Source organism: Diospyros lotus, chromosome 15 (genome assembly GCF_014633365.1).
Source record: "Diospyros lotus cultivar Yz01 chromosome 15, ASM1463336v1, whole genome shotgun sequence".
Classification (NCBI taxonomy): domain Eukaryota; kingdom Viridiplantae; phylum Streptophyta; class Magnoliopsida; order Ericales; family Ebenaceae; genus Diospyros; species Diospyros lotus.
The window spans coordinates 11071467-11127798 of NC_068352.1; the positions used below are offsets into that span (position 1 = coordinate 11071467).

Genomic DNA, 56332 nt, shown 5'->3' on the forward strand with positions numbered 1-56332 from the left:
AATTTTAAAATTATTTCATGCACTCAGAGTACATGATGAAGCTGTAAAACATATTGCTTTAGGTTTCAATGGGCAACTAGAAGGATGGTGGTGGACTAGACTTCTCTCCCAATCTCAAACAGATCCAATAGTCTCTAATAAGTACCAGTCTCAAAGATATTGGCAGTTATGGACAATTAATTAGTATATATTTTGTCAGCGAGGTATCATAAACCAAGGTATCATAAAGAGAAAATCAAAAGGCACATCTATAAAAACAATACAAGATTTAGAACTAGATAATAGCCTAAAAGCACATCTGGTGGTTATGCTCTTCCAAAAAACATTTGGATGACAAAGTTATTCAAATTTAGACAATAATTTGAATCTAATACAAACTTCATCCGGGACAAAATTAGGATATAATTGTTAGATTTTCTTTTTTTAAATAAACTACCACTAATTAGAATTTGGGATTATAAATAATGACTTCTCAGGAGATATCTTCTCTTAGTTTGGTCAAATAGTTTCCTATGCATAAAGCACTTTCAAGCGTTGTTGGTATCCATATGATGTCGGTCCCTTAAAGGTTAGTTGTGAAACCTTTTAGATCATTTGGAACTCAAAAAATCAAGAGTTTTTCATACAAGTTCCTTTATGAAGTAAAAAAAAAAAAAAAAATGAGTAGCATGAATAAAAAAATTAGCATCTAATGTAGGTTCATTTCCTAAAATATATGTCATTGTTGTTGATAAAATACACTAATTAATTTATTTGAGTAAAAACATCATCGTCAAGCCGACTAAGCCTGCAGAAAAGAAAATAGTTAGACGGTCCAAAAAAGTCTTAGTATTAGATTATGAAGATTATATCAAAATTCATATTAGAAACATCTTTTTTTCTAAAATGAATATTTGTTTATTTATAGAAGAGTGTGAGTAATTCTAAGTAGTTCATATTGGATAAATAAAACCAAATGAGACATTAAATCAAACCAAACTTACCTGGTTGTACAACGGAGATATGATCAAATGGTTGAGTTACTAGTGTAATACTCGAAAATTTTGTAAACTATTGCCATTAAATAAATTAAATATCTTTGGAAAATTTAAGGATTTCGGGATACATATGTAATTCCTAGAAAAGAAATTTTAAAAAACTAATGATAGCGCCCCAAATCTCTATGGCCATGTGTCCCAAGGGGAAAAAATAATTATTAAGGTGCAAATCTCAAGATCAAAGAAGGCTTATTAAGCGATAATAAGTGGCGTAAGAATAATCTCTAAATCCAAGTAATGATTTAGGTGACACTTTGTAACACCTCGTGTTACTGGTGTTAAGAGAACGAGAAAGAAAGTGAGAAACTTTCAAAATTTGTCTTTGAGAATGTGATGGATCTTTGAGAATAATAGTGTCATATGAAATGGGCATTTTGATAATTTGGATAGTGAAGTCCAATAAAAGGTAATTTGGTAAATTGAAAATAATTCATAGGTGGAATTAAATATGGAAGTGAATTAATTTTTCCATTTTTGTATTTATGTGAAGATAAATGAGATTAAAAATTCATTAAGGGCATTTTGGTAATTTGGCATATAATTTTCTATGAAAAGTGGTTGAGTACATGAAAATTTAAGGAGAATGTGTATATAAATATGTACGTGAAAATTCTCCTCATATTTATGGTAAATGATGTGATCATTTATGGAGAAATAAATGGATGGCCATGATTTAGGAAATAAAGCCAAGTAAGTAGTGAATTGTGACACTTGGCAAAATTTTGGAAATTTGAGAGAAATTATGTATTTAGAAATATGAGTGCATGTATATATATGTGTGTGTGTGGATTTATGAGTTGGAGAATGATTTATATAAATAAAAAAGAAAATGAAAAAATGGGTCATTTGGCCCATATGAGTGTAATCATTGTATTGCATAAAAAAAATGCAAAAATAAAATAAAATTAATCATGCATTTATGGTGAAAAATGAGAAAGATAAAACAAATGCCCATGAAAAAGATTTATGTCTCTCAAGTTGTCATGGTGAAATTAGTCCCCCAAAAATTAAATTAAAATATGTCTTTCAAGAGATATATGTGCATGATGGCTGAAAATAATCTCATTAATTTAAATGAGAAAAAAAATGAAATCTCAAAGGATGAGATTTATTTTTGAATTAGGAAAGTAATCTAATGGCCACCATTTAGTCTTGAAAGTTGGTAAGGATTGCCAACATAATAATGAATTAAATTAAAGAGTAATTTTGGATGGTGGAGATTAAAAGGCTAAAGGAAGTGAATGGCCAAGATTTATTTTTATCAAAGCACATGGATTGTGCTTTTGGTGAAGGGCTAGGATTTATTCTCTTAAATCCATAAAGATCCAAAGGCTAGAATTGGTTCTTGAAAGATGGGAGAGTTAATATAAATAAGCAAGTGTAAAGAGGACTTGTCTTCTTTGGCCATTTGAAGAGAAAAGAAATAAAGAAAGAATGGAGAAGAAGAAGAAGAAAGATAGAGCAAGAGGTAAGCTCTTAACTTGGTTAGTTTCAAGTAAAAAGTAATGGTTTTCTTATCTTTCTAGTTTTCAAGAAAGGTTCAATGATCAAAAATTTATATTTTGTCTTAAGGGGATGGAAAGCAAGAAAGTCTTGAAAGTTAAAGAGGTTGAAACGCTTAAAGGATAAGAGATAAGGGATGGCCCCATGGGGAGGTGGCCTTGCAATGAGTTGTAGGTATGGTTCATAAATGTGTATGTTGCATTTTGCATGTTCTATTATGTACATGAGACTTATGGCCATAGGGTAGATTAGGACATGGTGGGAATGGTGGGTTGATGCTTCTAACCTTGGTGGGTTGTGAGGGCAAAGAGACCTAGCCACACTTGCATGCATTTGGCATCATATATTTGTTATGTCCATATTTACTTTGCATTGCACCTTTATTGAGCTTAATAGCTCATAAGGTTTTTACTCTCACATAAAGGTTGTCAAGGCATGGGAAAGTCAAGACAAAGATGGGATAACACGTGGAGGCATGAGAATGAAGATCCAAGATCATTGTATGGCTTATGGAAGCCTATTTAGTTTGTATTTGATTCATGTTGTAATTTATTTGGTTGATATTGGCTTGTTAAAGCTTAAGACCATGGGTGTATTTTATTTTGGATGTATGTTTGGTGTTTATTTTGGGTTTTAGAAAATGGAGGAAAAGTTGAAGACTTTTAGTGCTTATTTTTTATAAGTAATTTCTGGAAAATTTGGGCTAGAAAGCCCAAAGAAAAAAAAAAAAGAGGGAAAAAAATTATGGTAGGCAGCAACAGCAACAACAGGGCCACCAAATGCCCCGCAGGGGGCCACGGTGGCAGCAAGTGCGTAGGCATGCGCACGGTAAGAGCAACCAACTCGAGGACGGGCGGGCGTGCAGCAGGCGCGCACAGCCCGCGGCCTGCCCACTCGCCCAATGCACCGTAGGGCCTCGGGCACGCCAGCTGGCCTTGCTTGATTAATTTTAGGCCTCGGGGGTATTTTCAAAATAAAGGAATTTTTTGGGCATTTTTGGAGATAAATACCGAATTTGTGAAAAATGAAATTTTGAAATTTTTCCATGAATTTTGGGAAAACCAATGAGATGTTTGGAATTTTAAATTATTTAGAGCCCGGTGGAATTCTTAGAAAGAAGAAAAATTAAAATAATAATAAAAAAGATGATTGAGCAAGTTTAAAGGAAATTATTCAAACCAAATCTGGTATGGTTAAAACCCAAGTCTGTTAGTCAATCTTGGGATTGAGGGAAAGGACGGACGAATCCTAGTTTCCACCTAGGGCGTTTTGTGTTGAAACATAGTCCACCATTCACAAATGCACCGGGTATGTGGGCAGTTCAGATAATTTTTCACGAGTGGCACCTGTAAGTGGGAGCGGGGCATCACACACTTGGCACCCTAGGCTTGGAACACATGGAAGGATTATCATAAGGCTCAAATCTCAATCTAAATAGCCTAATCTTGGAGTGACAAGTGGCATAACCTAGCCTTAAAGATGACACTTGGAGAAATCTTATGGCAAGTGATAAAGGAGTAATAATGAGTAATAATTAAAGCAACACATGGTGAAGTGGGGTTGGCCGGGCATTTCTATAAATAGGCTATTGGGGAAGGATTTGGCCATCTAAAAGGGTGAAGAAGAAGGGTATTTTGAGAGAGAAATTCTATAGTAAAGGGTTGAAGTGCTGTCGGAAATCAAGGGAGGAAGAGCCTTAATGGTTTTTCTGAGCCATCTTCATAAAGCATGCAAAAGGCCTCCAAAACCTTGAGGTAAGTTCCATTTTTTTATAATCTTGTAGAGTACTGAAAAATGGAGGTATAGGAAAAAATAGGGGTCGAATTGGAATTAAAACGACCGAGTTATGGTCGAAATAGTGTAGGAATCAGAATCTGGCCAAGGCAAGGAGGCGACGCGTGTTCATACCCCTGGAATATTCAAATGTTCCAAATTTATCAGGATCAGGCTAGAAAGGAAAAAGCCAGAAGGTTGTGCAAGTGTAGTTGTCTTATTTTACTATTTCCTTGTGGTGTTGTAGTGACGTTGCAAGGATTGTACTATAACTTTAACATTTTCCTATTGCGTGAGGAATGAATTTTATTTTCTTTACTGGCTTAATCAATTGTGTGTGCGAATGACTATTTGGCAGAAGTCCCAACTCATTTCAAGTTGCGATCCTTATTGTATTACATGGGATTTCTTTAATGCTCGTACAAATATTATATTCGTTTTGTACCATATGTCCTATCTTGGGGTGGGGAGTTACAACTAGTGTAAACGAAATCACAATGAATGTTGCTTGCATCCACAATCTAAGAGTCACACACATAGAGAGTTGATTTGGAATTCTTGAGAGTATCTTCCAGGCATTCATTTTCATTTTTTTTTTTTTTATATCTCAAGTGAATGGATGTATGAGAGGCTGCAAAAAAAACATCTTCCAATGGAGGAAGCGGCGTTTAACTATCATTGGTAGTTGTTTCTTCTGCAACCGCACACAGCGGTTGTAGATCCAAATTCAGGTCTAGATTTGGATTTAGCACTGGATCTGAAATCCGTTATAGGCGAATCTATCAAGGTACACAACCCGGATTTACTTTGTAATGCCCCGTTTTTCAAATATACAATGATGTTATACACAAGCTAATATCACACACAGGCGTTATGAAAATCCTTACCAACGGAAGCGAATGACCGAACCTGAAAGCTTAACTAAAAATTATATAACAAGAATTTTCACTATGTAGTCTTGGTATAAGTACAATTGTAACATACATCCCCAAGAATCTAACAAATAATTCCTTATCATGGAAACTTCCTTATACAACGTCCACAATCTATAGTAATCATGACATACAACCCTCAATAGCATAAAGGTAAACCCTAGCCTTACTGTAACCCCTGTTTATACAATTGTGATACGCAAGTCCCATAATAGTAGCCTCTTTATACAGCGTCCAATTTAGAAATAGACAAAAAAACCCAAATCTTAACTAACAACACTTACAAATATAACCCATGTCCATCTAAAATTAATGAAGACAATAGAAAGGCCCAAATGTTACAATAACTCATTTTTATACGAAGATTCGTAGTACATGGATAACAGAAAGTTAAACTAAACTTCGGCCTCCTCTTATCATTTTCTCTTGCTTGTCTCTGGGTACCTAGCACATTTAAATATGCTGATATGAGATATGAAACATCTCAATGAGTGGTTCAAAAAAGGAAATTCATGCATGCAAATGGAATATACAATGAAAGGAAAATCTTCCCATGTCGCTATCATCCCCGCCAGTCATCATGTCCAAACTCGCCTGCCCCACGCAGGCACGTAATTTTGATCACACATGATGACCCAACAACTAGCCACAAAACGTTGCGATACATGAACAAGTAGAAAAGATATGCAAGAACAAGGGAACACATGATATGCAAGCCACAAACCACACACAAATGAAATCAAGAATTATCAAGATAAAGCAAGACATATGCAGGAACCACTCACCTTGACTATTTACCTTTAGAAGTTACTGTTCACAGCAACCGAGCCTAGGTTTCTGCAGAAAACACCAGTTTATGTAATTCAAACATAAAATATTTTTGCATAATCTTGTTCTACTTGAATTAACTAACTTTTTTTGGAAATTTGTATGGGAAAATTAGGCCTCACGCTACCTCACGTGCCTTGGGAAGGTGAACCATGCGCTGCACGCGCAGCCTTCTCCGGTGCGTGTACTGCACGCGCCGCTATCTTCTCCGACGATGACGCGATAACCTCTCAATTTTTTAACCTTTTCTCCCTCGTTTTATCTCCGAATTGACTCTCGTTTGAACCTATGGCTTCCTCTTTCTCCCCTCTACCTGATTATAAGCTTAAACTGAACTTACCTTGCTATTTTTTGGAAGTTTTGGCCCAAATTCCAGTGAAGCTTTGAAAACTTCGGTGAACCCCGTTCTCCCTCATTTCTTCTCCGATTCCTCCCTTTAGGGGTGTGCAAAAAAATTGGCACACCGTGGAAATCGGCCAGACTAAACCGGACCGTGCCGAATCGGTCAATTTTTTCATCAGAGCGGTCGAAAACGGTTTGCAGTATGCCTAAATCGCAGTTTACACAGTTTAGGCTGCCCGACTCTTTAGAAATAATAAAAAATATAATTATATAAATTATTATTAAATTAATAAAAAGCCATCCTTTGTATTAATTAAAGATACTCTACACGGGTGCCAATGCCATTAAGACATTTTGAATTGACAGACTCACACGCAACCCCACATTTTTCTCTCTCTCTCTAGAAATGGCGCCCCCATCTCTCTTTTTCTTTCTCTCACACACACATATTCTCTTTCTATCTCTCTGCTCCCATAGCCTCTCCGTCCCACTATTCTCTCTTGCACTCTCTCTGCCTGGCACAAGTGACCCTCATTTCTCATTTCTCTCTCTCACTCTCTACTCCCATAGCCTCTCTTCAATCGCTGCCACTGTCTTTCATCGCTGCGAGCTCCACCGACGATATCTCCACCGCCCCCCACTGTCGCCATCCACAACGTTGTAGCCAATGGTCGCTGACTCGTTGCATCTCACTCGGTGGCCGGCAATCGCTATTGGGTGGGCTGCCTAGGGCCCTTGCCTCTCTCTCGTGCTCGTTCTCACTCACTACTACTGTAAGTTCTCTCTTTTACTACTCTATTGTATTCTGAGTTTTAGGTATGGGTTTGGTTTATATATGTGGTTTTTGCTCTACTTTGATCAATATTGCATTAGACTGCGAAAATCGCACCAGACCGCATTGCAAATTGCGGTGTGGTCTAGTGCGATTTTCATGGACCAAACCAAACCGCGCGGTTTGGTTTAATGCCAAACCGCATGTGTGGTTTGGCGTGTTCAAAATACCCCAAACTATCTAAACCACACCGTGAACACCCTTTCCTTCCTTTCTTTTTGTAGAATTTTCCCTTTTCTTTGAAGAACAAAATCCTCCCTTCCACTCCTCTCAAATGGCCATCAATCTAGACCAAATTCTAACTCAAATGCTTTGTTCTTCATTCCCAAGGCCCTATTTATAGTTTTTCGGGCCAATTATCTTTCGCTAAATGTCTCGCCACTTAGCGTCGTAATTATTACATTGCCACTTGCTCCTGCCACCTCATGCTTAGTTTTGCATGTCTTATAATTACTTCCAAAGGTTAGTTGATTTAGTTCGTTACTCTAATGGTCTAGTTTCAAGGTTTCAAGAATTATACCTTGGCCCGAGCTTTTTCGAGTAATTGCACTTAGACCCCTTGCCACTTGGTCCCTGGGCCATCCTTAAATTTCCCTTATACCCCTAGGGAAAGGATTTATTATCCCAATACCCCAAGGTTTTAGTAAATTACACTTGTGCCCCAAGTTTTCTTGAAACTGCACTTCTACCCCCATTTTGGAGGCTGCTATTTTGACCCAAAATTTCTGTAACTCTTTGCAGTGTTCCATTTCTTTATGTATACAGGCTTTACAAAGTTTTTGGGTATTACATACTTCATCTCCTACTTGCACATAATGGGTTCATATACCCGTATACTATCATTTCTCAGTGAATTCCATACAGACAAATAGGTCGTGTGACTAGAATACTCTTTTTTTGAGAGCTTGTTGCTATACAACTGTTAGGTATATATAATAGCTTTACTATTCAAGTAGAGTCTGTATGTTATACCCTATAACTATCAAGTCACATTTATTCATATTTAAATCTCAATTTGATTTATCACTATTTAAATAAAATCTGTATTCACAATTATAATTTAACGAATGATTATAAGTGGTCGACCTGTGAATACATCCAAATGTGACATAAATAAATCTTTCATACCTTTTGAAATCTTTCCATCATAATTCAATTGCTTTTCTAGATATGTTTCATCCAACCGAATCATACATGGTCTTTGGTAGCATTCCAAGATAGCTACACCGAATCATAACTTCAAGAAACAATTAAAAGATCAAAGAGTATTTTACGAGATCCTTGTGACCTCGAGGGTCTCACACAACTAAAAAAAGTGATCCATATCTTTTGTTACCCTATTTTGGTCGAACTTTGTACACATGTATGAAACACGTGCTACAGTATTATTCTCCTTTCCCCATGGAACGTATGTCTTATTTTATTTAAATATCGTATAGGTGATAATTCAGATACACTTAGTATCTAACTTGAGTCCACAACTCTACTTTTTACATATCTGTTAAACAGGACTCCCACCTAGCATTTTTAAACAAGTAAGGTGAGAAATGGCTCTTCACCTTTTGGCTACCTTTTATAGCCCCATCTTGATAACTTATCAAGGTGATTTCATTTTAAACTTGAGCTCTCATTAACTTGCATTTGTGATATGCTTAAAACATATCTTTCATCTATGAATCACTTTGTCATAGATGTGGTTGCTCGGGTGAGAAAGCCAACCATCTGTCTGACATACCTTCAATTATTACACTCAGCAATATACACAAAGCATTACACTTTACATTATGCGCAAAGCATCGTATATATGTATGTAGGCATTATCTAATTTGTGTATTAAACACAATTAGCATTAATGAAAATAACATGAATCATTTATTGACATAAATTGGAAAAAATAATAATATTATATATCAATGTTCACAAAAAAATACATTTAACATCTACCCATTCCCAAGGATTTAACATGAATTTGGAATAAATCTCTTGGAATAGGTTTTGTGAATGCATCTGCTATCATTTTGTGTGTAGAGATATCCTCTAAGCGCACCTTTTTCTATGCAATAATATATCTCACAAAATTATATCTTGTGTCGATATGTTTGATCTTCAAATGATATTTGAGATCCCTAGTGATTCACAATAATAGAATTCGACAAGTCATTCACAACTCCCAAGTGGTTCAAAAATCTTTTCAACCAAACTTCTTTTATTGCCACTGATAATGCTACAAACTCGTCTTCTATGGTAGATAAAGCTACACAAGTTTGTGTCTTGCTACTCCAAGAGATAGCTCCATTGTCAAGTAGAAAAACATATCCAGAGGTAGATTTTCTTTCATCTAAATCTTCTCTCCAGTCAGCCTAAGTATATCTCTTAAGATGCAGATTTTTTCCTTGATAACAAAGGGAATAATCCAATGTACCATTCAGGTACCTCATTATACTTTTTATAGCTTTCTAATGGGGTTGGCCTGGGTTTGACTACTATCTACTCACTATGCCAACTACATAGCAGATATCCGGTCTTGTACATATCATAGCATACATAAGACTACCCACGACATTAGGATAAGGAACTCTAGCCATCTGTTCCTTTTCTTGTGGAGTTTTAGGACACATCCTTCTAGTTAAGCCTTTGCCTTTAGCAATTGGAGTATCTATAAGCGTACAATCTTACATATGAAATCATTCAAGAATCTTTCAAATATATAACTCTAAGGAAAGAGCTAACAATTTCTTTGAACAATCTCTCTTGATCTAAACACCAAGAATATATGCTGCTTCACCTAAGTTCTTCATCTCAAAATTGGAGGATAATTACTCTTTGATACTCAAAAGATACTCCTTATCATTCCCAACCAAAAGTATGTCATCAACATAAAGAAATAAGATCACGGACTTATCGTTAGATTGTTTGACATACACATAGTGGTTTTTATCAATCATTGAAAATCACATGAGATAATCGATTGATGAAATCTTAAGTACCACTATTTAGAAGATTGTTTCAATCCATAAATGGATCTCATAAGTCTACACACTTTATGCTATTGACCCTCTATTATGAAACCGTTGGGTTGTTCCATATAAATTTTCTCTTCCAGTTCGCCATTTAAAAATACCGTTTGTTACATCCATTTGATGTAGTTCTAAATCTAAACTAGCCATTATTGTTAGGATAAGGCGTATAGAGGTAAATCTTACAACAGGAGAAAATGTTTCTTCATAGTCAATTCCTTCCTGCTGAGTATACCCCTTGACTACTAAACATGCCTTATATCTCTCAATGAATCCATTAGTTTTGCACTTGATTTTCAAAACCCATTTATTTCCAATAGCCTTACAATCCTTTGAAAGGTCAACCAATGTCTAAACTTGGTTTGATTTCATTGAGTCAATTTTTTCTTCCATTACTTTTTGCCATTTTTCTTTAGCAAGTCCAGAAAGAGTCTCTTGGATAGAATTAGGTTCTTCCTCATCTTGTAGGATAATTAAAAAAGCTTCACCTTCAACATCGAAATGACATTGAGGTATGTGTCCACTACTACTTTTTCTAATCTGAGGTTCACCCGAAACAGATTTAGAAACTCCCATCTTACTCCCACTTGGATCAGATTCCCTAGGTAAATGTACTAGACGATTTTGAACAATAGAATCGTCCCGATCCTTAATTTCATAGAGAGACAAATTTTGATTTATTTCTCCCCTGCTAAGAAATTCATTTTCCAAGAAAAATGCATCTCAAGATTCGAACTCGGTAACACTTCTACTTGCCCGATCACCAGTAAAGACATATCCCTTTGAGTGTGTTTAGTATCTTACAAATATACTTTTTTTGCCTCTCAGACTCAACTTTCCATGTTTGTGAGAAGGATCATGAACATAGGTTGCACATCCCTAGAGTTTCAAATGACTTAGATCAGATTTCCTTCCAGTCTATAACTCATATGGGGTAGAAGGTACAGATTTGGAGGGTACTAAATTGAGTAGATAGGCAACAATCAACAATGTATCACCCCAATAGGTGATTAACAACTTTGCCCCTGCCATCATTAACCTAACCATTTCTAGAAGAGTTTTATTTTTTCTTTCTGCAACACCATTTTGTGTTGGAGTATGTGGAATGGTCAATTATCTCTTAATTCCTTTTTCATCACACAATAATTTAAATTGTTTAGATAAATACTCGTGACCTCTATCGGTTCTTAATGCTTTAATTTTTCCGTCTAATTGATTTTCAACCAAGTTCAAATATCTTTTGAAGCACTCTAAAGCTTCTGACTTATGAGAAATCAAATAAACAAAGCCAAAACTTGTATAGTCATCAATGAAAGTGATGAAGTAAACACCTCCATTCCTAGCTTTAACATTCATTGGACCACATATGTCAAAGTGAATTAATTGCAATGGTTTGCCAAATGGTTTTCTTACCATTTTTCCTGCCAGACAACTTTCACAAGTTGGTAGATTCACTTTTGCAACTTGGCCTAATAAGTCTTCTTCTATTAATCTATCCAATCTATATTGTCCCATATGGCTTAATCTCGCATGCCACATATTCTCTTCTTCATGCGAATTTCTAGAAGAAGTAATGAGAGAAAAACTGGTACTTTGTAATTTGCTATATGAAGCATAATCTACATCAAGTATTATTAAACCATTTTGCAAATTACCACATCATAATATATTGAAATTAAAATAATTCAACTGTCCTATCATGAAAATACATAACAAATCCACAACTAAGAATAATAGGTACAGTATAACACCCCGTATTTCATAGTGCTAAGAAAGTTCAGGAAACTGGAGGTCGGCTTAAGGATTTAGTTAATTAATGACCGAATCAATGGAAGAAAGTACCCTGAAATATGAATATCTAAGGAAAAAGGTATGTGATTGACGAGCGTCTAGAGGCGAGATTTATAATGCTGAAAGAAATTAAATCAAAGTCAGTTTTTGGTATAACTATGTTTCGGCTTGAAAAATTGAATAATCGTAAGGGACTTCCAAAAAGTCAACGAAACCCTAAGGAGATTCGATTTTTACATAAAGAACAACCCTAAAGTAGTTTCGGGATAAAACAAAAAGATTCGTGATCAAAAAGTGGTCTTACGTATATTTAGGCCTAAGTGCAAATTACTAATTTTGAATGAGAGAGGTCAAAATGATGTTTTTCTAGATCTTCGGGAATGAAATGAAGATTTTTGAACTCATGGGGCTTAATGGAATTGTTGGAAAACTCAAGGGTTTTAAGGAAAGATCCAAAATGGAATTAGAAATTAGATGAGGGGCTAAAGTGCAATTTCAAAAAGTCAGGTGTGAAACCTGCAATTTTCTAGCTAGCCGCATTGTCACAGTCACCCAGCCACTTGTCAACATCGAGAGGGAAGCTCAAGGGGTCCAGAAGGTGTTTCAAACCACTATGAGTCGATTGGTGGTGGTCGTTGGTTGAGATCGACCATGATGGAATGGGTTGTAATGACAGAAGTGATTGAAAAATTTAGCCGGCAAGGTGGATTTTATCATGATTTAGGGCTACTTGAGCCACTTAGTGGCTAGATTTTAAGCTTAGGGATGATGTAGGCTCGGGATTTGAAAGATTTTAGCTAGAATTTTACCTATAAATAGAGCGTTCGAGGCCAAGGGTTTTATTGAAGTTCAAGCTTAAATTCGTGGTGTTTTAGAGAGAATCGAGGGTTGCGGATAAGGGGTTTTTGTTCCTTATGTTTTGTAGGGTTTTTTTGGAAGTTTTGGTGAGGTTTCGTGTAGGTTTAAGCTAGTTTTAGAGAGTTGGTATAACATCCTGTGTTATTGGTGTTATAAAATAAGGAAGGATGTTTGAAACTTCCAAAAGTGCCATTGAGAAAGAAATGGATATATGGGAATAATTGTGCCCTAGGAGAGGGGTATTTTGGTAAATTTGGATATTGAGACCCAATAGAGGGTAGTAAATAATTCCTTTTTAGAATTTGGTATAGTTGTGAATTATTCTCATTTGTGAATTTGTGTGGAGATAAATGAGATTGATAATTCACTAAGGGTATTTTGATAATTTGGAGTATAATTCCATGAGAGAATTAAATTATTGAGAGGGGAAAAATATTTATAATTCATTTATGTGAGAAGTAATTTATTTTTCCCTAAAATGGTGAATAATTGTGGTGGTGATAGATGGATGGCTTGGATTGAAGCTTGGAAGCTAAAGTGAGTGTTTAAGAGTGACACTTAGCAATATTTTATTCAAGAGAATGGAAGGATTTTAATTAAATAAAAAAGAAAAAAGAAATAGTTATTCTACCATTTATGAGAGGAATGATTATGGAAAAATTAAAGAAATCCAAAAAAAAAAAATAGAAATTAGTATCCCATTTAATGTGTGAAAATGTAGGATTTATGTAATGCAAAAAGAAAAGGAGAAATTGTCACTCATGTGATAGGGTGAAATTAGTCAAGATTAAATAAATCTTGAAAATGTCATTTTGGGATTTAAAGACAAAATGATCCAAGGGTTGGGGTTTTGTCTTGGAAGTAAAATGGGAGAAGGTCCAATGGCTTATATTAAAGCCTTTAGTTGTCATGGATTGTGCTTCTTTGCATGGTGGAGATTTAATCTCCATTTTTAGAATAGAAGTGTTATGGCACACACCAAAAGGGAGGGGGTGAATTGGTATATTAAAAAAATATTTTGATAATGGAAAATACAAGAATAAAAAATAGAAAATCTTTTTCAATGAGGGATTTAAATATGTGAAATAAGAGAGAAATAAAGGAATGCTTGAAAAGATAAAATGGAAAGACCACAAGCATACAAGAACACAAGGATTTATAGTGGTTCAACTTAACTAAGCCTAATCTACTATCTTAGCTCTTCATTAAGGATTTTCAAGCAAAACACTATAACTCTCATATCACGTCGGATAGGCCCTCTAACATTAAGCTAGGAAGATACAAACCTCTTGCTTAAATAAGCAAGCCCTCTAGCAAATCTAGGTAGCAAAACCCTTACTTTGACAAGTAGGTCCTCTAGCTTTACAAACTAGGAACACGAGAAATGATACAAGAGATTAGTTTGCCCACTTAGTTACAATGTAATCCAGAATAAATACAAGGCTAAAAGTTATGCTTTGAAACAAATAAAATACAAGCCTTGAGAGCAAGAGACTTAGGGCACAATTGATGAGCACTTGGGAGCTTGTTCATAGATTGCCTTGGTAATTTGAAATCTTCAAATGACTTGTATTTATAGCCTCTTGAAAGCCCATGTTTGAATTAGGCCGTTATTAGTGGAGAGAGCACTTGAGTGCAAAAGATGAACTAGCCGTTATGTGTCTCTACGAAGCAAGCGGTCGACAGATCATTTCAAACTATCGACAGGTCCTTGTGCAAGCATTTTGCCGGTCGACAAATGCAAGAGCATCGGTCGACAGTTCCTTGGGAAGGTATAAGATCAGTCGACAGATGTTTGAACATCGGTTGATAAATGAAGTTCAGAACAAAGGACCAATCGACAAATGACAAGTAGTCTATTGATAGATGAAGGTCTTTCAATTGACAATCATATTGCTGGTCGACAAATGGAAATCCATCGGTCGACAGCTAATCCAATATTTGAAAAACAGTCGATAGCTCATATTGACCAGTCGATAGATGGCCTTTTGAAATTTGAAACACAAGCTTCTTTTTGGAACGAAATGCCTAACGGCTTTTACAATCTTTTGAAAAATATTATGCCTTGAAGATATTTTGATTTAATCTCTTTTAATAGAAGAGATTTTGCAAAAGCAAGAGATGTCATCATTAAAACTAAAATCTCTATTTCTCCATCAAGGGTTGAGATTTAAGAAGATTAAATGGCATGGATTGTGTTAGTTTTAATGGTTGTGATTTTTTCTCCTAAAGAGAAAAATCAAGGGCTAGGATTTGGTCTTAAGTTTTGAGATATCAAGACAAAGGAATTAATCTCAAGAAAGAAGGAAAGAAAGAAAGAAAGGAAGGAGAGAAGGGAAGAAGATAGGGAATTTGGAGACATTGAAAAGTCTTTATTGAGAAATCAAAGGAGAGGAAAAGAATGGGAGCAAGGTAAGTTTCCAATTTTCTCTTCATCTTTAAATCTTATTAGTTTAGAAAGTGTCATTTTTGGAATTTCTCCTTATGTAGGAGAAGGATTTGTGGAAGGGTTTCTCTTTGAAGCAAAAGCTTGGAAGCTAATAAAGACTAAGGTAAGGGATGGCCCATGAATGGGTAACCATGCAAGCTTTGTAAGTATGTGATATGAGATTTCATGTGTTTGCAAGCATATATGAATTTGAGTACTAGTGGACCTTTGGCCATAAGGAAGATTAGACTATGGGAAAATAGGGTAGATTATTGCCTCAACCAAGGTGGATGTGAGGGCAAGAAGACCAACCACATATGCATCACTTGCATTACATGAATATTTGTATACTCATTTTTACATTGCGTTACACCCTTTCTGAGCATTGTAGCTCATGAGGTTTTTACCTCACCTTATAGGTCTCTCATGTGCCAGGAGAAGGGGAATGTTGGAAGCTATAAGCTTTGGAAGCTTTAGCATGGACTTGTATTTTTATTTTTTGATGTATGTTGTATAAGCATCAAGAGGGTTGTGTAAGCCTCATTTGTGAGAAAAAATGGGAGATTTTGATGTATATTTACTATGTTTAATTTTAGAAAAATTAGGCTAAAAATCCCAAAGGAAAGAAAAAAAAAGGTGAAAGAAGGCAGCAAGTAGCATTTGGGGCTAGCAAGGGGCTACAACAGATGCGGAGCTGGCCACGCGGGCGCGGACGGGTGGCCGCGTGAGACAGGATTGCAGCTCGCGACTAGCACGAGCTACTAGTGTACCGTTGGGCATGCCAACAAGCCTGCCGACCAATGTTTCTTAACATTTTGAAATCATTGAGGTTTTGGGGCAATTGTGAAATAAGTTTTGGGCCCCAAAAGAATTTTTGAAAATAAAAGGATTTTTGGGCAATTTTGGCTAAAAATTCTATTTTTGGACAAATATCGATGTGTGTGGAATTTTCCTTAGACAGGGGAAAATAGCCCAATATTTTGAAAACCCAGGAGATCTTGGATAGTATCTGAAGAGAAAATGAATTAATGGATTTTCTATAAAAACATGCAACCTAAGGAATTTTGAGCAAATAAAATAAAAATTAAATTTTGCTCAAGAGTAAAAGGCGAACTAAGCAATATAACCTAAGATATCACCCAAGCTTGGGGTAGTCATCCTTGGTACAAGTCAGTCGAGCTGAAGAAGGATGGCATTCACTTGAGGTTACGAGTTTCTTCTACTGTAATGTTATTCAAAATCTTGGAACCGACTCCTTGAGTGGAGCAAAGGGAAGGATGAAGCCTAGTGTCCACCTAGGGCATTCTTGTTGAAACATAGTCCAACCCTTCCAAATCCTGATGTTGGGTGAACAATCCGGTTGATTATTCACTCATGACACCCGTAGATGGGAGCGGGCTGTTATAGTTGGTCGAAAAATTGGGCTTCGCTAGAGACAAACCTGTAAACGGTTGTTTGAGTCTTTTTCGGTGACTACTTCAGGCATCCAAGGGTACCCCTAGGTTCGGCTTGAGGTGTACTTCAAGGGGGTGGAGAGAAATCAGCCATCAAAGACATTTGCTCCTGCCAAAGACGAGAGGCAGGCCTGAAAAGACAACCCACATGAGTTGCACGCGCAGATTCCACTCGCGATTCACGCACTAGGCACGTGAAGTCGCGTGAGGTAACATTAATTTATGAAATTATTTTTATAATTTTTAGAAAATTATTTTAGGAATTACTATAGAAAAAATATTTGGTAAAAATAGGTAAGAAATAATTATTGTGTAATTTTGAAAAAAAAAATGATTTATGGGAAATAGGAGAAAATTGGTAAAATTGTGGAGGAATTAGGAAAATTACGAATATTGATTTCCTTGGGTAAATCGTTGGTCAGGAGAAGATTTGGCCATCAGATTTGAGGACTTGTGCGATAATCAAGGTTGACACGTATTTTAAGGCAAGTCACTTGTATTGAGGTCGCCAAATAAGTGTGATCATGTGAGTGGTTTTCCCTAGAAATTATATGTGATATATCTTGTTGTTGTTGCAAAAAATACAACAATTAAATTTTATGATGTGGGACCTACTCGAGCTTGATGTTAGGGGAAATAAGGTTGTCGTAATTAAAGTTGTTGCAAAGGAGTTTGCCGCAAGGATGCTCGTCACAAGGATGTTCGCCTCAAGGACCTCACCGCAAGGATTTATCTCGCCGTAAGGATCTGTCTTGCTACAAGGGTCTTGCCTCAAGCACCTTTGCCTTAAGACTCTCGTCACAAGGATTTCACCGCAAGGATCTATCTTGCCACAAGGATCTTGCCTTTGATAGAATCGAATTGCTATGGCAATAATACCCAAGAGGGGGGTGAATTGGATTATTTAAAATTTTGACATAAAACTGAAAATTTTCTTACTTAAAAAGAACAAACTTTGAAGCAAGTTAAGGATGGTTGAAAGATTACAAAGCATAAATTATGAAATGCAAAGAAAGAGCAATTGAGTGACACAAGCAATGCTTAGTGGTTCGACTTGAACAAGCCTAGTCACTACTATAGCTTCTCACTAAGGATTTATAAGCAAATTATTATAATCCTCCTATCACACCGGATAGGCCCTCTAGCACCAAGATAGGAAAATACAATTCTCTTGCTTAAGCAAGTAAGCCCTCTAGCAAAGTTAGGGAAAAATACAACCTCCTACTTAGGTATAAGTAGGTCCTCTAGCTATATGAGCTAGGAACACAAATAGTGATATAAGAAATGAATCTCTAAGAGTATGCCCTCTTAGTTTCAATGTAATCAAGAACAAGAACAAGCCTAGAAATATAATTCTACACATGTTATGCCCCAGTAATCGAAAGGAAGAAAAGGCCGAGCATTGTGCAGAATGAATCAGTTACTGTGGAAGGCTCATTCGGAAGCGTTCAGAAACGTTCTTTCGGAAGGAAGTTTCCGTTACAGGACTCTTGAAGAAAACCATCTGTAAACCAACCACTTCGGAAGGATCGTAGGGAAGAAATGGCACGTGTCCTTAAAGCTCGAGCCCTATAAAAGCCAGCTACAATCTCAAAAAAGGGGTCTAGACATTGGTATATCACTTTTACTTTCCTTCAGAAACTTAGCCTATTTTTCCTTCCGCAAGATTATTTTCCTTCCATTATTGACTTAAGCATCGGAGGGTCTTCGCGGGAGGAAAATCCCGCGAGCCTTCTAACCTTTGTTTACCTTCTACAGTCCCTTCGAAAGCACACTATTCATTCATTCGGAAGAAATAGTTTGCGTGTTGCCACATTGGAAGTTGGTTCCTTCGGAAGTCCTCGACCAAGTTGGGTCCACACAGAAGGCTATGTTCATTTGTTCGGAAGTACCATTTCACTTTTCTACAAGACTTTTCGGAAGGAAACCTTGGAACCGAAAGATTGTTGACCGTCCAACCCCTTTAGGAGCATTCCTTTGAAAGCAATCCATCAGAAGCATTTTTTCCAGAACCACTCCTTTGGAAGCAAGTCCTTCAAGAGCAACCCTTCGGAAGTGTCCTTCAGAAGCAGTCCTTCAAAGGCCCCCTCCAGCTTCGTGTCTAAACTGTAATCGAATCCTGAGACCATTGGCATCTATAGGCATCCCACTCTTAAAAATTCGAACTATTGTATTTTGGAAACAACAACACAATGGTTCCAGGATGTTAGGTAAGTGCCTTGGAGGGCAAGACTTATGAGTTGGAAGCCAACCATGGGATGAGAATATTGAAGTGCGTGAAGGCTTCGAGTAAAGGGATCTCTAATCCAGTGATGTGAGTTGTAGTAGGCTGAATGCGTGGCTAAGGCATGGTTTAAAATCCGTGAAGGCTTGCAATTGCATAGTTTGGCATTAGTTTTGAATGTGTCAATGCGAAAATGAGAAAATATCCTCATATGGCACTAGAAGGGTTTCCAGTTGATGACACAGGGCAATTGCCAGGTGGTAGCACCTGATGGCAATGATGGGAGCGTAAGGCTCGAGGACTGTGATGTAAAGCCTTATTGGGTACTGTGTATGCCTTTAGTATAAAGGTTCAACGGGTCCTGGTGGTTAGACCAGGTGAATTTTGAGAAAGAGATCCAAGGTGATAAAAGATGGTTGGTTAAGGTAGAATTGTGCTGCTTAAAGGAGTGTGGCTTCAGAGTGAGAGCTATAAACGGTAGTGTGAAATGTGGTCAAGGTAGAACTTGAGATGTTCTCTCAAGAAAAGTTGAGTATAGGGCAACAGTTTGGGATAAACGTCCTAATGCACTATAACTCTACCAGGAGAGATCACCTGGGGGAAAGCCAACGAAATAGCGAATGCCTGAGTAGGAAGGTGAGTCATACGGCATCAAGTGGAAGTGTGAATTCCACATGAGTGGCAGGGGTGATTCCCAATGGGTGGAGTTTAAATCAAAGTCATAGTTGTTGAATGCAAGAGTAGTGCTTGGAGACAGGTTGTGTTGGTTGTAAGCCGGGCGATCCTGCTAGAGCTAATCAGGTTGGTTAGATGAAAGATGAGGGAAAATTTAAGATGTAGCCAATGGGTGACGAGAGCTCGAAGGAAGAGCTTATGGGACAAGATTGGTTTCCAAGAGTGGTGTTGAGGTGATGAAATCACCTAATGGCTGTAAGTGATACAGCTCGAAGGATGCCTTAGTGTGTGGGCAATTGAGGAGAATTAACCTCGTGTCTAAGGTTAATGGTTGTGAAAGAAAATCGGTTAGTGAAGCTGTTGTGGTGTTAGAGCCCATGTGGTTGCTCATCGAGCGGTGAGAACTAGTTATAGCAAAGGCTATAAGAAGTCTGAGAGAAGCCAGAGTCTCTCGGGGAAGTAGCTAGCTGCTATAAGTATAGAAAGTGATATGAGGAAGGCGACCTAAGAGTGGGGTCGTGCTGATCCCGATGACCAGTGAGATTCATGGAGCAACGAGTCTTTTGAGATGACATGGTGGTGTCATCGTCGCTGTCAGGAAAAGATGTTGTCAGGAAGGTCAAAGGTAACCATGGTGCATGGTAGGACCTCGAAGCCGAGTGTGAATGGCTATGAAGGCTGGTGCCTATAAAATTTGAGATGCAACGACTGTGGGGGGAAATTCGTTGCTGTCATGGTGTTGTCCTTGCCGAGGAGGACAAAGGGAACCATTATGCATGGTTTAAGTCAGGTGTCTATTGCGGATTGAGAATGAACCTAATTTAGGATGGTTGAAAGTTTCGTGTCTCTAGGGTAAGAGACTCTGTTGAGAAATGGTGAGATTTGAAAAGTCCCAATGAAGTTAAAGCTGGGCGAGTAAATTTGGCTAGAAGACCGCTACAAGAATGGGGGTGTAACCATGATAGCTTGTTGTGGTGCGGACCAAAGGCACGAGTCATCCTACAGGTGTGATGCAATAAGTGATTGTGTAGATGGTAATAAACCAATCACTTGTGCCACGCACCGTGGGTGATGACGAGACCCCATTAATGGTTCTGCGGCCTTAAGCGCAATGGTAGGATCCTTGACTCGCGGTAGGGTTTAATAACCAAGGTAAGACCTAGCATGGGGCATGATTGTGAAAGCTGAATTGGGTGAAGTATTGAAGATGGGTTGCTCAGTGAAGAGTTCCCTGGTATGGGTATGAGACCCTTACTAGTGTGTGATATCGGCTAGAAAAGAAGGCAAAGGTATTCTGTGTGCTTATGCGAAGAGCTCCTAGTTGGGAGAAGGTTGTGGCCCGAGCATGGTTGAGCTCGAGGTGAGATTGTAATGGTGCGTGCATCGCCAAGCTCGAGGCGGACTCGAGTAATGCACGTATAGTTGAAATGAGAATAACCTGGCATGGTGTTGGGCATGTCGATTATGCGTAATCGTATCAATAAATGAGGGTCGGCTGGTCAGGGTAGAAGACCATGTTTGAAATGGTTAAAGTTTGCTAGGTGAGCCAAATGGTTGCTTCCCATGTAGTGCTAGCATGGTTAGTTGATCGGTAATGAGAGGTTGCCATGAGGATCAACACAAACTATGCATGCTTGTAATAAATGGCGGTATACCATGGTGAAATGGGTGTCACAATGTCTTGTGGGCACTAAAAGTGACATTGCGATAGATGATCAGTGCTAAGACGTTGCTGGTTGGACCAGCGCAAAATCGTGGCCATGTGTGATTGGTAGTGGGAAACGTTGCCATGTGTGATCGGCGTAAAATCGTGGTAGACTGATTAGCGATGCAATGTTAGTGAGAGTTTGTTCGATCGATGGGAAAATGGGAAGTGGATTGCGAAGCGATGCTTCGAAGTAGAGAAAATCCATCCGGTGATGGACATTGTTGCAGTAACCATGACCGTGACCAGATGTGCGGTTTGGCGAGAGGCTAAAGCGATGTTTGGTTGTTAAATGTCCCTGAGAGTTGTGGGACCAAAAGCTTAAGCTAGACCTCGAGGTGGGTATAACCCAAGGTAAATGCGAGAAATGGATAGGCTATTAGATTCTCAAGCATGAGAATTTGGCATGTAGCCCGAGAATGTGATTGTCTTGGGCAGGAGTTTATGATAAAGTGAATTTCGAGGACGAAATTCTTTTAAGGAGGGTGGAATGTAATATCCAGTAATCCTAGTGTTATGAGAATGAGAAAGAAAGTAAGAAAACTTCCAAAAATGCCCTTGAGGAGGTGTTAGATCCTTGAGAATATGGGTGCCCTATGAGAGGGGCATTTTGGTAATTTGAAAAGTGAAGTCCAATAAAAAGAGTATTTTGATAAATTAGAAATAATTCTTATGTGAAATTAAGTGAGTAAGTGAATTAAATTTATATTTATGTGGAGATATATGGGATTAATAAATTCACAAAGGGTATTTTGATAATTTTAGAATTAATTCCATAAAGGAATTTAATTATGAAAAATAGGGAAATGGTGGATATTGAATTATTTGAGAAAATAATTATGTTTTCCCTAAATTGGTGAATAAATATGGAAATGCCACATGGGTGGATGAGATGAGAACTTGGGAGCCAAGTATGAGTTTAAAAGGTGACACTTGGCAAAGTCTTGTTCAAGTATAAATGGGTGATTTAATTAAATGTAAAAAGAAATAATTTTGGTCTTTCAAGCATTAATGGAGAAGCATGATGGTGTTAGATTAAAAGAAAAATTCAAAAGAAAATAAATTAGTCATGCATTGATGGTGGAAAACGGTCCCATTAAATTAAATGAGAAAGAAATTAATTATGTCTCTCAAGTGTGATGGTTATGAAAATAGTCTCATTTAAGTAAATGAGAAATAAATGGGAAATTCAAGAGATCTAATGGGTGAGATGTATTCTTGAAAAGAGAATAAGTCCAAGGATGGGGATTTAAATAAAGGAAATGGCATGGATTGCCAACACATTAAAAGTGTGCTTTCTTTTAATGGGGGAGATTAAGTCTTGCAAAGGCAAAATAATCCAATGGTTGAGAATTAAAGAGACCACGACATGGATTGTGTTTTCTTCCAAGGGTTGAGATGGAGTCTCAAAAAGTAAGATCAAGGGCTAGGATGTGCTCTTGAGTTTTGACTAATACACCAGGAGTTTTCATGGATCTGATGAATCGAATTTTCTATGAGTTCTTGGATCAGTTTGTTATTGTCTTTATTGATGATATCTTGGTGTATTCGCGAAGCGAAGAAGAACATGAGAAACACTTGAGAATGGTGTTAGGAATTTTAAAGGAAAAGAAGCTATACGCAAAATTCAAGAAATGTGAATTTTGGTTGGAACGGGTCGTATTTCTTGGGCATGTGGTAACAGCACAAGGAATAGAAGTGGACCCTAGAAAGGTAGAAGCAGTGTTGAATTGGTCAAGACCAACCAATGTAAGTGAAGTACGCAGCTTTTTAGGTTTAGCTGGGTATTACAGGAGGTTTATTGAAGGATTCTCCAAACTAGCAGGACCACTGACTCAGCTCACTCGTAAAGGCACTAAGTTTGAATGGACAGAGAAGTGTGAATCTAGTTTTGAGGAATTAAAGAGGAGGCTGGTTAATGCGCCAGTATTAACTATCCTTGAAGGATCCGAAGGTTTTGTTATCTATAGTGATGCATCCAAACAGGGAATTGGGTGTGTATTGATGCAAAAAGGTAAGGTAGTTGCTTATGCATCAAGGCAGTTGAAACCTTATGAACAAAACTATCCTACGCATGACCTAGAACTTGTTGCAGTTTGTGCATGCTTTGAAGATTTGGAGACACTATCTGTATGGAGGAAAATGTGATATCTATACCGACCATAAGAGTCTCAAGTACATCTTTACGCAAAAAGAGTTGAACATGAGGTAAAGGAGATGGCTAGAATTGGTAAAGGACTATGACTGCGAAATCCACTACCACCCCGGTAAAGCAAACGTTGTGGCTGACGCCTTGAGTAGAAAGAAAATGGGCCAAGTAGTAGCTTTGACAGCACAAAAGCCTTTGTGGAAGGAGTTCGAGAGGTTAAGCCTCGAGATTGTTGCTATGCCATCTAATTCTAATGCTCGTATGGCAGCACTCTCTGTTTGACCGACTCTCCGTGATCGGATTAAGAGCCATCAGAAGGGAGACCAATTCTTTGAATACATCAAGGCTGAGGTTAATACTGAGAAGCAAAAGGACTTCACAATAGCTAGTGATGACACACTTTATTACCAAGGGCGCCTTTGTGTGCCAAATTTTGAGGAACTAAAGCAAGAAATTCTAGAGGAAGCCCACTCCACTCCCTACTCGGTACATCCTAGAAGTACAAAGATGTATCATGATTTAAAGGTAATCTTTTGGTGGAGAAATATGAAGGAGGAGCTAAATTTGTTGGGAAGTGTCTGGTATGTCAGCAAGTGAAAGCTGAGCATCAGCGACCGTCTGGGTTGCTGCAGTCACTAGAGGTACCAGAGTGGAAATGGGAACATGTGACAATGGATTTCGTTGTGGGCTTTCCAAGATCAGCAACAGGTCATGAGGCTATTTGGGTGATCGTGGATCGACTTACCAAATCTGCTCACTTCTTACTAGTTCGGATGACATTCACAATGGACCAGTTTGCACGACTGTATGTCAAGGAAATAGTAAGATTGCATGGTGTTCCAGTATCTATTGTATCTGATAGGGACTCTAGGTTTACATCAAACTTTTGGAAGAGCCTACACCGTGCTATGGGCACCAAATTGAGTTTTAGTACAACTTTCCATCCTCAAATAGATGGACAATCTGAGAGAACAATTCAGACTTTAGAGGATATGCTTCGAAGTTGTGCTCTAGAGTTTGGTGGTCAATGGGAAAGGCATCTACCATTAATTGAATTTGCGTACAATAATAGTTATCATGCATCTATTGGCATGGCACCCTATGAGGCATTATATGGAAGAAAGTGCAGATCACCTATTCATTGGAATGAAGTTGGTGAGCGAAAGATACTGGGTCCAGAAATCGTGGAGCAAACAGTTCAGGCCATTGAAAGAATCAAGATTAATATGAAAAAGGCTCAGGATAGACAGAAAAACTATGCGGATAAAAGAAGAAAGGATTTGGAGTTTACCGTAGGTGATAAGGTATTCTTAAAGATTATGCCCATAAAGGGAGTCCTACGGTTTGGGAAGAAAGGAAAGCTCAGACCTCGATACATAGGTCCATTTGAGATCTTGAAGCGAGTTGGGAATGTTGCTTACCAGCTGGCTTTACCACCAGAACTTTCAGCAGTACATGATGTTTTTCACATATCAATGCTTAGAAAATATGTCCCTGACCCAACTCACGTAATCAAGCATCAACCATTGGATATCCAGCAAGATCTGAAGTTTGAAGAGGTGCCAATACGCATTCTAGCTCAAGAGGTTCGGAAGCTTCGTAATAAAGAAATACCATTGGTCAAGGTATTATGGCAACATCACTCAGTCGAAGAAGCAACTTGGGCCGTGAGGATGAGTTACGGTCCAAATACCCCCAACTGTTTGATGACCTCAACTAAAGGCAATTTCGAGGACGAAATTTATTTTAAGAGGGGGAGAATGTAACACCCGAGATTTTGATTCAAATATGTAATATCCAAAATTTAATATAAAGGTTGAATATTGCAATAAAGTGTTTTGGGACCTAAAAGAAAATATCCTAACTTGTAATAAAAATAGCCTGTCTCCAACGAATGGGAATATTAGCAATGATGAATTCTTATTCAAGAAGGCTTAGGATTAGCTTGTTTGAGAATTTTCCCTAAAGTCTTTGTAATGATGAGCTTTACCCCAAAAGTCTTGGAATTGTAAAACTTGGAAGAATTTTATTGGCTCACCAAAGCAAATGGATAAGAAGGGTTGTCTTGGAAGCCACGTTAGGAGCAATTGAAGGCATGAGATTGGAAGAATGAAAGGCTTCTAAAGGAAGGAAGAATCAAGTGAAAGAATTTCAAAATAAGCCATCATTACTAGGGAAGAAAAGTAGATAAATTAAAGGCTTGTTTGAGAAGCCTTAAGATGGTAGAATAGTATTGGATGATTTTACATCAAAAGTCTTGGAATGGATTAACTTGGAAGACTTGACTTGGGAGACTAATTGACATAAGGAAGGCTTATTGAAGAAGCCTTGAGGTGGTAAAGTGTTATTGGATGATTTGTATTCAAAAGTCTTAAACCATGATTACACTCATTCCTTAATTCAAAAGTAAATGGAGTTGGAAGTATGTTATTGACTTGCTAAAAGATAAGGATAAGATGGGTTGAATAAAGGGTCACGTAAGGGGCAAATGGAAGGAATGGATTGGGAGAGGGAAAAGCTTCTAGGATAAGCATGGAATCAAGGTAAGTTTTTCAAACATAGTAATCATGGCTAGGATAGAAAATAACCAAATGTGATCTTGAATCTTGGAGGTAAAAGGACTATAAAAGGGGTGGAGAGTTGGACCACGTAGAAGGAAAAATAGAAGAGGAAAAGCAAGAGAAGAAGAAACCAAAGAAGAAGGCAAGAGAAGCCAAGGGGGAGACCAGATTGAAAATCGCCAAAAACAAAGAAGAAAGCTAAAAGGTAAGTCACTTTTCTTTCTGTAAGATCGTAGTACACTGAAAGGGCAGTGCATAGGTTCAAACGGCACTCAAATCGGAGTTAAAATGAGAGAGTTATGGCCGTTTTAATTTTGGGTTGCAAAAATAGAGAAGGGGGTAGCGCGTGGCCACCCTTCCGAGGGCCCGTAAGGACGCATCCGACCTCCGTTAAGCCTGAAATTCTCACAGTTGTTCTCCTATTTTAATTACCTACAACCCTGTGTAAAAATATTTAAAGTTGAATTCACTTAAATGCATGATTTCTGCAGAAAAACAAACCCAGTAAGGTGTGAAGCCTTAAACATTCAAATCTTGCCCAAACAAGTTGAAGTAAGTACATTATGAACTATTTATGTTGTTTAAGCATGCCCATGAATTATGTTATGTGGTCCCTCATGTTATGTTATGTTCACGCAAGTTTCAGGACCGGAGCTCGGTAGCGCTACGCACGAGGGTTCATGCCCTCATAGTTGGTAGAACCTCTCGTGTCTCCATATGATATGTTATGTTATGTCATGACTTGTTTAAATACATATGATGGTTCGCTTGTACTTACTGAGACTCGCAAGAATCTCATCCCATATTTTCCCCCCAGGTGATTATGAATGAGGAGATCGGAACGTGGACGTGGAGTGTGGTGGATATTTGAAGATAACTTTTAATAGTCAAAATGATGTTTTGTAATATTTTCGATATTACACTCTTATGATATATGTACAGGATTGCTACACCATATGTAGCTTATTTAAGCTTATGAAAAGAGCCAAGTCTCATTTTAAGTCCAGATTTCTCAGTATGGATGCTATTATATTTGCTAAGTCTTTCTTTATATTATTGAAGCCATGTTTTCAGTACCAAACTTTTTATTTACACAAAAGATATTCTGAATCTTATTATGGCTAAAACTTTACTTAAGTTTATTAAAGTTTGGTTTCTCAAGTTTTCGTCTGCGCTAAACTTTGAATTTCATATGGATATTATTATTAAGCATGTCTTTAAGTTACGGGTGTCACATAGTGGTATCAGAGCATGTTTACTTTCCTGTAGACCCAAATTATTTCAAAGGAAAGAATTTTAGTTTTTGAAGGATTTGTAAGGAAATTCTTTTCATGAAAACCACCACAACCCGTCCAAGCTTCCAGTCTCCAGGTATGTTATAAGAATTGCTACACTTACGAATACCATGTTTATACCTCATAGATTATTCTCATGAGAGCATTGTTCCTTATGATTATGCAGTTATTCTCTCAAACTATATTTATGAGCATATGATGTTATATATGCACACGTATGAAGCTCATGTTGAAATAAGTATGTGAGAGATATGATTCTTAGTATTCATTTTTCACTAATGATATTGCCCCAAACTCAAGAGTTCATGATTATAGCGAAAATACTTGTTTAGGGAGGGCTTATTAGAATGAAAGCAATTAGAAATCAAGTTCAACAAGAAGAGCTTGCATAATGAATCATAATTAAACATGAATCTATTGTTGAGTATATCGATGTGTGTGACCGCGCTAAGGGCTTTGTCACAAAGACCTAAACTGTCTAAGGCGAGCTTGGGACTTAAGTGGTCCACGTGACCCCCCTCCTTACCTGGAAGCTCCTTAGTTGCGTGTTATACATATTGGTAGACAAAACAATGGACTAACAAATCATAGTTAACACAAAGTTCCACCATAGTACTCTTTAACCTTAGGTACCTTGCAATTAGACACTGATTTGGTATTTTATAGGATATGGCGACACGAGGTAGAAGCAATAGGGGAAGACAGTCACAACCTACAACTAACGAAGGCAATGGTCTCGACAATCAACTTATGCAGCTCATCAATGCCCTTCGCAATGTAGTTCCTCGAACTACACCCCCTCCCGAAAATCCAGAAAATAATGTGGCATTAGTAGAACAGTTCAGAAAGTTCCAGCCTCCAACTTTTGAGGGCGAGTTAGACCCTCTTGTGGCTGAAGATTGGATATCCTCAATTGAGCGGATTTTCAATCTCATTAATTGTCCAGATGCTAGGAAAGTGGCATGTGCCACATTCATGTTACAGCACGGAGCAAGGCATTGGTGGGATTCCACTGCCAGATCCCGACCACAAGGACATATGTGGACCTGGGAGGAATTCAAGGAACTCTTTCTTAAAAAGTATTACCCTACCAATATCCGTAATCAAAAGGAAGCAGAATTTCCTGTGTTGAAGCAAGGTAGCATGACCTTAGTTGAATATGAAAGAAAATTTGATGAACTATCACGATTTGCTCCAGAGCTTGTGGATACGGAGCAAAAGTGAGCCAGGCGATTTGAATAAGGCCTGAGGGATGATCTACGACAGGTGGTCGTAACTTTCGAGTTGGGCACATATCATGAAGTGCTAGCTAAGGCCCAGCTAGCCAACTTTAAAGAAGGCTCCAATAGCAATAGTAAGCCGCCGCAGTCAGGGCCATCAGAAAAGCGTAAATGGGAAGACAAGGGCAAAGGGAAGCAACACTTTGCAAAGAAGAATCGAGGGGGACCAACACTAAGTAATTTTCAACAGTACCCAGTGTGTGGGAAGTGTCAAAGGCGTCATTCTGGAACATGCCTAATCGGAACAGGTGTATGCTATAATTATGGCGAAACAGGACACGGGGTTAAATTTTGTCCCAAGAAGCAGCAACAACAACCATATCATCAAAAGCCAGGAAATCCCCCCAGAGGTCAAGCTAGAGTATATGCGCTCTCAAGTCAAGAGAAGGATCAGGATCCTCACGTGTTGGCCGGTAATGTCCTTATCTCTGGAAGGTCTGCTTATACTTTATTTGATTCAGGTTCCACACATTCTTTCATATCTTTAAATTTTGCAAGTAAACTCAGCACATATGTGGAATATTCAGGCACTCCCTTAGAAATAATTATGCCCTCAGGAGAAACAGTAAGCACGAATCGTATAATAAAAATAGCTAAGGTAGAGATTGGTGGACAGCTTTTAGAAACAACCCTATATGTTTTACAGATGAAGGAGTTTGATGTGATTTTGGGAATGGATTGGCTTTCCAAACATCATGCGACCATATTGTGCTCTGAGAGGGAAATAATTTGTAGGAGTCCTGAAGGGATAGAACTTCACCATTCTATGTTAATGAAACACCCCCCTTGTGTCATTTCGGTAATGAAGGCTGAGAAGCTATTATGGTCAGAAGACTGTATTGGATTCTTAATGTCAGTTTTAGTGAAGGAAGGTGACGAATTGGCAATAAATGATGTTAAGGTAGTCAAGGATTTTCCAGAAGTATTCCCTGATGATCTGATCGAAATGCCACCCGAACGAAAAGTAGAGTTCACTATTGATCTAGTTCCTGGTTCTGCACCAACTTCTAAAGCTCCTTATAGGATGGCACCAAAGGAGTTACAAGAGTTGAAAACTCAATTAGAAGATTTATTAAAGAAAGGATTGATCCGACCTAGTGTGTCTCCATGGGGAGCACCCGTACTCTTCGTCAAGAAGAAAGACGGATCAATGAGGATGTGCATTGATTATCGGGAATTAAATAAAATCACCATTAAGAACAAGTACCCTCTTCCCAGAATCGAGGACTTGTTTGATCAATTACGTGGTGCTCGAGTGTTTTCAAAGATTGATCTAAGGTCAGGATACCATCAACTGAGGATCAAAGCTGAGGATGTTCCAAAGACAGCTTTCAGAACACGGTATGGCCATTATGAGTTTTTGGTCATGCCCTTTGGTTTGACTAATGCACCAAGAGTTTTCATGGATCTGATGAATCGAATTTTCTATGAGTTCTTGGATCAGTTTGTTATTGTCTTTATTGATGATATCTTGGTGTATTCGTGAAGCGAAGAAGAACATGAGAAACACTTGAGAATGGTGTTAGGAATTCTAAAGGAAAAGAAGCTATACGCAAAATTCAAGAAATGTGAATTTTGGTTGGAACGGGTCGTATTTCTTGGGCATGTGGTAACAGCACAAGGAATAGAAGTGGACCCTAGAAAGGTAGAAGCAGTGTTGAATTGGTCAAGACCAACCAATGTAAGTGAAGTACGCAGCTTTTTAGGTTTAGCTGGGTATTACAGGAGGTTCATTGAAGGATTCTCCAAACTAGCAGGACCACTAACTCAGCTCACTCGTAAAGGCACTAAGTTTGAATGGACAGAGAAGTGTGAATCTAGTTTTGAGGAATTAAAGAGGAGGCTGGTCAATGCGCCAGTATTAACTATCCCTGAAGGATCCGAAGGTTTTGTTATCTATAGTGATGCATCCAAATAGGGAATTGGGTGTGTATTGATGCAAAAAGGTAAGGTAGTTGCTTATGCATCAAGGCAGTTGAAACCTTATGAGCAAAACTATCCTACGCATGACCTAGCGTCTTGGCTTATCGTAAGCTTTTTTTTCTTTGCCACGAGCTTCTAACTTTGCCACAAGCCTTCCTCGATCTTGCCGCGAGGCTTCCTTGCTTGCCGCAAGCTGCCTCCTTTGCCGCAAGCCTTGCTCCAACTTGCCTCTCCCTTGCCATGAGATTTCATCTGCCTCACCGTGAGGCTTCCTTGCGCTCGCCACAAGCCTTATTGCCTCCCTCCTTAAATTCCATCATCATTGCCGCGAGGCCACCGTCATAAGATCTTTAGCCACGAGCCCTGCGTGCACACTGCCACTAGCTCTTTTTTTGTGAGCCATCTTGCTACTAGCTATTTTTGCTGCTAGCTTCTTCATTTTTTTCCTCTCCCTTTCATCATATTTTTCCCTTCTTCTTTAGGAAACATGTTTCTTTAGTACCAAGTTCTTTGGGTTATCTTTTCTCCTATTTTGGATTTCTCCCCGTTTTCCAAAAATCATGTCATCTAGGAGTGTATATTTTTGTACCCAGGATCTCAAAGGGCATGTTTGTTGGTTCCTTATGGGCAAGTATTCTTCCCTAACAGTCGATGAGATTGCTCAATTAGTGAGCAACTATTGTATTCCCTCTTCTTATTGAGCCAGATTGCCTGAGCCGAACGAATCCTGTGTCGTTACCGTTTCGGAAGGATGCATGGCGATTCATGAAATAAGTTTTCACTTTGGATTGCGCTTTTCACTCCACCCCTTTGGAGTAGAATTTCTTTGTCAAAGCGGTCTGGCTCCAGCCTAGCTACATCCCAATGGCTAGGCTCAATTGGCAGGTTTTTTCATTTTGTGTCAAGAGAGAAGGGTGCCCCCCCACTGTTGATCTTCTTTTCTGTTTTTATCGTTTTCAGCTAGGGCAGTCTCGCTATCACTTGTACACGCTTTATAGGGAGCGTGTCGAGGACTTCTTATTCGAGGGCATTCCACCTAAAGCACATTATTTTGACTCTCGTTGGTTCATCGTGAATCCCCCACCGGGTAGGTGGTACACCCCCCGAGGCTGGCGCTTTGATGATCGAGTGGCTAAGCCGATTCTTTCTTCATCCATTCCTAACCTTTGCGAGTAGTATAATGATGAGTAACGCTGACTCTTACGTGGAGGTCCAGTGAACCTCTTGAACCTTCTCTCTAAGGAACGACTAAGGAGGGCTGGCCAGGTATCCCACCCAGGAAAACCATCGAGGCGTGAGGGTCCTTCGACGCTTCCTCTACAGCCCCCAGTTCCTCCAACAGCTGATGTCTTAGCAGAAGGAAGGGTCATCCCTCCACAGGAGTAGTCTCCTCCAAAGGGTTTGGATCCTTTCAATTGCCCTTTTTCCTTCTTTGTTCCAGGCTCTTAGGCATTCTCTTTTCTTTCGTGTTTCTTCTTTTTGTGCTTCTCTTTTCTTTCAGACCTTGATTCACAAGTTTTTATACTTTTTGTAGGTATGAGGAGGGGGATGCGAGCTTCTCACCAGAGGGTGACTGAGGGTGTGGAGTGAGATGGGCCTTCTCAACTGATAGCTTTTCCTCCTAAAAAGTTCCTACCCTTCCAGAAGCTTGTGTTTTCGAGGGAATGGGAGAGACTGGCGAGGTGTGTTGCCATCAAAAAAGGAGTCGAGGTCAACAGATGGAGGCAAGCCTGTAACATCCCAGATTTTCAACTTAGATCTGATGTAATACTTGAGGTTATTACGTCTTAATACTTGAGGAAATAAAGCATTTCCTTTGAAATCGAAAGATTTGGTAGGCACATGTGTGATTCCCGAGTGAACTTTTGGAGGAACAAATGAAGGATTTTTGAAGGACCGTGGAGGCTAAAGCAAGAGATGATCATCTAAAGGGATTTTGGAAGGGTTTAAGAAATTCTAGGGCTCAAGTGACACAAGGGCAAAGAACTTTTGGGCCAAGGGGTTATTTGTGAGAAACTTAAAATATCTACTAACTAAGTGGTTAGGGGAACTAAATGGGCTAGCAAGTTGTTGGAAATGTAATCATGAGCAATGATGAGAAATGTGGAAAATGCAATTAACCATGTGGGATATAGTTGTTAATTAAAGGTGTAATGATGAGAATTGTAGAAAAATGAATTAAACCATGTGGGATGTAATGATGGGAATATTGGAAAATCTAATTAAACATGTGGAGGTTCAAAATATCAGGGACACGTGGCACACTTTGGTTGGATGCACATGAATGGAATGATGACGCGACATGTGGCGTGATTTGGTTCGCCGAAGTTTCCTATAGATAAGGGCTTTGAAGTTATTCATTTGGGCACTAAGAAATGAGGAAAAAGAAGGAGTTTGAGAGAGGAAATGCTGCCAAAAGAAGGCGAATAATCTGCCAAAGGACGAGAGAGAAAAGGCTTGGTTAGGAAAGATTAGGTCACCACCGTAAAGCATTCCAAATGACATTGAAACTGAAATGTAAGTCTGATTTCTTTGCATAATCCTGTAGAGGGTTGAATAAGGGTGTCGTAGGTTCAAACAGGGGTCGAATCAGAACTAAAATGAGGAAGTTGTGGTTGAAATACCAAAAGATGGCGAAGTTGTTTATTTTTTAAGGGAGGCGCGTCAGCCACCTTTCGGAGGTGTGTGAGGGCGCGTTCGACCTCCTCTTAGCCTGCAATTTTGCAGCCTTGACCCCATTTTAATTACCTATAACCCTATGTAATCACACTTAGTGTTTGGTTTACTGAAATGCATGATTTCTGCAGAGAACCCATTCCCGCCCGTTATAAACAGTGTTTCCTAGGGGAAACCTTCAAGGTAAGTGGTTTCCGCATGCTTTTTCCTTCCTCTTAATTATTCCTTGGTCTCATTTGTGTGGGGTTGGTGGCTTACATCTCATGTTTTCTTGCTTTCGAGCATTTCTTTCCTATTTTGCTTGCATCACGGAGTTTGTTGTTGTGGTTCGTTGATGGGGTTAAACATGATTACTCTTACACGTGGTTTATGGTTTGCACATCATATTTTCCTTGGTTTGTGCACATTACCTACAGGTGGGGTCATGCCTACTTGATATTCTTTAGTTTGTACATATTCCTTCTGCGTTGTCTTCAACATGTTATTTGGTGATAGTGGCTATTGGTGGATCGAGAATTTGTATATGATGATTGGTCACTTGTTGGTGAATCATCACGATGATCGGGGGGGCAATCCCGTGACTATAGGTGGGGTCATGCCTACAGGTGGGGCTGAGGCGTTTCACACGAGAGACGATCGGAATGATGGAGACTCGGGGAGACTTCTTGATATATTGCATTTTTGCTCTTGCATGCACTGTTTCCTTTATTTCTTACCACTCACTTAGATATTATTATCTAACTTCGTGTGTTTTATACCCCTGGAACATTCAACATTCCAGGTATATCAGAAGTGTCAGGTGTTCCAAGTTCCAGTTTGAGTAAGGGCAAAGAGGTGGTGCTGGGCTAGCTTTGGGTTTTGCAGCCAGCTTTGGCTTTATTTCATTATGTACCCTTGTAAACCACAATGATGTATTATAATAGCAGTTAGGGTACTCAAGGTTGTAAGGGGTGTGTGTATGTGAGTGTCCTATAGTTGTACCTTCAGTGATGTGTTGAGTCATTTTTGGAGTATTGGAAGTCATGAGCATTCCTTGTACTTGTAAATGAAATCTAGTGGAAACCGCTTTATTTAGCTTTAGTTAAGTTTGCAGGTTCGATCAAATGCTTCCATTGGTAAGGGTTTCCATAATGCCCATAGGTGATGTCTTCTTATATTTCACGTTGTTGTGTATTTGAAAAAGCGGGGCATTACAAGGTCTGTCTGCTTTCTAGCCAATTGTTGCCCTTACTTTCTCGAAACTCCCCGAAAGTGCCCCATTATCTCCTCAACCCGCTGTGAATCCCCTCGAACCTTATGGCTTTCCTGATGAAGAATTCCATTCGATCGATATGAATGGGCCCCCTGGTGGTGTGGGGCATGTCGGCCATTGCGATGCAACTCTTGGGGTTCTTAGTTGTGTACAAGAAGTCAAGGTCACTTCTTGTTTAGATCAAGCAGCCATTAATGCGGCCCATGCTGCTGGTCGAGACCGATTTCGCAGAGGCGTGGTCAACCCTCAGCGTTGTGAACATCAGGTCCTTCATAACAAGGAGAGATTACTCCTTAGAGGTCTAGAGCGAGCTTCCTCCACCAGTTAAGGGCTCCATCAATCTTAGAGAGAGCCGATGGGGGTAGGGCAAGGATTTTTCAGTGCACCTAGGAGTTTTAGACACGGATACCATAAATATGCCTGACGCCGGGGCACGTTTGTTATATTCTACCATTCTTCCTCGAGACAAGGACCGTTATTTTCAGAAGCCCCCCGAATGACATGGATGATTTTGAGTGCCACCTGGCTATTGTAAGTTTTTTGTTTTAGTTTTGGGTCTTATTGTTTCTTTGACATTTTTCTGAAAATTATTTGTTCATACTTTCTTTTAGTAGGGTGCTCAAGGTGTCGTGGTTACGAACATGATGAATAGGGCATGCCTTTCTTGCGCTAAGGCAGAGATTGCCCAGTGGATGGACAAGTCCTGTAGATGGAAGGATGAGGAACAAGTGTTGAATATGAGGGTCCGACACTTGGAGACTGAGAGTACAAACCTTCATACGCAGGTCGAAGGTCTCCAATCTCAACTCCGGGGCCTTACCATAAGGTGTCAATTAGTATAATCTGACGTTCAGCAATGGAAGGAAAAATATGAGGGGAAGAGCAAAGCATATGAAGAGATGGCATCCTCCTTCTACATCGATCGTGAGGAGAATGTTCAACTTCAAAGGTCTCTTGCTGATTCTGAGGATCAGGTGGCACAGGCTTGTCGGGAGGTAGCCAAGCTCAGGGAGAATAGGCATCGAGAGATTGATGAGGCTGTGAGAGAAGTTATAGAAGAGTATTGGCTCTCCAATGATTGCTTCCAGCGAAAGGAGTCCTACGCTAGTTGTTTCTCTAAGCCAGACTTTTACCTTAGTCGTAGCCTTCTGGAGTCTAGGCGTCTTGGAGAGTCGTTTCCTTAAATGGTTTTTTCGGAAACAGCTTCACTTGTTGGTCTTCCTGACTGGGGAAAATATGAGCCCGACTCATGTGACCCAGATGAATAACCTATCCGGACCATGGACCATGGAGCCCTTATCTACCTGATCCGAAAGATTCCTCAGGGATTATCAAGGCCATCCAAGCGAGCAAACAGGGGTTGGATGAGCCCGATGGTGCCTCCTTGAGTCCGCTTCCTCCAGAATTGGAGCACCTTCCTCCTCGTAGGGATGGTTAGGACATGTATTTCATTTATTTTCATCTAACTTTTAGTCTTTTGAACTAAAGTTGTGTGCAAATTTTTCCATGCTGGTTATGTAAGATGACAACCCTTTTTAATGTTAATATTTACTTTGGGTTGTATCTCTCTATATGAAAGTTAAGACTTCGTTATACATCATGCTTATGCACATGTTGTGACTGCTTCTCTTTTTTAATATCTTTTATATGTGTTCACTTGTCTGAGTTGAATATGCTTGTCAATCTTCTTTCCAGATCAATCGTTTAAGTGTGAACATTCAGTCTACATGTTATGGGGCTATGTTGCTTCAAATTTTAAGTTTTGCCTTAACCATTTTCATGGTTTGACATCTTTTGCCCTCTCTTTTGGTCCATGTTCAGGAGCCACCTTTCACGAGGGGTTTAGGATGAGTACTACACCCTTTATCTGACTGTGAAACCCATATGACAATATAAGGCTCTCTGGTTACTCTGATTTAGGGGGGCGCCTCATCATCAAACCTCGTATCTCGAGGGTCAACATGAATTTTCTAGGTAAGGTACCTTTCGGAGGTGTTTGCCTCCCTCTTATGGGCTCATCTACCACAGGCAATCTAGGTTTTCCCCAAGGTCCAAAACGGGATTCTTGCCAGGCATCTGAGTTTACCGGGAGGCCTAGGTGCCGGATCAACCAAGGAGTTAGGTCTAGCCAAAAGGCATAGCATCGAACTCAAACGAGGGATCTGGGTGAGCCTGCAACCATAGGCGTAGGAGTATCTAATGATCCCGGGATGGGTCAGGACACATTAGTTGTTGCATCTTTCATGTTCGTCTTTCGGGGTTGGTTTACCTTAAGGAATATGGGTTTAGCCCATTGTCTAGTCCGAGATTTCTACCGTGTGTCCGAGTTTATCGGGAGTCCTAGGCACCAGATCAACGAAGGAATCAAGTCTAGCTAAAAGACATAGTATCGGACTCCAACGAGGGATCTGGGCGAGTCTGTGGGCATAGGTATCGGGAGTCCTAGGCACCAGATCAACCATGCTCGTATGTCTTTCATGCATTAAGTAAACTGTATCATACCATCACTTAGATGTTTTATCATCTAATCTGGATTATGCCCCTAGAACATTCAACGTTCCACCTAGGGACTATTGCGAGGGCGACAACGTGGCCAGTTGAGGGCCAATGGTGTTTAGTATGATAGTCGTTGTATCATTTTGAGGCAATAGTATTCATTTTGGTTTATGTATGAACGGTTGTATGATAATGTTGTTATCATTTGGAAGTTTTGTAATATCTATTTCGATATGGGAACACTTTGTATGAACTCATGGTAGGCCACGATATTTTGATGTTATTTAGTCTGTTGCGTTATACTATGTCTTGTTTAGTTTTAGATTATTGATCTTGTTAGTTAAACTGGCAAGACTGGGGTTTTGTGATCTTATCTGAATGTGAAGATTGCTTTTGAAATCACCGCGGGTGTCAATCATCGTATGTGTCGGGCATGTTAAAGCATGTGACAATTGTTTTTGAAGCACCGTAAGTGACGAACTTGAAAAAAAAAAAGATTCCCGAAGATTCCCTTATAATGATGCTCCCGTGGGGGGCGGGGTGTTACATGTTGGGTCCTAACATCTTCTGGATTCTGTTGGGCCCTTCCCAATTAGGCCTTAGTTTCCATTTTTCGTTGAGAACGTTGGTGACAACCGTATTTCTAAGTACCAAATCTCCCTGCTCATGTTTTTGAGGGCGAATCCTCTCGTTGTAATAACTGGAGACTCTCCTCTAATATACTACACTTTTTCTCTTAATTCATCCAGCAAGTCCAGATTCTCCCTTAGACGATCTGAATTATTCTCCTTTCTGAAGGCCATGACTCGCGGTGAGATAAGATCTACTTCCATCGGGATAAGAGCATCTGTTCCGTATACCAAGCTAAGAGTTGTTTCCCCTGTAGGTACCAAGCTTGTTGTGCGATATGCCCATAGGATGCTTGGGAGTTCATCGGCTCATCTGCTTTTCACCTTCTCCAATCAGGTCTTTAGCCTATGCAATATGGTCTTATTGCTTACTTCAGCTTGTTCGTTTGCCTGTGGGTATGCCACGAATGCCATTCTCAAATTGATTCCCCATCGATGACAAAAAACTTTGAATGCGTTCAAGTCAAATTGTGTTCCGTGATCTGTTGAGTATATGAGGCACATCAAAACGAAAATAAAATGCTTCCATACCATCCCTTCCACTTTGTTTTCAGTGATGGTTACCAAAGGTTCGGCTTCTACCCACTTTGTGAAATAATCCGTAGCTACCAGCAAGAATTTCCTTTGAGCGGATGCCACCGAGAATGGCCCCAGTATGTCTAGCCCTCATTGTGAAAACAATAGAGGTTAGAATATCAATTGGATGGGGGCAGTAGGCCTTACCGTCAGAGGAGCATGTTTCTAGCACTTGTCACAGGTTCGAACATTCCTAGTCGCATCTTGCCTTAGTGTGGTCTATAAGAAACTAGCTCGCAAGATTTTCCCAACCAACGCCCTTCCCCCGAGGTGTTCACCACAATCTCCCAAGGCTTGTTGTGCTTCCCTAGCCCCCAGACATTTTAGTAGCAGTATGGAGTATCCTTTTTTGTATAGTTCTTAATCAATTACTGTGAAACAAGCCATGCTAGTTTTTAGTTTCCTTGCTTATGTAGAGGTTTCTGAAAGTTCTTGACTGAGCTGATACTTCAGTATAGGGCTTCTCCAATATTTGGTCCCCATTACAAAATGGAATACGATGTTTTCTTCTCCTACGTTGGGCTGTTGAAGGACTTCCATGTGGATTAGATGTCTGGGAGTGTCTTGGGCATAGGCCAATTTTGACAGTGCGTCCGCGTGCTAATTGAGGGACCTATTAATTTGAATTAGTTCAAAATGCCAAAACTTATGGGCAAGCTCTTTCACCTTCTACAAATAACGGGCCAACACCAGCTCCCTTACTTTCTAAGTACCTTCGAACTGCTGCACCACCAATTGAGAATCGTTGTGGGCTGTCAAGCTCTTTACTTCCAATTTTTCTGCCAACTTCATTCTCGCTAGCAAATCCTCATACTCTGCTACATTGTTTTGTATTGGGAAAGGTGAAACAGAGTGAGTACTCCAAGATCTCCTATTCCAGGGAAATCAGGACTACCCCTGCCCCATTCCCCTTAGCATTTGAGGCCCTATCGACAAACAACATCCACCTATTATGATGGGCTTCTTCCAATGCAGGCGAGTGAGTACATTTTACTATGAAGTCTGCCAATGCTTGCTTCTTTATCGCTTTTCTAGGTTCGAATTTGATATAAAACTCATTGAGTTTGATAGCCCATTCTGTTAGCCTCCTCAAGCATTTAGGCTTTTGTAAGACCTGCTTTCATGGTTGATTTGCCAGTACTGTTATAGCGTGCGTTTGGAATTCAATTTCCTTACCATTGTCATTAATGCCAGAGCCACTTTTTTGGCGTAGGGGTATCGTGACTCTGCCCCTTGTAACACTTTACTTACGTAATAGACTAGCCTATCAGCCTGCTCTCCTTGTCTGATGAAGACTACATTCACTACGCGATGGCTGATTCCCAAATATAGACATAGCTTTTCTTTGGTTTCTGGTTGAGTAAGTAGTGGAATCTCTTTTAGGTATTCTTTCAATTCTTAAAAGGCTTTCTCGCACTCAACAGTCCACTGAAAATTTTTGCCCCCCTTTAAGGCCTTGAAGAAGAGAAGGATGCGTTCAGCATATTTTGAGAGGAATCTACCCAAGGCCGTTAGGCGACCTGTCAAGCTCTAAAACTCCTTCACTGAAGAGGGGAACTGCATGTCGATCACTGCTTGCACCTTTTTTGAGTTAACTTCTATCCCCTTGTGGGTAATCATGTATCCCAAGAATTTTCCTAATTTCACCCCGAAGGTGCACTTGTCAGGGTTCAAGAGCATATTATTCTCTTTAAACACAACAAAAAACTTTTTCCAACTGCTTGGCGTGTGACTCACCTTGCTTGCTTTTTACTATCATGTTGTCCACATAAGCCTCTATTACTTCCCTAAGTAAGACTTTGAATACCCTATTGACCATTCTCTAATACGTGGTCCTCGCGTTCTTTAAACCAAAAGGCATCACCTTCAGACATAATTGCAATGTCACGAACACATATATACCTGTACACGAAGTAGAAGTAAAACGAATCCAAACACAACCCTTAAATTTCAAAGATTTACCCACCCAAACAACAGTTATTTCCCAACTACAACATAATCTTCTCAAGACCCAAGAAATAAGTACAATGCACACATACATACAACTCTCGAACAGAGGAAATCTAAGCCTCTTAGGAACTTGTACTCTTATAGGATTTAATAGTACATCACTTGAGGCGTATGTTTACAACACTTAAAATAGATACAATGGAAATTAAAGGACTCGAATTAAGTCTCGGCCACCTCATTCCTGGTTCTTTTGCTTGTCTCCCCAATACCTGGCACAACTAACATACCTAGAATGTGGAATGTTCCAGGGGTATCGAACACCCAAGTTAGATATTGAGATCTAGGAGAGATAGTTCAAAGGTAATTATGTGTGTAGATGTAAAATGCAATGTGAGAATGAAGTCTCCTCAGACACCTTAGCCCACTGAGGCACGTGATTGGAATCAGACATCCTTAGCCCTACCGAGGGCATCGAATTCCTTCCCCAAATCACCACACCCACCTCATCAACCATCCATAACATTGGTGACGCATGGAAGAACGAAGAAATATGCTTCAACAAAGAGAAACATGAAGTGCAAGCCACAAACATCACACAAATGAACTAACATATGACCAATATGGAGTTTATTGGATGCGAGAACCACTCACCTTGCCTGTTTACCTTTCGGAGTTACTATTCAAAGGGTATCGACCTCGGTTTTGCTGTAGTTATAGAAGTTTTGTTTCACAAACTCAAAATATTTTTATATGGAGTTATAATGCATTAAAATGGGAGCATGCCATAAAAATTTCAGGGGAATAGGGCTTCACACGTGCCACCAGAAGGGTGGCCACGCGCGACCACTCGCAGTAGTCTAGGGCGAGTTCGTTACACGCGTCGCTACCCCTTTCTGCCAGATTTTTGAGCTATCGTTAAAACGGCCATATCTCCCTCATTCGAGCTCTAGTTTTCCTCTCGTTTGAACTTATGGACTCCTCGTTCAATGCCCTACAAGATTATGCCGAGAAATTGAACTTACCTTTTGATTTTTATGACAGTTGTAGGTGTTTTCTAGTGGCTGTCTATTTTTCGACAAACCTCTCGTTCTCCTTTGTTTTCCACCCTTTTTCTCTTCCATTTCCTCCAGAATTTCCCCCTTTTTTCCCTTAGAATATCTGTCCTAGAAATCTTTACCTTTCCTTTTCAAATGAATGCCCCAAAACCATTCCCAAAAGCCTTATTTGTAGATATCTTCGGCGAATTATCTCCCGCCACGTTTCCCTAGGATTCTAATTTCATTATGACATGCCACTTGTCCATGCACTTGTGCCTTGAGATTTGTGCATGGACAACAGTTTCTTGCCACATATGCCTCGAACTTCGTGTCTCATAATCACCTTCCAATTTGTGGCCAATCACACTTCGCCACCTCGAGGTCATTAATGATTTTTAATCATAACTTTCAAATAAGCCAGTAGTTTTCTTCCACCTTGGGGGTTATTATTAATGAGGTTTCATCTTTACTTTTCTAATGGCTAATAGTTTTATAATACCTAAGCAGCCTCATCATAACTTCCCATGTGCAACCAATCAAAAGCTTTCAAATATTATGCCAACTCATGCCTCATCATGACTTTTCCTTTAGGCTAATCACATCATGCCACATGTCGCTTGAGGCCACCAAGCCCTAACGAAAACCCAGCCCGAACAACCCAAATGTCCTCTCTCTCTCAGCCGAACAGAACCTCATCTTGCCAAGAATGAATCTGCTCTACACAAAGTAGAGTCGACCAAAGAAACAAGAGATATCACAAAGATAATAGGTTAAAGAAAAGCTAACAAAGAGGATTTCTCCATTTTCACCCTCCCAAAGCATTCGGCCAAGCCAAATATATAGCGAGAAATCAAAGCCGCACAAAGTGGCAAACAACGCATCGCATGAAGCTTAAAATGAGGGAGGGCTAACCAATAGCAAATGGGAACCACTGCCGACCGATCGACAACAAGGAGGAAATGGAGGGTTGCTTTCGGCACCAATTTGGGGAGAGAAGAGAGAGAGAGAGAGTCTTATCTCCAAATGATACAATAGAGTATATATATGAGGCAGCTAGGGCATCCAACAAATGGGCCTCTCAAAGCAAATGGGCCATCACAACAAATGGGCTTGAAAAAAGTAATGGGATAGGTTTCTCCATCTCTTAAGCAAATGGGCTAAGGCTCATTTCTCCTCCAACGAGATGGTAAATGAGCTTATGACTCGACTCCTAATCGGGCTGCCAATAAATGGTGATATGGGTTAATGCTTCAATCACGGACCGAAACTTATGAAGATTATACCCTCCCGAAACATCGTCATTGCCTCTGGCGTTATTCGGAAACACAACCTAACAAATCTCCACCTTGTTTCCAAATAAGGCCAGCACACACAAGCAACAAGAAATCATGCACATGCAACAAATGCATAAGTAATCACATACATTTACTAATGTTTAGAAGAGCAAGGAAACTTCTAAATTTTGCCAATGGGAGCACCTAGTTCCCATATTTGAAGGGTTGTAATTTGAAAGCACTTTTTCAAGCCTAATAACATCTTGAGATACAATATCATGTGAAACACATGATTCTTACACAAATGAATTGTTGATTGACTATCACAGAAAATAGTTACAATATTACTTAAAACACACAGTTCATTAAGTAATCATAGAGCTTCCTTAATAGCTTCTGTAATAGCAATGTATCCTGATTTAGTGGCAAAGAGTGAAACTAATGCACGAATCACACAAAGTGAACACATAGGATGACTTGGATTTCTTATTGTCTTTATCACCAACATAATCAGAATTTGATAAACCCTTTAAGTTTCACGCTATCAGAATGACACTTATACACTAGGTAAGTACCCCTCAAATACTTAATCTTCTTAACATTTGAGCCAATAAGAAGCATATCATTAACATACAATAAAAGAAACACACAGTCTTTAATTTATGTTGAAATGCAAGCAATGATCAAAAAACACTTCTTTTGAACCAATTGATTTAACAAATAAATCTTACAGGTTCATTTTTACTAATGCCCTCCTTAACCTTATAAATCCATTTACATCTTATAATGGACTTGTCTTTAGGTTTTGGCACTAACTCTCAAGTTTGGTTTTCAGAGAGAGAACTCATCTCCTTTTTCATTGCTTCTACCCACTCCTTAGAGTATTTACTTCTAATGGCCTCCTCATATGTGTTTGGTTCATTTTCAGCTAGCTTTTGGTAGCTAGCATAGGCTATTTCAAAATCTTTTAGCCTTTGAGGTAATCTTCTAGGTCTTCTTTCTCTATCTCGGGCTAATTGGTAATCAGTCAAAGGTGGTTGTTCAATGGGGTTCTCATCTACTACTACTTCTCTCTCCTCATCTGATAGAGGTTGGCTTTGATTCTCCACCTCACTCGAGGTAGAGGGAATGTGGATACTTAATTTTCTTAACTCTTCTTGGGGTTTCTCTTTCTCATCTTCTTATTGTTTCTCATTGTATGATTTTAAACATAGCATATCAGACTCATTAAATGTGACATCCCTACTAATAATTATTTTTAATTCTTTTTTGCTTCTATCCCAGAATCTATAACCCTTGACTCCCTCGGGGTATTCTGGAAAAACATATTTTCTACCTCTAGGTTCAAGTTTTCCCTCATTTTGATGAGAAAAATGCAACATAACTAAAGGTCTTGAGAATTGAGTAGTCAGCACATCTTCCATGCCATTTTTCATATGGTGTGTCACCATTTAATGCAGCATTTGAAGTTAAGTTAACCAAATAACATGTAGTCATAATTATCTCACCCCAAAGAGACTTAGGCATGCTTGAACTAATCATCATACACCTAACTTTGCATAGAAGGGTCCTATTCATTCGTTCTGCCACCCCATTCTGCTGAGAGGTGTATAGAACTATTTTATGCCTAGTAATCCCACATTCCTTACATAAATTATCAAACTCAGCATTGCAAAATTCTAGACTATTATATATTCTAAAATATTTGATCATTTTACTTGTTTGATTCTCCACTTGAGTTTTCCAAATCCTAAAACTCTTAAAGGTTTCGGATTTATCCTTTAGAAGGTACACCCAAACTCTCCTAGAGAAATAATCAATAATGGATAAAAGATATCTATTTCCACTAGATGTGAGATTAGCAGCTAGTCTCCACAAGTCTGAGTGAATATACTCTAGTACCCTTGTGGATTTATGCACACTTGATGAGAATGATAATTTATTATGCTTTCCAAGCACACAATGGCCACAGAAGAGAATATCAGACACATAGTCTTTTTCAAAGCCTCCCTTATCACTTAGAAGCTTAAGCCCTTAACATTGACATGGGCTAACCTATTGTGCGTGTCATCCTTGTTGATGGAAGCAACGTGGGAGTCATCCACTACTTCAGCAGTAGACACATAAATTCCATTTTTCCTAATTCCTTTACATATCACCATAGCTCCTTTAATCATTTTTAATATACCGTTTCCTATTTTTCTAGTGAAACCATTTTTTTCTATCTCACCTAGTGAAATTAAATTGCTAGCCATTTCAAGAATATACCTAACATTCTTTAATGTTAAAACATAGCCTGTGTTTAACTTAACAGTGATATCCCCAATTCCAATGACTTTATATGCAATGTTGCTACACACAATTGCATGACCACCTTGAAATTCATGCAAATTCTCAAACCAATATTTTTAAGATGTAACATGAAAAGATGCACCCAAATCTAAAATCCATTAATGAACATGATTTTTGACAGCAACATTTAATTTACTAGAGTTAGAATCTAGGAGCATATATACCTCACTTGGATTATAAGAGGTAACCACATTAGCTTTTTCATGATCTCTTTTTTTTTTTTTTTTCTTTTTGTTTGCCATTCTCGGCATAACAATCCTTAATGAAGTGTCTGATTTTCCCACAATCGAAACTTTCTTCCCCTTTCCTCAGGTTTTGGATTTAGACCTACTTTTCCCTTTCTTCTTACTACCTCATTCATTGATTCCTATATTGAGGTCTACCCCTCATCACATGGACCTCACCATATTTTCTCACTCCTTAATTCCATTTCCTTACTCCTAAGAGAATCTATGACAATTTCAAGTGTTAACGTGTCCCTACCATACTTAATGACATTTTTAACTTCTTTATAAATGTCAGGAATGGCATTTAACAAAATAATTTCCTTGTATTCCTCGAACACTATTTCACCACAGTTTGTGATATCTTGTACTAACTCGTTAAAGACATCTAAATTGTCATCTAAATCCTTAGATGAGTCAATTTTAAAGCTGAAAAAACTTTCAAGTAAGAAAAGCTTATTAGGAGTGGATTTTTTCACATATAGTTGTTCTAGCTTTTCCCAAAGCTCTTCTGTGATTTTTAATTTTTTAACTTTTCTTAAGACTAAATCAGGGATGTGCAAAAATTATAGATGTGTAGGCAAGTTCATCAAATTCTGTATTTTGTTCAGCTGTGTTAGTTATAGGAAATTTGCCATCAATGGCTTTTAAAACCTTTTATTGAACTAAATTCCCTTTCAACTTTTGTTGCCAAATAGAAAAATCACATTTTCCATTGAAAACACCCAATTCAAAGTGATGTGTAGTCATGTTCACAAAGAATATGCACAACACAAAAATTGCAACCTATAAAAGGGACTAAGAAACACAAAGTTTTAACCCAAAGGTTTAGCCAACCTATTCACAAAGAATAACTTCAACTGGGGCAGATTTTCAAGCAACAACAACTAACATAGATTTACTTAAGCAGAATTTAAACGCACTTAGCAATTAATAATCACAAGTAAAACACACAGTAAATTCTTGAAACAATATAGATTTTACCAATAGGAATCAGATCCGAGATCTGAAGTAAAAGAAAAAAAAATAGGTCGAGGCTGAAAGCTATCGCCGGCCTCCACGCAACTCGACACGCGTCGCCGCTGGTTGCTTCATGCGTCGTCGTCGGTTGACGAGTGGGCTTACACGAACCACACAGGTCGAAAGCCCATAAGCCGTTGGTTCCGAATATGGGGTTTTTTCGCCCTAGCTCAAGATCTACACAAAGCAATATGAGAAAAAGCCAATCTGGTTAGCACAAAGCTTACCACGAAATTGGAGCCAGAAACGAAAGGGGTTTTTCGATTTTCCTTCGAATATGAACAACCCAGAAGCCTACCAAGGCTCTGATACCATTTGTGAGCGAAAATCTACAAAAATAAGAGGTTAGTGCAAATTTTTCGATAAAACAGAATACAAAATATACATAAAGTATATGAAGAAACTCTCTGGCAGTCACAAAGAACGCATTCAAGGCTTAGATCTGAGCAATAAATCACCACTTAGGAAACTCCAAGAATGAGGCCACCAAGCCTCAACGAAAATCCAGCCCGAACAGCCCAAACGTCTTCTCTCTTGGTCGAACAAAACCTCCTCTTGCCAAGAACAATCTTGTGATGCCTTGGCCCCCACTATTGGGTGTCACCGTAACCCACGGTTACAACCCAGTCTATCTCGAAGGACGACTATACCCTGCTAACATAAAGTATTAAAATAATATGGGTGCCTTGGGTGGGGTCTAGGTTTCGTCGCCTTCGACTATTGATAACTCGAGTTTAAAATACATAGACAGAGGAAAATCACCCGATTTTCATGCCCGATTAGGCCCTTAAAATATAAATCCAATTTCTCATAAATAAAAGTAAATACCAACACGCTCAATAAAATATCCCAACAATCAAGCATATTTAAACATATTTTACATCTCGATTAGTTGAAACACATACTCTGAGTTACTCATAGCGGGAACCTTAACTTGATCTAAATCAAATTTTATTTAAATCGTAGCCATCTCCCGTAATCAAATACAGAGCATACATATATCACACAAATGACACAGAAACACGACTCACATTCTCACTGTCTGAAATCATTATTAGCCGGCGACTCTTCCACCAACACCGTTTTCCCTTTCTTGGACCCCGAGCCATCTGCTGGGTCAATGGGGGTAAAGAGGTGAGTCAGAGGACTCAGTAAAGGCAATATGCAATGCAGTAAATTAATGAGCATGACATCATAGATAAAAATGAAGTGCAACGTGCATGCAAGCCCGTCCACCGCACCTATCTCAGGTTCTAGGTGGCCCCTAATAGTTCCCTCTATGACCCTATCCTAGAACTCTCACTGTCAAACATCCATTGTTCCATGTCTAGGCACTCCCTTGACATCTTATGCAAGCCATAACAAAAGAAATTTACACACAAAGCATATTAAACTCTTCTAGTCTTAAATTAATTTCTAGAATTTTCTGAAAATTTTCAAAAAGTTTTTCCCTATTTTTCTCAATTTTTCCTTTATTTTTCCTATTTTCTTTTCTTTGTCTTTTCTTTTCTTCCTTCTTCCTCCCTGCTTCATGCACGCACAACAACTGCACGCCAGTCGCTGCTTCATCGGCTGTCATCGGCGGGCCTCGCTGGACCACCGTTGCATGGCTGTCATCGGCTGCCTCCACCGCAACCCGCGCCTCCAATCGCTGCCAGCCTTCGCATGACCGCCACCATTGTCGTTACCGTTGCTTCTAGTTGCCTCCAGCTACCATCGTCGGCCAAGACGGCCTCCTGCCATCGCTTGCCACAACGACCACACCACCAGTCACCACTTGCTGCTGCACGATTGTCGCCTCTGCTGCTGGTCGTTGCTACCTCATGCCACCCTACTGTCTTCGGTCGCTACCTCCAACCACCGTCACTACTTCAAGCCTCCATTTTCAGCCAGCCATCGGCGACACCATCTTTCTCTCTCTCCCTTCCAAGCTCTTGGCCACTCTCTCTGTCTGTTTCTTCCCTTTGCTCTGTGCTTCTCTCTTTTCTTATTTTTGCTTCAAATGCCCACCCATATATATATATATATATACATACATACATACACACACACAGGAGTCTTGGGCACCAAGCATAGCCCATTGTTTCACATATAAATCATTTAATTCACCCACAAACTTTGGCCACGCGTACATATATAATTAGATATTATGTTATAACTCTATAATGTATTATGTAATATAATATCTTAAAAATTATTCATTTAATTTTCAAATTTTTTCATCATCTCGCTTGGGTATTTTCTCTAATTGTAATTATACTCACAAACATTTAATTAATTCTCATCAAGATAATTAAAATCCAAAATTAATAACTCAAGACTTATTCGATAAGGACAATTTCGTCTCTGCTCCCTCGCAGGACCTTTGATTCATCCTGAAACTATTTCAGCTTTGATCCTTACATAAAATCGGAGCCCTCTCAAGGTTCCATTGACTTTTCGAAAGTGCCTTACAATCATTCAATTTTTTTCGGACTATATCACAATTGTACTGAAAACTGTTCTTATTTTAATTTTTTTTAGTGTCATAAATCTCATTTCAAGACGCTTGTCAACGTCTTACTATTTTTTTTATTAATTTCCTTAAAACCACACATAACTCAATAAATCACGTCAAAACCCATAAATTAATTATTTCCAAAGTCAGAGATGTTACAAATCTATTTTACACAAAGTAGAGTCCACCAAGAAAACAAGAGATATCACAAAGATAATAGGTTGAAGAAAAGCTAACCGATAGGATTTCTTCATTTTCACCCTCCCAAAGCATTTAGCCAAGCTGAATATATAGGGAGAAATTAGAGCCGCACAAAGTGGCAAACAACACACCTCACGAAGTTGGAAATGAAGGAGGGCCAGTCGACAACAAGTGGGAACCGCTGATAACAAGGAGGAAATAAAGGGGTGCTTTCAGCGCCAATTTAGGGAGAGAAAGAGAGGAAATAAAGGGGTGCTTTCAGCGCCAATTTAGGGAGAGAAAGAGAGAGAGTCTTGTCTCCAAATAATACAAGAGAGTATATATATATAAGGCAACTGGGGCATCCAACAAATGGGCCTCTCAAAGCAAATGGGCCATCACAACAAATGGGCATGCACAAAGTAAATGGGTTTGCACAAAGCAATGGGCTGGACTTCTCCATCTCCTGAGCAAATGTGTTGAGGTTCATTTCTCCTAAAAAAGATGGTAAATAGGCTTATGGCCTGACTTCTAATTGAGTTGTCAATAAATAGTGATATGGATTAATGTTTTAATCACAGACCGAAATGTATGAAGATTATACCCACCCGAAACATTATCACTGCCTCAGGCCTTGTTTAGATACACAAATTAACACCTTGCGATCTAAATTACATTTCATACATTATTTGATTATCTACATCAACTTTATTTTTGAGAACGTTATCTTAAAGGCTAAATGAGGTCTAAGCCAAATATCCAATAAGTTCTCAAAACTATTAACATGCTTGACCAGTGAGGTGTTACATTGGGTTTGTCAAAGTCACAAATAAAGATTAGAAGTCGACCGATGCAACAGGTTTTATCGATTAGGTATGGGATATGAGCATTTTCACTTGCATTAATTGACATGAAATACATAATCACACATCACTATGTTGAACAATATATTATATAAATAGTCATGCATGTGCTAGTTACTATTTTTAAAAAGCACATGACATATAACACGTGGTATCCTAAAATGCTTTTAGAATGCATAACTCACCATTAAATGTATTTTCTTTTATAATATATATATATATATATATATATATGTTGATGCGGCAGTGGGATTACAGAAGAAGGGATTATCTGATGAATGAACAAGAAGATACAGAATTTATCATTAGAGTTTTATATTTATCTTCAAATTATATCCCTTGGTTGGTGTTGTACTTTATTTTTATTGACGTTGTAATGTTAAAGAGATAAAAAAGAAATTTTGAAAAACTCTTTGGTTAAAGTACAATTAATGAAAAATTTCTTAAAAGGAATTTCAAAAAAAAATTAGGCTAAATTATTGTTTTGTCATAGGAAAAAACTCATTAAAAACTCAAAAGCCTAAAATAGATTTTTGAGATAAAAGACGTAAATTTTTCGTTAGGGGGTTTCACACAAACTAGATAACTCTAATATTTAAAAATCTCTCCGAATATTTCAAGAAAAGAATAAGCAATTACCTATAAAAAAATTAATTTTAAAAGGATTTTAGAATATTGGGATAAATATCATCTATAAGAATCTTAATTCTAATGGGTTTCAAAAATGTCAGAATCTTGATTTTAGTCGGACTAGGAAAAATGAGGGTAAATATTACATATAAAAATTTTAATTCTAATAAGATTAAGAAAAGTTAAGATAAGCGTTATCTACAATAATTCTAATCCCAAATTAGTTAAGATTACTTCATATCTTCAGTTAAATTTATATAATAATAAAATTATTTGATTGGAAATATTCTCGTCAAACTGCTTCAATCTACAAAAAATAGAACAATCAGAGAGCGCGGGAAAGTCCCCACGCAAACACTTCAATACTTAAATCAGATATTGAAGATGATAAAAATTGTATTAAAACTAGTATTAAAAATATACCTTTTCATGAATGAATAGTTACTTATTTATAGAGGAATATAAAGTAATCTTAATTAATCTGGGATTAAGATTGTTGTAGATAACACTTATTTTAACTTTTTCTAATCTAGTTAGAATTAAGATTTTTGCAAATAATATTTACCCTGATTTTTCTTAATCAGGCTGAGATCAGGATTATGACAGTTCTGAAACTCATTAAAATTAGAATTCTTATAGATGATATTTATTCTAATATTTCGAAATCCTTTTAAAATTATAATTCTGTATGGATAATTGCTTATTCTTTTTTTGGATATTTGGAGAGATTTTTGAATGTTGGAATTATCTAGTTTGTGCATTTGTGTGGAATCTCCTCGCATATAGAAAATTTATGCTTTTTAATTCAAAAAATTATTTTGAGCTTTTAGATTTTTAATGAACTTTTTTCTATAACACAACAATTATAATTAATAAAAATTTCCCATATTCTCAAGATTACAAAACACCCTATAAAAAGTGGTGTTACACCATAGGATTAAACCGATCCAATTCTTGATGATGACTTTACACCATCATAAGCCCTACTTAAAGTACAAATCCCAGAATTTTTATACTTAAAAACTGCAATTAGCCGATGATATAATAGCAACATTTTTAAGAATGCAAATTATTGCAATAATTATTTGTCTCTCGTGGGTCTAACTATGGAACATTTTGGGGGAACAATTATGATGTGGAGATGATGCCTACCCATGTGTGTTTCCTTAGAATCCAAGTGACAATTGTGATTCAATGTATTATGTAGCCAATTTGGTTGTGATATCTATTTATGTCAAATTTTTAGCATCTTTCCTATTGATTGATGTTACATATTGAATCCATGTTTATCCGAATTAATTAGAGTCCAATAATGCAAGTGAAAATGAAAATTTGGAAAACAAATATAAGATGGAGATTACGTGCCTAATTAATTGCCCACTATTATTTTATTTATTTATTTTTTGCTTACATTCCAAGCTTTGGTGTTTGTGATATAGTTATGGATGCTATTTCCTATCTCACTCTACTCTCCAGGTATGATCTTTCTTCATAAATTTGGGATAGCAGTCCGTGGAAGCCTGGGGTGGGTGGAAAGACCCAGTCAACTCCGTTTCTGAGATGCTGTGTTGACCTGACCTGACCCCCTCCTAATTGGATAATTTAGTCGCACTTTACTTGAGAGTCCAATTAATCAATTAATTAATCAACGTACCACTTGACTCATGAGAGACCGAGAGAAATAGAAAAAAAAAAAAATAATAATAATAATAATAATTATTATTTGAATACAATAATGCAAATTAGATATTTGATAATTGTCTTCAGGCTCTTTAGGCCCTCCAAAATAAAAAAATAAAAAACAAGGTAATAAGAGGATTTAAGGTATTTTTTGTGTAAATATTTTGATATTTAAATTAAATTTTTATTTTTAAAAAAGTTAGTAGAGGTCTTTTTTGGATAGAAGTGACTTAACTTTGTGAAATTAAAATTTATCAATTTTTAAAGGATTCAGAGAATTGTTGGTATTTCAAAATTGACTAGAATTTAAATTTTTATAGATAAATCTTATCTTTTACTTAATTTTCATAAGAATTTTCAAACATGGCTGTTTGCACTTTTGGTCTTGGAAAAACCTTGGAGACTTTTTCGAAAGATTTTATAACTCTCCTAAAACTCATTTTACGAGACTTTGTTGAGACTCTCTTTGAGATCTTTCAATCGAGAAGGTCTCTTATGACTTTTTTGTGCAAAACTTTTTTTTTTTTACTTTTATATTTTTGTCTTTAATTTTTTGACTTATCATTTTTTGAATTTTGTGATTGGATTAAAATGTATTCATTGATAATATTCATTTGCCTCAAATCTTTGTCCCTCATGCTCTTGTTGTGAGTTTTCTTCAATATTTTCTTTTGAATCCCTCATTAAAATTATTTAATTAGTCTTAGTCAATATATGCAATAATAATAATAATAATAATAATAATAATAATAATGGTGACGATGATGATGATATAGTCAGTAGATGTGGTTGCAGCTACAGGCATCAATTCATTTCAATTCATTCATACCTTTCCTCTGGACTGTACTGCTTCTTTACACCAACTTCCTACTGCTGCATCTGCTGCTGCCGGCAGCTGCTGGCGGTTGCATCTCCACATTCCCACAATGATATTTTGAAATTTGAAGAATGGTGACTGTTATCGATCAACCGCAAAGGGATCCGAGCCCTCTCCCCCTGTCTTGGTTAGGGTATAATTAAAGATTGATTGATCATTTTTGGGTTAGATTCGATAAATTTCTAGTTTGATTTTCAATCGACGTTGAGACACGCAAGTTATTTAATATTCCCGTCCCGCCCCCACCTCTCTCTCTCTCTCTCTATATATATATATAAATATTATATACTCTATTAACTATGTATGAAAATCCACAATTGGGAGACATACATTTAATTAAAAAGTATATAAATGATGCTAATATTTGATTGGTGATCCATTTACATCTTTAGACCTACCTAAGGTCTAGGCTAGGGTTAGCACTAGTTCGATTTAGTTTCGATTTTCGTCAAAATCATAATTAAACTAAACTTAAACTAGTGAAACCAAAACCAAATCATTATCCATTAATTTTAAAAATTAAAAGCCATAATCAAACCATCCAATTTTGGTTCAATTTCAATTTTAATCATGATTTTTTTAGTTTGATCTATACCTACAAACAAAAACAAACTCTGGCAGATAACATTCATACAAATTTTTTATAACTCCACAACAAACAAAGATAAACTCTTATAAAGTTAGCTTCTTCTTGCATAAAGTTATAAATTGACTTCAAATTTCTTGAATATAATTATTTAATTGATAAAAATAAAATAATTTAATATTAAATTTTATTTTTATTTGTTAAATACTTTATAAATGTTAAATATTTTATATATTTATAATGTATTAGTTAAAATACTTGAAAAAAATACATTAGTCAATATATATATTATGTGTATATATAATATATTAAATAAATAAATATCTATTATATATATATATTTGGTTTAATTTGGTTCGGTTATCCACACATTCGGTTTGGTTTGAATTTTGTTTTGAATTTAGTGAAAATCGTATCTATTGAAATAATGTTCGATTTTCCCCCAAACTAAACCATTATCCAGGCAAACAATTTTTAACCATGTTGACCGATTCAGTTTCGATTCGATTTCTCACAGTTTCGATTGCAATTACCATACCTAGTCTAGACCATTATAGAATAAAATTTTTATAAAAATAATTAATATTGTTTCCAATAGTAAAAAAGAGGGTTGTGAAAGTTCCATATTTAAAAATCATTAGAAAAATGTTTAGATTATGAGAATCAATTTCAGGGCATTTTAACCCTATCGAGATACGAGTAAAAACTCCTAACAATCAAGAAATGGGCCCAATATTGAAGTTTGGGGTAGAAGGCGGGGCAAGCTCTCCTCACCATTACAAGCAAAACTAAACGTGTTTGGATAAGTAACAAAATATGACTTCAAGTTAAGATTTAAGAAAAGAAAAACTCGCCATATAATAATTGTAAATCTTTTAAAATTGACCGTGACAAAAAAGTAATACCTTTCAACACTAGAAATATTATTCAATTTACAAATAAAACTGAGATTTTTGCTTACTGTAGTGTCAAAATTAAAGATTAATTTTAGCTCTTGTCACAAGCTAAGCTATAAATATTATCATGTCGGTAGAATGGAATGTTAATTATGTCGGCAGAATGGAATGTTAATTATATATATATATATATACACATACTGGGAATAACTTTTACATTTAGTGGGCAGCTCCCAAGTCCCAACTAAAGCGGAAAGATATGAATAGACCATATTTTATATTGATTGAGCCTTGAGCGTGCATAATAATAATAAGTTAAAAGATTAGTATTGGAACGTCCCCTTCCTATCAATCAGCCCAACGGAAGAATATATACAGACTTATTATAAAAATCTAATAATAATAATAATAATAATAATAATAATAATAATAATAAATTGGTCTATTCTCATACCAAATGGTTCCAAACAGGTGGTCACAATTAATTAATTTTATTCTAATTTTTGTCCTACACACACACACACATTAATATATATATTATGGGCACTTCAAATGCCCTTTATTGGGCGCTCTCTCCCTCCAATCTTTGCTTGTAAGATAATTTCTTTTTTCTTATGCCTTTCACTTACAAAGAAAATTTTATCAGATTGCCATAAAAATGGTTTGATTTTACAATTTAATTATAAAAATATGAGCGTATAAGAATATTACAATATATACATATATCATATATGGTGTTATAAAAGAAAAGAAAATTAGTAAGAATTATTAAATATGGATGATTTTATAATATGTTTTTTGTCGCTCGGACACAATAATGAATTTATTAACTAAAAACGTCGTCGTCGACCCGCTTGAACTATGCAAGAAAGATAATGATCAAATAGCGTAAGATATTTTCACGTAAACATTTCAATATTTAAGTTAGATACTGAAAATTTGAATGTTGTTCGAAAACTAGTATTAGAGGTATACATTTTTTGAAATAAAGACTCACCTATATTATAAAGGTGTTTGGAGTTTTTCTAAATTTATTAAAATTAAAATTTTTATAAATAATTTCTATCCTTTTAGTAGAACTCTCAAAAGAATTTTAGATGTTAAAGTTATCTAATTTACATTTTGTTCGAAACCTCTGATCAAGGAAAAAATGATCAAGGAAAAAATGCCCCTGGGTAGAGCTTGGTGACGATCTCTTAGCATACCAAATTTTGGGAGACCCCATTATGGTCTCCAAGAAATTATAAGGGTCTCCCAATGAAATAGTTTTTGGGAGATCTGTCGATGTCACAAAATTACGTTTTTCGAAAGATCATTTGGCCTCTAGATATGTTTGTCGTCTATTTATATTTTTGGCCTAAATAATTATTTTAGACCTTTAATTTTTTTTTGAGTATTAACACATCAATAACTATATATGATTTCATTTTTAGATAGAAAATCACATTTCTCATTTGGCACGATATGTACGGAATATAATTTTCATAATTACAGAAAATATAATTATAAATAGAGATAATTAAAGACTTAAAAATATATAATTCACCTTATTTAATGAAACTAATGAGGTTAATTTTGTTATTTTCCCTTGATTATTGGATAATTAAACGCAGCGCAACGGTGGAGAGATGAGAGGGAGATAGAACTTATAAGAGAGAGAAGACATCCAGAAATATGTATATATATATATATACATATATAATTTTCTTATTTTGTTTTTTTAAATTAAATATTTTTATAATTTTTTATTACTTTTTGGAAAGGATAAAGGAAAAAGGATAATCCTATCCGAATACCATCAATCATAACAATATGCTTTTTAAAATGAAAAGGACAGTGATATGTTAATAATTTTTCAAACTAGAAGCAAGCAAGGGTAACAAGTTTATGGAAATTTTTTGAGGGTCACAACTGTGTCGGCGGAAAATGAACTCCACGTGTCGAAAAATTAGAATGAGCGTGACAGTAAGCTAAGTCACGGACAGGGGAGGTTAACATAGCTACCAGACATGTGTTTAGGAAAACAAAGC

The 56332-nt window shown here is 37.7% G+C and overlaps 1 long non-coding RNA gene across 1 annotated transcript; it reads left to right on the forward strand.

Annotated features, from left to right (window-relative positions):
* The first annotated feature begins 26217 nt into the window (after positions 1-26217).
* Positions 26218-27059, forward strand: LOC127791775 (uncharacterized). The gene is made up of 3 exons (XR_008020991.1): positions 26218-26314; positions 26601-26661; positions 26927-27059. It is a non-coding gene; the product is annotated as an uncharacterized LOC127791775 (long non-coding RNA).
* The last annotated feature ends 29273 nt before the right edge of the window (positions 27060-56332 follow it).